Source organism: Coptis chinensis, unplaced genomic scaffold (genome assembly GCF_015680905.1).
Source record: "Coptis chinensis isolate HL-2020 unplaced genomic scaffold, ASM1568090v1 utg2180_pilon_pilon, whole genome shotgun sequence".
In the NCBI taxonomy this organism is placed as follows: Eukaryota; Viridiplantae; Streptophyta; class Magnoliopsida; order Ranunculales; family Ranunculaceae; genus Coptis; species Coptis chinensis.
In genome coordinates this window covers 11,029-83,117 of record NW_028238123.1, presented here as the reverse complement: position 1 = coordinate 83,117, position 72,089 = coordinate 11,029, and the positions used below count along the sequence as shown (strand labels likewise).

Here is a 72,089-nt window from a genome sequence, read left to right as displayed (position 1 = left end):
CTCGTTGATTCCGTTTCAAAGAGCGTTGAAGAACAACGTGATTTTTATTTCCGACTTCACCATGAGATCACGGTGGCCCGTAGTAATTTTTAACAGAATTAAATGGGGACTCTGAAAGATCTAACCCCGTTCATTCATTGGAATTTGAAGTATGTCGGAGATAATTTCCTTAGTCAATTCAAATCGCCGTCCATTGGCATGGAAACGAGAATTTTCCATTTTCGGTTAAGCTAACTTGGTAGAACATCAAGACTAAACCTCCGAATAGGTCATTCGCATGATATAGGGCGGCATCCATCCTCGACGTACAATTTACGTGTCATAAAAGGAGAAAATCGCCATCATCAAAAAAATTCGGTAGTTTTTCTCGGGCACTATCTTTCTTGGTTGATCCATTTGGAAGGATAATTGATGGAAGGATAGTGTAGAAACCGCGAAAATGAGAATAGCTGAAAGGATGAGATTTATAGCAAATATAGGATCTAGTATGCATCGGGGATGCCAAGTGCATCTAGATCTAGACTTAATAGGTGAAAACACAAGTTAAACATGTGATGTTGGTATCCCTCATTATGTACAGCAACTATGGGTATCCATAGTATGTCTTTTCATGTCAGGTGTCCAAAAACAATTAATGAGGTCTTAAATTGATAGAAAATACGGAGGAAAGTTTCACATGGCAGTTAGACCTACACGTAATTTCAAAATTTATGATCATACCTCAATAATAGAAGATGGATAAAATAATCGAGCTGCGTGCGTGACAAGTGTTAGGCATACCGTGTATCGTGTGCGATCTTCTCTGAAAATAATAAGTTGAGTTTGATTTATTTTATTGCGTTATTAATTTTTCTTTGTTATGGTTTTGATAGTTGTTGATTATTTTTTTTATTTTATTTTTTATTTTTATTTTTAGAGAGGTAAAAAAACAACTACTACACACAAATATTTAATAGGGAACTTCTCCATTTAATACGTAAACTGTACAAATGTGTGAGAATTATTTAACACACCATACTAATATACAAAATGACAGACGGAAAGAGAGATGTCGGTTACATAGATCTAGATGTTCTGGATCATGTTATGCATGAGTGACAGCAGAACAATGATAAACATTGTTATCACGAATACTGTGATAGCCCATTCGCGTTGCTCCTTTTCCCATCGCTCGAGTTGATTCATTTGAAGAAAATGAGAATTTGTGAAGAGTGAGAGAAGTGGATGAGTGAAAGTGGAAAAGGAGAGTTAGATTTATAATGGAAAATCATTTGTTGGGTATATGACCATTGGGATCGGGCCGTTAGGTTCGGACCGTTGGGTTTTAAGTTTTGGCCCAACCCAAATGATTTCGAAGTTCTCCTTATGTCTGAATTGTCCCGAAATTTCAAACGTGAAATTTCGCTTTGTTTTAACTCCAACTTGAACGAACTAGATGTGAAAATGATCGGTATTAAAAATGTCATCCACTAGAATATGACAAAATCACATTCAAACCCTTTTTTTTTTTTTTTGGGGGTTGAATCTTGTAAAAAGCAAACCCCCCCTTTTTTTTAATTTTTATTAATTTACAAATGTACAAGTCGAGAGGAACGATGTCAACAACAACAATTGTCGGTCCCAAAAAACAAAATACCACAAACCTTAACTTTCGAGGCAACTTTCATGTCTTTGGGCCTAACCCAATCCAAAACGGTCGGTGGCTTAACCTTTATGTTTTGAGGGCCTAGGGTTCGGGATCGGTACCATCCCTGACCAATGTGCAATGGTCTAATAATAACATTACCCTTAGTACATATGGTATAGCCTCAAACCGCCCCGAAACACTCACATAGAAAACGATCGGGGTTGGCCTGGGTGGAATCCATTGCCCGCACGAACTAGGAAATGTCCGATGTTGCATATCACGACTCTCTTTGGGCACCATGGTGAGTGCTAAAAAAATTAAAAAAAATAAATAAAAAATGAGTATATACATGTTGAGTCTTTTTACGTCAGATCCAGAAGACGAATGTGAGTCTTTTAACGTCAGATCCAGAAGACGATTGTGAGTCTTTTAACGTCAGATCCTCAAGACGAATCCCAACCTGTGGGAACAACGGGGCGACGACGAAGTTTATCCTGCTGCTGCGGTGTCAGACAATAATATACCTTATACCGGCTCATCTCGGATAATAGATCAAGACCTGGACAGAAAGGTGTTTGACAATTCATACACCACCCCATCCTTCACGCGTTAAAACTTTTCGAAAAAGTACTACGACCATTACCTATTCGAGATGGGTGAGATTTACACCAAATGATGAGTTGGAGTTCGCTAGGAAGAGAATAGAAAAGGGAGGAGAAGGAAAGAGTTGAAATTTTTGGTACCCATTGTTTTCCAGAAGGCACGTTTGCTTGATTATCATAAGACATTTATACTCAGTTCTAAAATAGAGTTTTTGTGGACTAAGGTTCCGGCGCTTGCAACCACACACTCTAGGGATTTTTAGAAAAGAAAATAGAAGAGGGCCCGGCTACCCTAATGGCGTGCTTTCCCTGTTTAAATCACATGGAAAGAAGTACAATAGTGAATCTATTAGTATGTGTAGACTGGATCTTTGAGAAGAGTCTCTTCGACATCTGGAGAGCGCAACTCATGATAATGTTTAACTCGCTGGCCATTTACTTGAAATTCGGTATCATCGTTTAAATTTTTCAAAGATATAGCCCCATAAGGGGTGACAGCACTGACAATGAAAGGACCAGACCATCGAGTTTTTAATTTTCCTGGAAAAATGTGTAATCGTGAATTGTACAACAAAACTTTTTGACCAACTTTGAAATCTTTTCTCAATATGTGCTTGTCATGCACTCTTTTCATGTTAGTTTTATAAGACTTCAAGAGATCATAGGCATCACTCCGAATTTCCTCAAGCTCATTTAACTGCAATTTTCTCTTTGCGCCTGCCACATTTGTATTATAATTTAGGCTTTTGATGGCCCATAGAGCACGGTGCTCAAGTTCAACCGACAGATGACAAGGTTTTCCAAAAACGAGGCGATAAGGAGACATCCCTATAGGTGTCTTAAAAGTCGCTTACGATGCCCACAAGGCATCGGATAATCGTAGAACCGATCTTTTCTAGATGGATTGACAGTTTTTCCAAAATGGATTTGATCTCTCTATTAGAGACTTCTACTTGACCAATTGGTTTGAGGATGATACGGAGTTGCCACTTTGTGCGTGACTCCATATTTCTTTACTAATGATTCAAAAATTTTATTACAGAAATGTTTTCCCCCATCACTAATTATAGCTTTTGGAACACCAAATCAAGAGAAAATATTTTCTTTTACAAACAAAACGACCGTTTTATGATCATTAGCACGACATGCCAATGCCTCAATCTATTTTGACACGTAGTCAACTGCTACTAGTATGTATAGAAAGCCATGAGAATTTGGAAATGGACCCATGAAGTCGATGCCCCATACATCAAAGATTTCCATAATTAAAATGGGATTTAAGGGCATCATATTACGTTGAGTAATGCGTCCTAGCTGCTGGCATCGGTTGCATGCTTTGCAATGCTCATGTGCATCTCTAAATAGTGTTGGCCAATAAAATCCACATTGTAGAACCTTGGCTACAGTTTTCTTACCACTAAAATGACCACCAAAAGATTGTTCGTGGCAGAAAGATAACACGTCATTGTGTTCCCAATCGGGAATGCAACGGCGGATTAGTTGATCGGAACAATACTTGAAGAGGTAGGGATCATCCCAGAAATAAAATTTCACAGTGGATAAGAACTTTTTTCGGTCATTACGAGACCAAGATGAAGGGACTTCCTCGGTAACTAAGTAATTTACTATGTCAGCGTACCAAGGGGACGAAAAAATGGAGTATAAGTGTTCATCTGGAAAGGAATCACAGATAGGTTACGTATCGGTATCAACATCATCGACAAGTCTTGATAAATGGTCGGCAACCACATTTTAGCAACCTTTTTTATCTCTAATTTCTAGAGTAAACTCTTGCAAAAGGAGAATCCATCGGATCAACCTTTGTTTTGCATCTTTTTTCGAACTACTACAGAAAAGCTTATATACCACTGTTATTTATAGTGGTAAAAAGCCTTTAGCCACTGTTTTCATACCGTGGTAACAACCACCGTGACAAATACTTCTAGCAAAACCGTGGGAAATAGTACCTCTTATATACCACGGTTTTGACTAAACCCGTGGTATTAGTATTTCCAAACCGTGGTTAATAGTCTAAACAATATGCTCTATTTGATTTGAACCGTGGGGAATAGTGATGCTAAATACGACGGTTGGATAAACACCGTGGGGTATATAAACTACTTATACCTTGGTTTTTACCAAACCGTGGTTTATAGTCATTTAAAAAAAAAATTAAAAGCCCCTAATTATTTGATTCTAATCATATTCATTCAACCTGCAACCTGCCCTTTTCACCATATATATCCACACTAAATTTAAAAACACATTGCTCAAATAATCAATTCATAGTGCAACACGAACAAAAGAAATAAATTTAGACATCCAACACGAAGACATTGAATTGCTAAAAGAGTTTTGAACTTTTTCGAGTCATCAATAATGAAATAAACATCCAAATTTAGTTGTTCTATCAAAATAATAATGACCTAACTTGTTCCATCAATCAAAAGAGCAATCTATTTGTTCCATCTAAAATATCAAAAAAATGGTGAGACCAAACACCAAACCTTAACTGGAATGGGTCAAAACCTAGCAAAGACACAACGCTTGGCTCGAACGCTCCATTATACTGGATGAATCTAAAAATTTCAAGTCGAATAACATCAAGTTCCTCTTGTGTGTATGTATCTTTGAGGGATAGATTTGTTATCTGCACGATCAAAGATCATAGAGTAATATAATAACTAAATAATGAAGATTACCACAAAATAGAGAATGCTAGTGTATGACGACTTATACCTTATTTTCAAAAGAATTATCTGAACAAGCTTCTATTATTTCTCTCATAAACTTCATTACGTAATACCTACACTCTTTACTATTGGCATGTGATTGCTTGGGGGTTTGGTGCCAGATAGTGTATCTTTAGGAACCGGCCATGCCATTTTCGGTTTACTATAAACAGAAGTTTAACTTATCATGAAAAAGGTACCTCAGAAGTAAATCTGTAAGCACCATGCCTGGAGATGCTGTATGTACTCCTACCTTCGACCACTTGCAGTCTGTCAAAAGTGATGCCTGAAGCTGCCTTATACCGCACTTGGTCGAACCATATCTACAAGTCAAAGTAGTCACAACTGAGTGAAAAGCATTAACAAATAATAAACAATCTTAGATCTTATAGGTACCTCATAGCTTCTTGAGTAATTCTTCAGCAATTTGATAAGAGTTTCTGCTCCCAGACAGTCACTAGTTTGCAAGAGATTGTTTGGTTTTGCAAACTTTGAAGCAGATTTCCACCCATAGTTTGATCTCTGTTGCTGGGTGCTGCACTTGAAAGCAACTGCAGGCAATTCCTCCCTAAGATACTTCAGCCATTTTTCGACAGCCTCTCGAGGAACAAGATCTGAGACACATGTTCCAGTTGGAATCAGAAAGGGATACAAATATAATTTTTTTAAAAAGAACTGAATAATATGCAATTTTATGCACCGAGAGATGAAGTCAGATGTCCACAGACAATACTCTGTTTTGACTACAATTAACTTGTTCATATTTTATTAAGATTCTGGTGGCTGCAAATAATTATTTCATTTATAGCATAACAAAATTAGATCTATAAAATCGTCAATAAATAAGTAAAGATGTGACCTTAATACTAATAACTGAAATGCTAAGAATACCAAAATTAGTTCATAGTAAAATCATGTTGAGTTGCTAAACAACATTCTTAGTGTTCCTTACTTTATTTGATCTTCGTTTTAGGAAATTGTTGATCATTACCTATTTTATTAAGAAGCAGTACAATATGTTTCTCCGGGCCCAACTTCAATACCATCTTTTCCATGTCAGCACAACGGGTACCGAGTGGATCCCGCGCATCGAGAACTTCCACAATGACATCTGATGCTTCTATGACTTTCACTAGTTCCTTGTAGAAAGCCCGGTCTGAGTTCTCTGCAAGAAATGAAGAGTATTTGTCAAAAGTTAAATAAAAAAGAAAACGCATGATCCAAAAATAACGATACCCCTAGTTCTGGTTGGACTACATTAATATTCGTATAATACAGTGGCTTACCTCGAGATATCCCAACTTCCTTGGTTCGTTCTTTGCCTGAAGCAACATCAGCTACCTTAGGCATATCCTCCTCCAACAACCCCAACTTTCTTTTCTGGGCCTAAAATACAGAAAAACATTTCATTATCACCATGCGAGTAAACAGCTCATTTTCAAGAAGTACTGATCATGTTAATTACACAAGAAGTTCGGGTCAAAGAGACCAGACCAGCACTATAACCTCACATGGTCTGCGAGGGTCAATTTCACATTACCATGCAATTCATGACAGCAAAAACTAACAGCAGTCTAAACATAATTTACCCCAAATGACGTACACACCGTTGCTTCTGACTGATCTCAGTCCACTGTTGATATTATTACAGTCATTTAACAAGATCTGAACAGACAAGCAAGAAAGGTTTCGGTTGTGTACTCAGTTGTTAAGATTAAGATTTTCTTAAAGTATCAAGTTTACTCGGCATATAGTTACAAAGATTAAACTAAAGAACTAAAGAATATTGCTACTGCTCCATTTTACAGGAATATAGTACTAAAATACAGCAGAAATGCCGCTATAAAACCCAATATCCCCTTTGCTTGGAAAGTTTTCACAATGACATCTACACTTCCTTTGTAAATTTGAGTTGCCCCTTTGGTTTGTAACTTTGTTTTAATAGTGTCTAAAGGTAAAAGACAGACATAAGTAAAAGCACCAGCCATACCTCCAGTTGATGAACCAATGAGTGCTTTCTCAAAAGTTGTCAAGTTTTTCATCAAAGTTTGAATCTTTGGACTCCCTTTAGCAGTGGGGTTAATCCAATTTTTTGATTTGGGGGTAGAAATTTTTTGTTCCATTGAAATGGAAATTGAAGAGAATGTGATATTGTTGTTTGGAGGAGATAAGAGAGTGTCGTTGAAATGAGTGAAAAGGTTGTCGAAATTAGTGAGACTTTAAAGGTAGGCGCGCAGTCGGGTTTGGAGGTGGAAGACCAAGTGATGCAGAGAGCTTGTTCTTCATTTTTGAAGGTAGGGTGTGGGGTTTTGGTAGGCTGCCTTTGTCCACGGTATCCAGGCTATTTTGCAAAACATTCGCCACCTTTTTCGTTGAAACTGTGGGATATATGAATACCAAAGCACAAATTAGCTGATTTTGAGTCGTTCCGTGGTATATGGCACTTTATATGCCACTGCTTTATGAGACTAGTGGTATTTGCTTGTGCCGAAATTAGAAAAGCTATTCTTACCGTGACAAATGCCTATTAGCCAATTGTTATTAGTGAAACCGTGGGATATACTCTTTGACCTACCGTGGGGAATGAGCCTTTATGTAGTAGTAATTATTTAATAAAAATCTAAGCGCGCGGTGTCAGACAATTGTTGTTGGAGAACCCACTAGGTAAGGACGAAACTTATCCAAAGCATATACAACTGCGAGAAACTCTTTCTCGGTGGTGGTATAGTTACGTTGAGCTTCATTAAAGGGTTTTACTTTCGCGATAGTAAATGACAATTGGCTTATCTTCTACGGCGTTGCCTCTAGTACAACTCCAATAGCATAGTAAACGCCGTGTCACACATTAATTCAAAAGGTTTAGACCAATCAAGTGGTTAAATTATGGGAGCGGTAGTTAATGCGGATTTTAAAGTCTCAAAAGCTTGTTTGCAATTGAAAGCGAAGTCAAAAGCGGCATCTTTAAGCAGGAGATTGGTTAAAGGTCGAGCAACCTTTGAGAAATCTTGAATAAATCTCCTATAGAAACCTGCGTGTCCTAAAAATGCGCGAATGTCGCGAACTATTTTTGGTATAGGAAGTGAAGCAATTTTTTCTATGTTAGCTTTGTCGACTTCGATTCCGTCTTTTGAAACGATATGTCCTAAAACTATTCCTTTTGTAACCATGAAGTGGCATTTTTCCCAATTAAGAACAAGGTTTTTCTCTTCACAACGTGTAAAGACCTTTTCAAGATTTGATAGACAACTATCGAAAGAATCTCCATATATTGAGAAATCATCCATGAATACTTCCATAAAACGTTCAACCATATCACTAAAAATGTGAAGCATGCATCGTTGGAAAGTACCAGGTGCATTGCAAAGGCTGAAAGGCATTCGTTTATATGCAAATGTACCAAATGGACAGGTGAACGTGGTCTTTTCTTGATCAGCAGGGTCTATGACTATCTGAAAATACCCTGAATAACTATCAAGAAAACAGTAATATGCATGACCGGCTAAACGTTCAAGCATCTGATCGATGAATGGGTGTGGAAAGTGATCCTTCACGGTGGCGGCATTAAGTTTGCGATAGTCGATGCATATTAAGCCATTTCACTAGAATCTGGCGGAAATGCATTCATCTTTATCATTTCGCACAACCGTAATGCCGATTTTTTTAGGAACAACGTGTACGGGACTCACCCAAACACTATCGAGAGATAGGGTAAATAATACCCGCATCGAGTAATTTTAAAACTTTCTCTCGTACCACATCTTTCATAGTAGGGTTTAGTCGACGTTGCGGTTCCGCGACGTCTTAGCATTTTCTTCAAGGTGTATCACGATAGGTGCACCGCGATGGGTTCAATGCCTTTAATGTCATCGAGGGACCATCCAATAGCGAGCGATGTTGTTGAATGACATTAATTAAACGAGCTTCCTGATCATCAGTCAATTATGAAGAAATGATAACTGGGTGACGACCATTTGGATCAAGTTGTACGTATTTTAATTCTGAAGGAAGAGGTTTTAAGTCAGGGGTGGGCGGAGTGGGTATTAAAGATTCTTGAGGAAAATCATCGTCCATGGAGTAAACAGATTGATGATCATCTAAGTTAGTGGACATCACAGTCGTAGGGTCAAATAATGGTATTGACTCTAATAACTCATTTACTTCTTGTGTATAATCATCGTCCTCAAACTCAGATTCGCTAAAGAAAAGAAATTGGTACAGTTCATCTTCTGGAAAAGAGTTTGTTAAATACTCTTGTGTAATGCTGTCATCCCTGTTCACCTCACCATCAATGTCAGGCTCTAGAATTTGTTTCATCAACTTGAACACATTCACCTCGACCGATAGATTTCCGAAGGACATGGTCATGGAACCATCCCTACATTTAATAAGAGCATTAGCAGTTGCTAGGAACGGACGTCCTAAGATGATAGGAATGGAATCACATGCAACTTCTGCATCCAAAATAACAAAGTCCACAGGATAGTAAAAGTCTTGGACTTTTACAAGGACATTCTCCACAATTCCTTTTGGATACTTAATGGAACGATCGGCTAACTGTAGAGTCATGGTGGTAGGTTTAAGCTCATGAAGACCTAGTTGTTTAAATAAGTAATATGGAAGTAAGTTCACACTAGCTCCTAGGTCTAGTAGTGCAGTAGCCGTATATTTGTCACCTAAGGTGCATGGAACCGTTGGTCTACCAGGGTCCTTGTATTTGACTATACCATTATATTCGGTGATGGATGGAAACCGTTCGTGAGGAGCGCTTGTTGAGAACATTAGTTCTCCTTTTGTGGTGCACATATCTTTCGAAATTTTGCATGTTTTGGTAATAGCTTTAAGGCATCGAGAAAAGGTAAGTTGATTGTCAAATTCACGAAAAGTTTCTCGAATTTCAGCAAAATTCTCATCAGGTTTATTCTTTGCCAAGCGTGCAAGAAACGGTGCCTTAGGGCGGAATTTGGCAAAGGGGTCCACTTGCTTGTTTCCTAATTGCTGAGATGCTGACTTTATTGGATCTGGTGAATCCTCCGTAAGTTCATTATTGGAAATAGATTCATTGGAACCTTCGGAGTCCTATGGTTGATCATCGGCATCACGGTTTGATTGTCTCTGATTTTTCGGATCGTAGAGTAGTGATTGCATGCACCTCACCTTAGTTGGGGGTGCTTGTACCAGGTGCATTGGTGAGTTCAAAGGCTATGTTTGATGGTTTAGGGTTTGGAACTGCTTGTCCAGGAAACACGCCTTTCGGACTCTTTTCTTGCGCCAATTGTTGAAGTGATAGTTGGATAGACGTTAAAATTTGAGGTTGTTGGTTCATGTAAGCTAAGAAAGTCTCGTTTGTCCTATCCGTAACGGGTGGCGCAGGTTGTGTAACAGGTAGTAGTTCTTGATTATTGCTGAGAAGTTGTTGATTATAGTTGGGATCTGGATTAGCTGGAACAAGGCTGCGGTTGGTTTGATAGTTAGCATTGGAATTATTTTGAAATTGACCTTGTTGGTATTGCTGATTTTTTCCTTGGTGGTATGGAATAAAGTTGTTGGTTGGTCGAACAGGTGGATTAGCGAAACCTGGAGGAGCCCCCATCGTTTGGTTATTTTGGCACCAAGCGAAATTCGGATGCTGTCGCCAAGGTGCATTAGGAATGTTGAATGCACATGCCTCCTCCGATTGTTGAGAAGGGGAGGCATATAACAAGGGACAATAAGCATCAGGATGATCAAGACTAAGACAAAGATAGATGTAGCTTTTGAACGGCAAGGGCATCTACTTTTTTAGTTAGGGATTCTATCAAATTTTTTAATTCGGGATCTGGTTTTACCTCAAAAATAGATGTAGCTTTTGTAACAGTATCTTTTGATGACCTAGAGGACTCAGTGTTACCCCAGTGTGTACCTTTTTTCGCTTGTTTTTCAAGAAAAGTATAAGCTTCAGTAGCTCCTTTGTCCATGAAGCAACCTCCGTTCATTATATCAAGAGTTTCTTTTTGATGATCAGAAAGACCATTAAAGAATGAACGAACAAGGACAGCTTTGTCTAGTTGGTGGTGAGGACATTCTAACAGAAGATCAGTGAAACGACTCCATGCTTCCGTAAAGGATCCATGAGGATTTTGATGAAAGAATTGAATTTTTGAAGCATTTCGGTTGTTTTCTTCGAGTGTAAAATTGAAGCATGAAAGCTTGAACAAGTTTATTCCATGTCTCTATGGATTGTGGCTATTGTCCTGCTAGCCAAATTGAAGCTTTCTCTGCTAAAGTGAATGGAAACAACCCGAAGCAAGAGTTGTTCCTTAGAGGCGGGCCGGATGGTGAAATGTTGTGGCCACTTGTTGAAAAACTCACGAAGATGATTGTAAGGTTTTTCATGATCCAAACCATGATATATAGGTAACAAACTAAAAACGTTTGGCGGGATCACGAAAATCACCGACAATGTCCTCAAGTTTGATGCGTGGAAGAAGGTCCTTCCTCAGAATGCGATATAGAAGTCCGACAAGGGCTTCTCAGCTGGTGGAGGATCGTCGGCCATAACGATAGAAGTTAATGGTGACGAAGGATCTTGATGAAGGTAATTAACAGAAGAAGAATTTTGATTTTTAGGTGAGAACTTACGCAATTGTTTATCGTATTTTTTTCGATGATAGGTATGTTCAAATTCTTTAGTGGCACCAGACCGTAATCTCATGCAAGCATAAAATTAGATCTAACTGTCAGAAGGGGCTGATTATTACTTGAATTTTATTATTATCTTTAAACATCAGAGTTGAACAACGTAGGCTTAAGGCTTTGCTAACGCTAGCGTAGCGAAAGCTAAGAATACGTGTGCATAAACCAACAGCCAGGTCACAAGAGAGATATGAGGGAGGCTTTCCGTGCAAGCACGGTTCTAATTAAGTAACCTCAATCTTTCAAGTTTCCTAGACACCGTTGGAATATGATTAAAATTTATGGAGTTAAAATTTATGCAAGGGCTTAATTTTAATTATTTTTTTTTAATTAAAATTTATGCAAGGGAGAAAGTACAAGTATGCAAATACGACCTACTCATACAATACTAGATGTAGTAGCATGTGAAGATACTCTACTCATACGTATAGCAATACAAATAGGCAAGGATGTATCATCGATAAATACTTCTATACGTACAGGTAGGAGTGTAAAAAAAAACCGTTGAGCCATCATTCAGTAGGGTATCCGGTCTTCACCCGCCACCCAAATCCGCACTGACCCGAAAACAGACCCGCTCCGCCCCGCCACCGTTTTTACGCGGTCGGGCTATGGGTGTAGGTTCTATGCTCAAATCCGACCCGTCAAACCGCCCAACCCGCGCCGTGTCAAAAGCCGTTGACCCAATCCGTTGACCCGCACAATTTCAAGACTCTAATTCTAATATTTTTGTATTTTGTTTTAACTTTTGTAAGAATTTAGGAGATATGAACACAAACTTATGAGTTCAACATCAATTTCAAATATTTAAGTTTGAACATTTGGCAAATATCAAAAGTTCAAATTCAACTTTCGAATTTCGGAGAAGATAAATCATCCATCCTTGTATTAATTTCGAATTCTTTTAGTTTATATTTTATTGTTTTGTACTATAAATCCTCGCTCCCATCTTTATTTTATCATGCTATGGAAAATAATCAATTTACAAATGGTAAATCACGAGAAAGAAGTTTCAAATTTACAGATATGGTTTTGGGTTCAAGTTCAAGTTTTTTTATATTTGTTTATTTTTTATTGATTGATTCCATTTTTTTCTCTATGTTGTGAATTGAAAATATATTACTTGCAGAATTAGAAAGTTTTTTTTGGGTGAAATTGGGTTCAAATGATAATTTCCACCCGCCCGGATGACCCGCCTAAAACCCGCCCCGTAAGCTGACCCAACAGGCCGGGTGATGGTACTAAGACATGACACTTCAACCCGCCCCGCCCTGCCCCGTCGGAGACCACTGAATTTGTATCCCCTAGACCCACCCCGCCCCGCCCCATCACTATTTGACCCACGGTTGACCCGGCCCACCCCGTATTGCACCCCTACGTACAGGCAAATATACATCAGTAATACGTATATGTACGCTAATTTATAGATATATATTACGTAGATGGATATCTACAATTACTGGCAAATTTGAATCACTCATACGTATCTAGATACATTAGCATGCAAAGATATTATACATACGCGAATATATACGACGAGGCAAAGACGTAAACTAAACATGCAACGTATTATACATAAACTAAAATACGACCCTTGTATTGCCTAATAATTCGATTTCGTCAATACTCATTGAGATTGCAGGTGTCATATAGATAGCAGCTTCAACCCGTAGGGTTTAGAAACAACTTACCCAACTCAGATTTTAACCCTCATTGGAATGTTCTCCTCTTTCATGACAAAATCGACTTATTAAACAAGACAATTTTCTAAAATGATGATTTTGGAGGGGAAAACAGTTGATTTTGACCTCGAAAATGACCTTCACCAAGCATAGTTGATGGTAACAGCGTGTGCGCCGTCGAGATCTTTCCGAATTGAGCTCACGCGCTTGATTCAGAGAACCATAGCCAAAGTTATGGCCGAAATACCAAAACACATCCTAATTACTATGTATAACTTAAAAGTTAAATATGCCAACATGCAATTATATTCCATCCATATTTATATATATATGCTAAACATGCAACTTATATATATATGTATAGATAACCATGCAAAACAATACCCAGTACCATGTACATGTACATATACATTTAGATGCAATTCATAGTCACTTAATCGTATATAGATATTTACAAGCGTATTAACATGATTCATGCATATTACTAGCGTAATACGTAAATAATAATCCATAAACTAATACATAATAACTACATACATGACATTAATGCAAAAACAATATAAAATTTGGAACCTGTAGTGTCCCGCAATTTCTCCAAAGACAAGAAACGTACACTACAGGCCAAATTTTTCACAGTAAGTTTAGTTTCCAGGTCCTAGCATTTGGAACTTGTAAGTGTAAATAACAACAGTATACGGATCAGTAACAAAACGTGGGAAATTTCAAAATAAAAATGAAGAAAATATAAGAAAATGAAATCAATGAAAAGATGAGAGTGGGGGAAAGTCCAATCTGTAGCACAAGTCCTATGCCTTTAGAACAGCAGCGGTGCCATTTTGATATTGCCTTTTATTGTACGTTAGAGATTTGAATCTCTAATTGAACAAAATGCAAATTCAAAGATTTTACCTTACTCACGATCTTCGTGTTCGTATAGTTGGAGTAAGAATTCAAACTAACCTAAAGTCTAGGACAAACTACAACTTGGTTTTTACTCTTAGGAAACTAGTGAGTAAGTTTAGCTAAGAGATTTCATTAATACTAAATACATACTTGGTTTTTTTAAATGCACAAAATAAACAAACTTAAATTACGTAACATGCAACTAAGACAAAATACAATTGACTAAAAGAAAAGGTGGAGAGTTAATCCTCCTCATGTGAAGATAACTTTTGTTATTGATTTTAATAAGTTCATTTTATTCTTCCTAGAACTCATAGACAAGTCTAATAGAAGAAAACTTGATCCCTGACATGTATGCCTCATCTCTAAGCTCATACATGCTAGCAAGTGGAGCCAAAGCAATGACTTATCTCTAAGCTCATCACTTTGATCCCTAACTAAACACTACACTAACTATCATTTTGGGATAGGATGTAGGTCTAGTTGTTCTTCCTAAACAACTTACCAAACCAACAGCAAAGATTTTCCCTCACATGAGTTTTATTAACTCCCCAAAAGGGAAGTTAGCTCATGATCCTTGGGAGAAAACTAAAATAAGTGGGGAATGTAGAAAGAGAGAGAGAGAACAAAGAGAAGAAAAACTATCTATAAAACTCACTTGCATTTAGATTTTTTTTCCAAGAGGAACACAAAGTTTCCTCCATTAAAACTATTACAATCTTTTGTTTCAAAACTAAAAAAGAAATAATATCCAAGCCTAAGGAACTAAAATAATACATGGCAAAGGAAATAAGTCAAGGGAGTAAATGGAGTGTCCCCTTTGTTTTGTTTTTTCTCCATTTTAGAAATCTCATTTCCTCCCACGTGAAACATCAAACCACATTTACTTTCTTTTTATCCACCACATTAAAACAAAGTGACACTTTGCATTTTTTTCACTATTAACACCTAATCTAATTAATTATATGCAAGGTGTCAACTTTGCACCAATAATTTGGCATTTTTGTCTTGACATGCTCCATGATTGATGACTCATCCAATCTTACGGGCCCGCATAGTGGGTCCATGTGCAGTCCAGTGGCGGTCCGGTCTTTTGGCAATTTTACAACTTCCCGCCTATGCGTAGAGTTCATCGCCCTGATTGTCTGAGCAGCTCACTTGTCGCATTCGGAGTCCTGGTTCAAGATGTAGGAGCTTCGGAAGTTTGATGCTTCTGTGCGGATTTGGAACATTTCATATACACGTCGTTCCCGTGCTTTATTGCGCGAGGTTTAACCAATATTTCCATGTTTCTGCTGCGAATACGCAAAAAGTATGAAAACATATTTATTTCATCATTATTAAACACATAATTAACCAAATTTATATGTCTCAATGCGGTTTCATAATACACTTTTGGGTGCTTATCAGTACTCCATTAGCTCATACCAATCACTACACCAAAAAAGGCAGTTACCAACATTTATATCCGTTACTTATATTTTTACTAACACTTATATCCGTTACTGCTGGGGTGTTACAGTCACTTAGGCAAAATTTAGTAACAGATATATCCGTTACTAATAGTGCTACACTTCTTCATAATGGCCTAGAGCAAATAAGGAAAGTCAGCTCAAACATCTATAAGTAGAGAGAGATGAACTATGCAAGGCTTGATTCAAGTTTACCGAAGAAACTTGATACGTTGGTAACTCTTATCCCAAAAAGAGTGCAGCCATTCCCAATCAAACAGATCATCAAGTCGTTGTCCCCTAAACACCAAACCTCTACAATTTCCAATTCCTCATGGCATGCTGCCTTGCCACGCCATATCACTCACGACCCTTATATATCTTTCTCTACTTAGTTTTTTCCATCTACTATTTTGCATATGGAGCTTAGTCAGCACTTATATAATATTTCTTAGATCTAGTTTTACATTAATGGTTGGATTCTTATCTAATCCGAAGTTGGCATCCAATTTTACTCGCTCAAGTCTTCCCGCCGAATCAATTCATATTTAACTTCCATTTCTTCCTATTATTACTATACTACCCCTACATTTAATTTTAACTGTCTAATCTTAATATAAATTTTCCACTAGCATGAGTAGTCAAAATTAATTTTATTATTATTACGTAATTATTTCGGTACAGTTTTTGCCATCAATTTCTTTTGAAATTTTTCCTCTGCCACCCATTTCAATTCTCACTTCAGCTATCTTTCATTTAATTACATTGCATACCATATAAGTTAGTTTAACATTATTTAATTCACAATAATTCACGAATTTTTTTTCACACGACACTTTGTTATACATTCCGCTCACTCTTTTCTTATTTTATTTTTTTTCTTGATTTCTTCTCTTCTTTGCCATATATGAACTTTGTTCAGCATGCCAAAGAGGGGGCGGTGTTTCGACCCCCACCTACGTGACAAACGTCCATTAGTAGAGGTCTCCATTTTTATTTGTTTAATCGACAGGGCTAAAGCCCAGTTTGCAAACTATGGATCAATGTACATGCCCATTAACTCATGTGTGTAAGGCTGAACCCTAGCCACATGGCCTGCCATTTACATACATTAATTTATGTCTAGATTCGTTCCTTAATTATCAAAGAGATAATTATCAATTGAGAGTTATATTCAATTATAATTACTTAAGCTCCAAGAATACTTGAGTTACAAAGAGTCTCTACTCTACTTATATAAATACCAAACTATTTTTCATAAAGAAGTACGTTCTTGAGACTTAATCCCATCGATAATTTGGATACGTAGGCAACCGATAGGTACAGTCTCATCATTCACTCAATCACCATCACTTTTCTCAATACTCTTCTACGTTATTCACCTCTTTCGTCATCACTTAGTGTTTTGATCATATTTGGTCGAAACAACTAGCTTTTGCTACGCTTTGAAACGTTACTAAAAGTCCAATCTCATGTACTGTAGTAAGTCGTCATTCCCGTTTTTCCCATCGTGTCGTCCACACTCTCATCCACAATCTATTTCTTTTGTCCCAAGAAAAAAGATACAGGTAAATATGCTACGAATGACAGTTAATAATTCGTTGGGGGACGCCACATTTGTTGATTTTGATAAAAACGCTGAACAATTGATTTAGAAACCAGATAAAGAATTGGCCGGTCCATATTTCCAAGGCATACTATTATTGAATTGCGCATCATTTTTTTTAAGGGTTTATTCGTGATAACCCCCCATTTTATAACATGCTTTTGTGTTTACTCCCCAAATTTTGAATCATCACAAAAGTCCCCCCACTCCGTCTTGGCCCCGTTCAGAAATCATCCATATTTTCTCTATTGCCTAAAGTACCCTCGGGGGTAAACACAAACTAAAAAAAATCCGCCCAAGCCCAACTAACTAAACTAAACAACGACCGGGTGTATAGGATCACTCTCGCCCTCATCTTCTTCCTCAACCACCAAACCAGCAAACCCTAACCACAACAAATCCAACTGTTATAAACTAAACAATTATACATTTTTTTCTTTCTTTTCTTTGAGTCGACTCATCATCTTCCCCAATATGGCCAATCTACTTACTGTTGTTTATTCATTATTATAAACCGTGCGAAATCCTTGCCGGGTAAGTTTCTCGATGGTTCTTGCGAATTTTAATGTTATTAGTCAATGGAGGTTACTTTCATCGTCGCATCTGAAACAATTCGATAATTCATTATCGAGTCTTGTATATAGTAAAGACTACAATGCACCAACGGGCTATGATAACCGAAACTTTAAAACAGGTTCCATACCATGTTCTTCATTTTCAATTGTTAATATATTTAAGCCTGCATTGTTAGTCCATGCGTTAACGAGACCATCAATCTGTATGCTAGGTGATGACACGGGTTATCAATTTTGAGTATCCTAGGTGATGTAAATGGAAATTAATGGTATCAAATTAGCACTAGCTTAGGCATTGAACATATTTATCCCCTTTACTATAACTAGTTTCTTATATATTAGACTTGAAGTGTATGGCAACATTAAGCGTGCAAGGCGTGTAGGATGTTAGACGACTCTTTTCTTGTTCTCATGTGTTAAACTACGAAGATCGCTTGAGGGAGCCGACCTCTAACTGCTCCATGTGCTTGAAGTAGTCATCGATACCGCTCTTGCCGGCTTCATAGATGGAACCTTCAACTTGAATCGGCAAACCTGGATGACAGGGTGGTTGCTACAAGTCTTCTAGTACATATGAAAAGGTCGAAAATAAAGCCGGGGATAAAAGGTATAATTCTTTGGCTGCCTAAAAGTTGTGGTAAGTAAACATGGTGTATGAGGCGGTAAGTGGTAACTAAGCTGACGAAACTTTTTTTTTGAAGTACCAAGTTACTAATTGAGTCGTCGCGTGCGATTCGACATAAGATTTTGCTAAGGTACTAAGTTTATAACCTGATGTGGACTTTCTCGAGATTGTTTGGGTGACATGCTTTCTGCAATAGAGGAAATTACTTTCAAAAACCCAATGATGATTTGATTGAGGTTACTATTGCCATGCAATCTACTCATTTATATCAAATTTAGTCTATGTCCTAACTCCGGTTTGCAAATCTTGGTGTTACGGTTTTTATAAACTTATGGTGTTACAGTTGGATTTGTTGTGGTTAGGGTTTCTTTGGTTCGGTGGTTGAGGAAGAAGATGAGGGCGAGGGTGATCCTATACACCCAGTCGTTGTTTAGTTTAGTTAGTTGGGCTTGGGCCGATTTTTTTTAGTTTGTGTTTACCCCTGAGGGTACTTTAGGCAATAGAGTAAATATGGATGATTTCTGAACGGGCCAGGACGGAGTGGGGGGACTTTTGTGATGATTCAAAATTTGGAGGGTAAACACAAAAGCACGTCATAAAATGGGGGGTTTTCACGAAATTTCCCTTTTTTTAAAACAAAGTTTTTGTTGGATTATGGCTTATGTATTTCACCTTAATGTCTAGGAGGAAAATGGGCGGCCTTCACGGAAGAACTGCAGCGACTTGAAGAAAGAAAGCACTAAGATGGCCATATATAGTCTTTGTCAAATGGGCGGGCGGGCCAGCCCGCCCTCAAAACTTACAACCCTCACAAATTGAGGGCCGGGCTGGCCCGCCCCTCATTAGTGGTGAGGGCCGGGCCAAAACGGGCTAATAGAAAATATATGAAGCCCTTGCCCGCCCTTCAGCCCATTATAGAGTGTAGGGCGGGTTAGAGAGTCGGTGAGGGCGGGGTTAGGAGTTTTTTTACTCACTAATACCTCTTACGGTCGGACTGGGAAATTATTTAATTCTTTGAACTCTTGAAATTAGTTTCTTCTTATGATCACCTTAGTGATCAAACGGACATTCATAGATGAATTGTTAACCGATCTTCTTGTGGGATTCATTGGTAGACATTAATTTTCTAAGCTTTCGGTTTTTGGGTGCACCAATATTTTTCACAAAAATGGCACTTTGTACTATGGTTTATTATCTATACCTTCCTGTGAATGGGTTACCTCTATGAACATCGATAAGAGTTAAGTAGGCTCAATGGTGGAGTTATTGGAAGGGAGGACATTAGTATAAAACTATATACCTATATCTTTGGAAATTAGAGGTTGGTGGGATTCAAATGGCCCAACTTTCGAGACAGTGTCACTATCGCCTAACCCCTATTTGTCATTCATCATACGTGTATATTTTCTGTCACAAAAGTTATATAATAAGAATTTTAGCACTGTGCAGTATATTCCAACGAATGACACAAAATAAAATTCTCTTTGTTCTCTTTCCATGTTTTTATCCACTTTAGTTTCGATGGTTGGGAGTGAGTTCGAACTTCGAGGAACTACCATGCACCACAAGAAAATACCGGCATGGTTCTCTAAATCTTTGGGTGTGGTCAGCAAAAACACAGGCGAAGACTTGAGACTCAAAGAAATTCAGGAAATAAAAGACGATGTACAAGTGTACAACACATTTGAAAAGAACACTAGTGCCTATATACTCAAACTTAGCCACCACCCACCACATCCTAAACTTTCTTTATTTGTGGACTACAAAGTTCTGAAAGACTGTATGTCACATTACCTGAGAACAATACTCTACTTCTGCTTCAACGAACGTCTGTCATGATTCAAGAATCGGTCATGACTTCAAGGCATACGAACATGTAGCACAACGAGTCAACGACAATATACATGCCTTTTAAGAAAAATGTGGTGCATGGCGGAGGACCAAAGCCTAATAAGCCGATTAGTGCATACCAAACCCTAAATACCAATTATTTAAGAGAACCAAAACCTAAAAACCCAAAAAAAAATTATTCTTCATTCTCAACCTTCATCGCCCTCCTCTTCACCTCAAACCTGGTGTGCACATTTAATTATGAAAAAGACCCGTTGCTTGCGATTTGATATGAGTAAGAATTGGGCTCATGTTGTAGCATGTTTCAAATTAACGACAAACGAACCACCACATGCTAATTCTCGATATAGAAGGTCAGTAGTCCAAGATTTCTTGCGTTCTCTTGACCAATTTGGCGCGGGATCAAGTCGCGATACCTTATGTCCTTATCAAAGGAGCAAGAAGGCAACAAAAGTGCACTCGAGAACCAAAAATCTCGTAACAATATTTCCTTAGTAATCGGTAAGTTCGGGACTTGGTGATAAGATCTTAATGACTTGATGGGGTTTTCATCATCTAACCTGTGATGACTTTGAAAAATAACATATTACATACGTGAGAATAGGAGTAAATCTGACTCTGTACCATATTTGGGAAAATTTAAGAGTGTGATATTGTTTTAAGGCCAAACACAAGCAAAGCTCCAACATCAACAAGTAGTCCAAAAATTACACCAATTGGAGGCAACCAATCACCATTCCAGTGTTCACATCGTACCCTCGCAAATTGCTTCTTTGGTGCATTACATTGCGGGCATATGTATGTATCCGGCTGCAGGTAAGGAAATAACAAAGATTAGAGCAGCGATACCAACTAAGTGCATGCAAAATGCAAAATTGGGTAGTCGACAAAGGGAAATGAACTCTCGACAAAGGGGAAAAAATACTCTATGAGATAAGGCTTGCACGTTCTTCAAATTTAAGATGCATGCAACTATACAAGCTAGCTTTATTTCTTCTTATTATTAAGTTACTCGTGAGTGTGCTTCCAAACACCTTTTCACAGCACACACCATACAAAAAGATAAGGATATCCAATCTTATAGTCAATTGCCAATGACCTAGCCAAATAGAGTGAACTCAAAAATAAAGCTATTATTCTCATACCTCAAAAATAGCGAAGTGCAGTTCTGGGCCTAAGCATATCTAAATTATAGTTGCAGAGTGTTCTATTCTCAAGAATCGGGGACCCGACAAAAATGGTCTATTCTCGGTTTATATCTCAAGAACTTACAAAAATTGCGAGTGTTGAAACCGAAAGGGGCCTTCAATTAGGAAGCAAGAGGCTTGTACAAGGAGCAATTCACTCGAATCCAAAAATATAGTGTGATGTCCAATTTGTTTTGTATTAGTCGCAGAGAACCAATTGTAGAAGTATGCCGCTACTTTGAAGTCGGTTTTCTATCACAATCCCATGGCATGAGCCGACTGAAGTGGGGGGCATTTGAGCACCCTCCACTCTCGTGTGGTTAAATCCTATTGTATTATTCTTTTTAAAGCAAATAATTTAGTGGAGTTTTAGCACCGATCACGTACCCTATTGAGTTTAGACTTTTATAAGCCGCAAAAGGAGCAATTGATTTTGAGCGGCAGATTTCATGTAACACAAGTACACAATTCTCCAAATCCCAAGCGGCTTTATGCAAGCAAACTCTTTTTATCTTATTAGGCAAATTTCACTCTGGGCAGGGTTTGGCATTGCTTTCGAGTTGATATTGCAGATATTAAAGGACTTCCTCGGGTAGAGTACAACAGCCGAGATCGATCAAATTAGACTCATCTAACATAGCGGTGTGTCTTCACAGCAAAATCCTTCTCTATACTAAGCTCTAAACAATATTGAATCAGTTAAACAACTACAATTTGTAAGGGGAAAAACAAATTCTGATAATTACATTGTAATAATTTGAATGCAAAATAAATGTACAACATTTGACCCATCTACGCCATCCTTGTCGGTGAGTAAGTCTCCAAAAACGTTCACTAAGATGATAGTCATGGGCTGTAACCAACTTAATTATTACAATAAACTTCATACACATTAACAAATAAGAGAACTTGGCACCTTTCTCGAAGTTCAGGTGTTCTTCAAGTGACCATTACTCTTTGGAAATGAAAGATAATTGCATAAGAAGAAAACTAATATATAGTTAGACAAGCTTGTAGACTGAAAAACTAATTGATCCATGAAATTAAGTCAAAAGCCACAATGCACTCAAAGAATCTTGCGTGTAAAATACACTGATTTGAGCACCAACTCGGATGGCATAAACCAATTGTATCACTACCAAATATGCAAAATTTACATTGCAAGTCTAAAAAATGTGAAGGCAATCTCAAGTATCGGGACAAGGAAATTAAGCTACATAAGTACATAACTAAGCAAAATAACATAGAAATCACACTGTACACCATCAACTATTCTTGAAAGGTAACACCGAGTCACCGACCCACCATAGCACTACACAAATATATGACTGAATATGCAATGTGATACCTATACCACCACAATCAAAGAAACATAAAATTAAACTTAGTAAGACATAGTAATACTTAAAGAATAATAATTATTATAAAAAAGATATTGAAAAAACTAATCGTACCCTTCCAATAAATGGCCTAGTCACTAGTCAGACCATTCATCTCCCCACCAAAAATTTATCCAAAATTACCAACAAGTCTGAATTAGGAAAATGAAGCATGTACTTAATACTTGTTCGATAATGGAACGCAAAATGTAACCAAAATTTTATCCCCTTGTCCAAAACTCCAAAATAGACATCGAGTTACAACTCGAGATCTTGCATCAGCTCTTCCATCACCTTCACACCATGATCTTGGAGCCCTTCTTCAGCTTGAAACCAATCCTTCAAGCACATCAAAGCCTCAATAGTCTCCGCAACAAAGAGTCAGCGGTACTTGCGACCACCACCCTTGCACCGGGCTAAAAAGTCGATTCGATGGAACTGTGTAGAAACAGTGAAGTTAGTAAATCTCGAGCCATTGCCGACAGTAATTGGATAAGTACCTTCCCGAGTTTTCCACCAATCCAAAACGTTAAATGGTGGCTCTTTTTGTCGACTTTAATGACCGGGTTGCTCCAAATAATGTTGCAAATCGGACTTGTTAGTATTACTAGAAGATGCTCTCCATTGTAACAACAAGTCAAATACAATGTCATCATCATCACCCGAGAATTAGGTACCGGTGATTCAAACCAAATTCAAGTATTACCCATTTTCTTTTCATATTCTTCAAAGAGCTCACCAATTTGGTTTTATAAGTCTTCATTTTCAACCGATTAAATGTAAGTTCTGAGTTTGGTACAACTTGAGGCTCGATTCATAATTCAGTCCACACACAACTCAAGAATTGTAAACTTGTATCGGGATCCATGCATGAAACCCGGCCAAGAACCAAAGGAACATCTTTCCAATATCTATCATATTTTTTTTTCTCATGCTTAGTATACATAGGTTTGAAAGCGGGTTCACTATCACATTTTTTCAAGACCAACAAGATTTTACTCAACCGATAACAAAAGGCACTAGATGTAACATACCGACTCAAAAACAACTTAGTCGCATCCCGGTAAACCTTGAAAAGATCTCTAATAGCAACAAAGATTTTCCAATCGGCAAAGAGTAGGAGTATTTGCATACTCCTCACCATAAAAGAAGAGATCAATAACTTTTTGGTGCGGTATTGCATCTCTCTCAACATTATAAAGGTGGAATTCCACCGAAGTCGAATGTCAACGGGCAATCTTTTTTGTCTTCATGTTCAAAGATTTACAGTTCTCAAAAACTTTTCGGTTTTTACCTTGAGAAGACTTGAGATGTTTCACACTCTCTCTAATGTTATTAAGGGACACCTCAACATGCTTTAATCCCGCTTTTACTATCGATTCATGACATGTACTGCATAAACGAAGATGACACAACTCTCTACTTAATGTAGCATCACCAAAAATTTATCTTTCAACCGAGACCGCAGACTATCATTGTTAGGCGCGTTATCCAAAGTTATAGTTCCTATCCTATCACATATCCCCAACTCAACAAGTTGGCATACATTGCATCACTAATCGCTCTTCCGGTGTGAGGTGCGAGGAAGCACGGGGAAGCTAAGGACTTCGTTTATGAAGTTTCCGGTCTTTAGTTATAAAGTGGGCAGTTTATACACATATATCCTAGCCGATTTGGCGTCCACAAATCGATGTTAAACAAACTTTACCGGAACACTTCTCAAGATATCTTTCAAAGCGGACCGTTCTTCTTGAAAACTCAACATCACATCACTTCTCATTGTTGAGCGACAAGGAGGTTTAAACTGCGGACCAAATGCCATCTTAATCCATCTATGAAAGGTTGGTTTCTCAACTTTCACAAATGGTAATTCCTCAACGACAAAATACCTAACAGTTTCTCGACGGGCAATTATCTTATTAAACTTAAAGGAATAAACCACACCATTCTCAGTTCTACCAATTATTGTTTGACCCTTCTCAGTTGAAGTTCTAATAACACAAGATTCTGCATGCCTACTGAAGGTGACTAGTCCCTCCCCTACCCCCATGAAAGAGGAGTTTCACAAATTTTACAAACAGCACTATATTTAACAGACCCATCAGGTTTTTTTACTTCACTACCATCGTCATTCTTATCAGCCTTAACATTAAAATGGTCCCAAACAGAAGACCTTGGGCGTTTTTTACCAATGGATATTGAAGTAATCAGACTAGTAGGGGCTGAGAACCAACCGACTTCTACGGAATCGAAGGTTCAACCGGAGATTCTACCTCCGAAATCACAATCCAATATGTTATCCATCTAGTAAAGAAAATATAACAAGCTGAAGGAAGCAAACCTAAGGAAATAATAATTTGTAACGCAGCGTCGCAGTGTCAACTCTGCATTTAAAAACAAATGAGTATATAATAGAATATTAGTATTTATTTTGATCGATGAGAGAAGTAACTAATTTGAGGACAGTATTGAAAATCATTTTACCTCGACAAAGACACTTTGATGTGATTCAAGGATTTCTTATAGCTTGGTTCTCCACCACTACCAAAACAACAACCTGGACCATAAACAAAAAAAAACAAAAAAAGGTAAGGAAAAAGCATATGAAGCTTAAACTTAACTTGATTGACTTGATTGGTCAGAAAAATCTCTCGCCCACAACTTCAATTGTTCTGAGATCCAAATCCAAAACCACCATTTAAGGTTACATTAGGTGGATTTACAACGATATCGAGTTGGTTTAGGACCTCCTAAACCAAGAGATAGGCAAAGAAGAGAGCGAAATGACGAAGATGAAAGACAATGGTACGAGAAAGAAAAAGAAGAAGAGCTCATGACGGACAAATGAGAGAGAGAATGACCGATGAACAAAAGAGTTGAACAAAGAGGGCATGTAAGAGGGAAGGGAAACGAAAAGAGAATTGGTGAACTTGAGAAGGTAGTGCTTAAAAGAACGAAGGCGAGCTAAAAGATAGACAAAGGAGACAGAGTATGACCGATGAAGAAAGAGCTCGACGAGAGAGAACTTACTCATATGTCTCAATACGAAAAAAGAATAAATTTGAGCAAAGAGCAACTTCGAGAAACAAAAGGAACAAAGGGCTATTGCTATGCGTGGCGGAGAATCAATGCCGATGAACTTTAAAATGAGTTAGCTTCTCTGTTTTGTTGGGCTTAGACGTTGGCCGAACACGTCTTGTTTTCCGTCGATAGCGAGGATGAGACACTGGGAAATGAAGATGGAGAAAATTGTGAAGGAAAAAGCTGATTTCAAAAGAGTTTTGGCCATGGAGAATCAGTTGCATAACTTCCTATAAAGATGGAATTTTGTTTAGAAAGATTTAGTGAAAGATCACGGAAATCTAAAAGTACAAACTAAAGATATAATTGTATTTATTGCTCCCCCAAACTAAAGGAACGTGAGAGATGAATAATTGAGTCGCCAAGAAATACAAAAGTGGAAGATCTAACACAAAACAACAGGTGACAGAGAGACCCTTTCCCGATCTCCCACTAGATATTAAAATAATTGAAGTATAAAAAGAATGAAAACTAATCTTGAGAGATTCAACTCACGCTTCAAGAACCATGGTGTCGGCAACCATGGTGAAAATGAGGGGCTGGGAAAATGAGGGGTTGGGAAAATAGGGTTTGTTGTTTAGTACTTTTTATATTAAGTACAATGACAACTTTACCCAATTTCTAAAGGGTAGATATTATAACCCTAAGGGTATTTTTTAGTAAAACAAAATTTTAATATGGTAATAAGATAAATAGGTAATTATAGATGAGGGGCTTCTAGGGGGCCCGAATGAGGGCCTAATAGGGTCGGGTTGTGGGCGAACTTAAGATTTGAAGTCTAGGCCTTACCCTCCCCCCCTCATATGTTTGAGGGGTTTAAGTGGCCCTACCCTCAAATCAATGTGGGCTTTGTTTTGAGGGCTTTTTCAGCCCATGGGCCGGGTCGGGCGGGTCGGGCGGAGGGCTTGAGGGCTGTTTTGACAGCACTAGCCATATATCTAATTAGTTAAAACAAAATGGAATTTTACCATTTTTATTTTTTATTTTTTGAAATGATGCTCTGGGATTTTGCATAATGGAATGGAATGGAATTTTACCATAGATGGTATGAATTGTTAGATTTTGTATCACACGATGGTACCGACAGATGCCCATTTTGGGAATGTGATTGTAACACGTGGGAGTGAATAGTACTAGCAGTTCTTAACTCTTGGGTTACGTGGAGCAAGGTGATTTGACCATACGCGTGTAACAAGGGGCCGCCATATCGTATCTCTCAATTTATATCTCTAACCCTATTCATATATCACGTTCTATCGAAAAAAAAAAAACCCTATACATATATGACTCTCTCTCTCTGTGCTTCTCTTCTCTCTGTGTGCCACCATGGATGGAAGTTGTGTTTTCTTCAACCAGTCGATCCGATTACACAAAGAATCTGTCGGTTTATGTTTTCTTTGTATTGTCGGATCGATCGCTTGAAGCAAAAAAAGATGGAAGACGAAGAAGAAAAGATTCAGCTAAAGCAGATCGGTTACAGTTCTAGCTCATGCAAAGTAAATAGATCGGTTACAGGTCTAGCTCATGCAATTAGTTTTTTAGAACAGTACGATTTGCTTCCGAAAAGTTCTTATAATTAATTAAGCGCTGAGAGAGCATTGGAAGAGAGCTGAAATAGCGATTACAGAGATCGAATCGAAACAGTTATTAGATGGAGCTCTTATTTTCCATTTGATCTTAGATCACTGAATTCATTCTCTTCATGCACTACTACGGAATGTGTATAATGGTATGTGGGTACGAGAGGAGGGGTATGGGCCGGATCTGGATTCTGGGTCTTGTTCTCGTCTATTTTTTTTTTTTTTTTTTTTTTTCAAAATCATCAAAATCATCTGTCTGTGCCCCCCCTCTCTCTCTCTCAAAAACAATTTCTCGCCCGGTTCATTTTCCAACCCCACGACTCCCCCCTCTCTCTCTCTCGCACAATTTCTCTCCTACTCTCCCCGTCCAACCCCACGATGCTGTTGAGGGTTTAGTTTTACATTTGCTGGTGAGGGTTTATTGATTATGCCAAATTATGCAATTACTTAAATGCTTAGTTGCGCTGTGACATGTTTTAATTTGAAACTTGTCTAATGTTCCTAGTCTAAGGACATTTTTTCGGGTAATCATCTTATTTTGCTCTACTTAATTCGTTCATTTTTTTTTCCTGACTTATCCAATTCTATTAAATAAAATGGTTGTTCGGTGGATATATATCTTGTGCTGTTGTGCAAGTGTGGTTCTTAGACCAAGTAGATTCTTTAGCATTGTAGTACATTGACTGAATGTATGCCTTCGAGGTTTGAACACTCGGTTAAGTGCCATGTCTCAGTACTTGTTGTGGTCTATGTTGTCAAGGGCAAGGCGAGGGGCAGGGCTAATTAGCACCTTGGGGAACCTTGGCTACGTTTTTGACAACCAGCCACAAAAATTGCCACTAAAGGTTGATGCCTTGGAGTGGGCGTGCTGACACCTTTGACAAAATAGGTCGCGATTTTCTTTTAATAGTTACCAAGTATCGTCGCTTTGTTGATTCCTTACAGTATTTGCTATCTGCAGATGATAATACATTGGTTTTCTTGTCCATCATGCTCAGACCTATCTACATGACTCCTGGGTTTAATCTTTTGATTTCCTTCTCCTGCTGCGTTCTGAATTGGTCTCCTTGTGACAACCATCGTTTTTTTGTTTCTACTTTCTAGCGCTAAAGGTAATCAGTTACTTTTCAATTGTTTTTTACAGTAACAAAAGCAAGTCTCATAGAGCTTAGGAAATGAACACTACATTGGTCAGCTGTTTATGCCCACTTCCAAAGTCCCCCCTTCATTCTAAAAAGTCTTATTGCATTTTATGATTAAGATTTATCTATCGTCCAAAGTCCCCCCTTCATTCTAAAAAGTCTTATTTCATTTTATGATTAAGATTTATCTATCGAGTGTGCCCACAGTTTTCCCCGGATTACTTGAGTCATGTTTGTATCAAATAACTCTCATCATTATGCAAAAGTATTATAACTTTAACTGCTTCAATTTTGCTACTGTTCTAGAATTTGATAAAAATAACGGAACTCCTAACAAGCACTTCAACTGGCAACTCATAGGAATATCCTCTGTCATTGTGACTTATGACGTGGTCAAAGGTTGGTTTGGAGGTCGTTAGCACCATCTCAAACCAACTCTTAGTCGTGCATGTCGCAGTCCACATATTATCGTCATGGTGACCTTGCCCTGGCGCTAAAAGAGCCGAGTCAGGGCATATTCAAGTTGAGAGTCTTAAGTGTAGGCCCCTATCTTGACTTTCGCTTGATGTCATTTTAAGAGAGTGAGGACATATTCAAGTTGAGAGACTTAAGTGGAGCTGTGTAGGCCCCTTTTTTGTGTTATTCATATTGTCCACCGTCAATTAGATATGTTGTTTTAGAGCATGCTCATTGTGTACTATCAATAATTTACGACCGTCTTGCTCTATTTCTATTTGTTGTATTTAACATTTATGCTGTGTATATGTATTGCTACCGAGATACTGTTTATTTTCTTTACACACTTTTATCATGAATTTCATTATTTATCATTCATCCCTATTCACCATATCATACCCCAAGAACCCAATAGGAGGGATTTGTTATGTTAATGTCTGCAATGAACTTGTTAGTGAGCAAGGCAAGTTTGCTCAATAGAATATAGGATTGAGCTAGTGAGGTGATTTACTTGCCTATTTATCTATGTTTTTGTAGCATCCTCGTCTTTATGTTGCTAGGGGCCGAGAAAATGTATCTGATCTTAAATTCTTAATGTTGGGTCTTATTTGAACTTGACGTGGTTCAGTCTTCAGTTATTTGAATGGCAATCATCAATCCTTTCAAGCAAATAAATAATATACTACGCTCACGCCCCCACTGCAATGCAGGATACTTGTTAGAATGGGATTCATTTCTACTTTTAAGTTGTTCAAAGGAGGGTTGGTTATAAGGTGCCCAAATCGCAGGCTAGTAAGTTATTTTTTTATTTTGTAATTATAATATTCTATAATTTATAATTTTACAATATGCTGCCCAATTTGTTTTTTTTTTTTTATATAAATTTTATATTGTTTTTGTTTTTATGACATTTGTATTTATGTATCCCTCTTTTATTTTCCAGAATTCCAATAATGACAGAAATATGTACTGGCTCGCGGCCTCTCTTTTTTATGTATGATAAAGTAAGGACGGACAGAATGGCATCCAGAGTTGATTGGATGAGTCATATTCCAACAATACATGACCAAGGACAAGAATGTATGCCAGCTGCGCTTCCTTGTTTTATGTATTTCTCACCCCTGTTTTTATTTTCCTATTCATTATGCTTTATATAAAAAAAAGTAATAATAATAATTTGAAAAAAAAGAATAAAGAAAGAGAAAACGGTGACTGGACCTCTGTTTGTTTTTGGGCTTCAAAATAAAAAAAAAGGAATAAAAGACACGGAAAAGAAAAGAGAGAGGGAGTGAATAGTGTGTGAAATCTATAACAAAAAAAACAAAAAAAGGAAGAAGAAAAAGAATGAGTATCGGCGCGACTTCGTTTCCCGGTTTTCTTTGGTAGTAGACATTGTAGATTGTCATATTACTTGGTTTTACGTTAAATCTTTTCATTATGGTTTTACATTTGCATTTATGTAAGCCCCTAGTCCATCGCTCAATACGTAGCAAAAGAATGATATTTTCCTTCACTAGTTTTTATCCATTGAGTTGCTTGTACGTAGGGTCATGGAGCTGAGTAGCTCGCGAGTAACTCGCACTCGGCTCGATTCGTGCTTACTCATTCAGTACTATGAGTCGAGTTCGAGCACATTTTAAAACTCGAACTCGAACCCGAAACGCGAAGCTACTTGCGTTAAGCATTTACATATACCGCTAATACTTGTTAGCGTGTTGGATTATAATTACTCAACACAGATTAGATTGATTGTATTCATAATGTGATTAGATTGATTGTATTCATAATGTGTACACCTTGAAATAGTTGTTTGATAGTGGTTATTGTGATATTAGTGGATTGTAGTTGTATTTTAGAATTTTTTTAGATGGGTTTAGCAAGTTATTTTGGTCTTGAGGTAAAATTCCGAGTCTATTTGTGCTCAATTATCTCTAGCTTGTGGTCGGAGTCAAGCCTATACACAATACAACTATACAACTATACAAGTCGAATCAAACTCTGTAGTCTATGATCGAATTCGAATTTGTAGTCCAAAAGAAGAAGAATCTAGACTCGTTGAGCTACTAGCTACTCAAATACTAGATGAGTTGAGCTTGAGCACGAAATAAAGCTCGAACAAAAAAATTTGGGCTCAACTCGAGAAACACGAGCCGAGCTTGAGCACCCTAGTACTCGACATGAGTAGCTCAATGACGAGCCCTAGTGGTACGGTAGAGTAGCTCAATTAGATTGTAGACTTACCTACCTACATTATGAAATTGGATAACCAATCTTTGGTTGATTCCTCCATAGACTATTAGAAACATTTTATCACCCTAGATCAAATGTGTTCACTGCCACTTTTTTTTTTATCAGAACCTAAGGTGGTCACTTAATTATGTTTTGGGGGTCACTTCTAAAATGTATAGTTTTGATTTGAGACAAATGTAGAGTTGGTTAGTTATTTTCTAATTGAATAATAAGATGGACATATTGTCTGCACTAATCCCTGTGTTGCATGTGTTATAACAGCTATGTCGGTTTTTATTTCAGGTAGCTGTTATGCCCACGGTACTGCGGTAGCTGTGGAGAGCTTGGCCGGGATTCAAAACAAAATTACGGATCCGTCATCATCATTATCAGTATTGGAACTCACAAGCTACAACATTAAAATCAGAAAATCCGAAGCCAGTAAAGGTGGTTTTGTCGACTCCTCAATGTATTACATTGCGAAGTACGGCATCGGATTTGACACCGACCATCATTCCTCATGTGAAAGAGGTGAAAAGGTAATTTACTTATATAAATGAATTCCAAAAATAATTAAATTGAGATGAGAAACATAAAATAAAAGAATTAGTGAATAAAATAAAATATCTAAGTAGAAAAGAGGAGATGAAGAAAAGTATACAAACATTTGTTAATGGTGATGGTTTGGTGGTGGCATGGTAAAGTACTGGTGGTGGAATGAGAAATGGGGTGGCGGCTATGCCCTAATTACTAGGAAGTCAAAACTCAAAAAGTGAGATAAGGATTGTTGCTGATCCTTATCTGATCTATTTTCTCTTCCGTCCAAACGTCTATTGGTCACTCCGCTAATCAGAGAGGTCGTAGGGGTAAAAGTAGAACCGAGGCGGTAAGGGGTAATCACTCCTTCTGGTGAGCAGGTTGGAAAGAGAATGTCAAAGGAGCTGTTTAGGCTTACTTCCTCTATTAATTATGGAGAGGAAGTTAAAGAGGGCAGTTGTAGAAAGGGGAGAAGAGATGTGTCTTTATGAATCATAAAATCCTAAATTGGAATGTGAGGGGTTTGGGCAATGATAAGAAATGCCCGAGTATAAAGGAGGTTATTAGGAAAGAGAAACGTGTGTGGTTCTTTTAGAGGAGACTAAACTTCCCCGCTCTCCTTTGCTTGTTAGAGAGATTTGGGGTATCGGAAACATCGATTGGATCGAGCTTCCCGCGTGGATACCACAGTGGCGCGTGCATTCTCCTCGGGATAAAGATAAGGTCGAAGTGTTTGAGAATATTATCGGTTCGTATTTGGTTTCTATTGTTTGTAAATTTGGTAGGGTTTACTAAACTGGTGACGGCTGTGTATGGGCCCTCAAAAAATGAGTGTGCCTCGTCTTTTTGGGGAGAATTGGATGATGTCTACGCCTTTAGCAGAGGTGGTTCTTGGTGTGGCGGTGATTTTGATGTGATTAGATTTTTGCATGAGAAGAAAGGCGGATCTTTGAAGTTTTGACAAGTGAGGAGATGCGAGCTTTTTGATCTTCCACTCACCAGAGGTAGGTTTACTTGGTCTAACAAGCAAGAAAACCCTATTTTGTCGACTTTGGACAGGTTTTTGGTTACTAGCGAATGGGAGGAGATTTGGCCTTTTATGATCCAATCAGTGGTTCCTAGTACTGCTTCGGATCATCATCCCATTAGTTTAGTGAAAGAGATGGGCAAGGGTAGGCCCACTCCTTTTCGTTTTGAGATGATGTGGTTCTCGGATCCTAATTTCATGGACAGTTTTAGAGTGGTGGGCGGTAAATCAGGATGGTGATAGAGCTAGCATTAGGTTTGCCAAGAAATTATAGTTTGTGAAGTCTAAAATAAAGGAATAGAATAAAACTGTGTTTGGTAGGGTGGACAGGAAGAAGGGGCAATTATTGAGGGATATAAGGATTTTGGATTTGAAAGAGGAAGAAGGCCATCTCACTAGGGAAGAGTGGAGTCATCGCTTTGACTTGAAAGCTGATTTGGAGAAGATGGTTAACTTTGAGGAATCTTCTTGGAGGCATAAATCGGGAGAGTGGGGGCTTAAGGAAGGGCAATCTAATACTAAATATTTCCACCAATGTGCTAAAGCTAGGTATAAGGAGAATTATCTTGATAGATTATTGATAGAGGGCGAGGAAGTGAAGGGGGAGGATAATATTAGAGATAAGGTGGTTAACTACTACTCGGAGATGTATACGGAACCTAATCACATTCGACCTCGGGTTGATAATTTTGTTTTGGATAGCATTTCGGAGGAGGAAAGACGAGCTAGAGAAGGTTATGGAGGAGGAGGAGGTGTGGGAAGCTATGAAGAGTTTGAAAAATGATAGATCTCCGGGCCTAGATGGTTTTCCCATTGAGTTTTTTAGGAAAGTGTGGGGGGTGTTGAGAGATGACTTTATGGATATGGTTCAGGATTTCCATGATTCGAGTTTCTTGGCTCATAGCCTTAATAGTACATTCATCAAGTTTATTCCTAAAAAGCAAGGTGTGGGGGATATTAGCAATTTGTGTCCCATTAGCCTAATCGGCAGTGCGTATAAAATCATTTCAAAGATCTTGTCCATGGGATTAAAAAAGGTGTTATTAAGAGTAATTGCTCAAGAGCAAGGAGCTTTTGTGTATGGACGTCAAATTTTAGATGGGGTGTTGATTGCGAACAAGGCCATTGATGATAGAAAAAGAAGTAGTAACCCAGGTGTCATGTGTAAGATTGATTTGGCGAAAGCTTATGATCATGTGCATTGGGATTTCGTAGATTATGTTATGATGCGTATGGGCTTTGGTATTAAGTGGAGAGGGTGGGTTAGGAGATGTGTGTCGTCGGCCTTTTTTTCCATTCTCATTAATGGTTCACCAGCTGGCTTTTTTAAGAGTTCTAGAAGGATTAGGCAGGGCGATCTTTTATCCCCTCTCCTTTTCCTCATGGTTGTATAGGTTTTTGGTAAGATGATTGAGAGAACTAATCGGTTTGGGGCATTACATGGTTTCAAAGTAGGTCAAAACCAGGTTTTGATATCCCACCTTCAATTTGTTGATGATGATACAGTGGTTTTTGTGGGGTATGATGTTGAGCAATTAAGATATCTTAGAGGTATTATTTGTTGTTTCAAGGCGGTGTCGGGTCTTAAAGGTAATATGGGTAAGAGCACCATCTTCGAGGTGAGTGCTGAGGAGGATCTTGATAGTTTGGCCTCCTCAGTTGGGTGCGCTTCTGGCAATCTCCCGTCGAGATACCTTGGTCTCCCTTTGGGGCGTCTCATAGATCGATATCCATTTGGGATCCCGTTGTTGAGCGTTTTAGCCGTAGATTGGTTTGGGTGGAAGGGTCGGTTCTTCTCCACGGGTGATAGAGTTATTCTTATTAAATCCATTTTTTCTAGCCTTCCTGTATACTACATGTCCCCTTTTCTATATGCCCATTAGCTAGGAAGCACGGATACGGATACGCGACACGGATACGCGGACACGGTATTTTTCAAAAATATAGGATACGGATACGTCATGGATACGTTTGAATAATATATATATAAATATTATATAATTGAGCATTTTTCACCAAATTCAAGTTAAAATATCAATTCTACTTCATAAAATGACCAATTCAAACACATTAAGCAGCAACTTTGTATAAGTGTATAACACTGCAAACAAATGCCAACAAAAAAGTTCAAAACAATACAATGGATTTGTAAATCAAGTTGTCCAACTTCAACTATGTCATCTTCTACATCTTAATTCACTTTATTCTCTTGCATCTCTTCTTATCTTGAATTTTATTTCACTTGTTTTTTTTTTGTTGAAGTTCCAAAAATTTTTGTGAGATTACTATTCCCGCGTATCGGAAATTAAAAAATTAATTAAAAAATCAGATACTCCAAATTGCGTATCCGACACATATCCGAGGCGTATCGGGGCGTATCCGTGTCGGATACGTATCGGACACGGATACTTCACCCATACAGACGTATCCGTGCTTCATAGCCCATTAGTGTTGCTGATAGATTGGAATCGATTAATAAGGTTTCTAATAGATTGGAATCGATTATTAAGGATTTTCTTTGGGACGATAGGGAAGATAGACATTGGTTTCATCTAGTTAGTTGGGAGAGGGTGTATGTCGAGGTGTGAGGGTGTTTTGGGTATTAGGACCTTGCACGAGTTTAATCTTGGCGCTGCTTTGGTAAATAGCTTTGGAGGTTTGGGGAGAAAAATGATGGCCTTTTGGAGGAAGGTTATAGTGTCTAGGTTTGGCGAGCGGGGTTTGGGTTGGGAGAGCGGTCCGTTACCATTCCTTATGGGTGTGGTGTTTGGAAAGGCATTCAAAAAGCAGAGGAGTTGTTTCACAAGAATATTGGATATGCTTTAGGCAATGGCGATAGTATTCGTTTTTGGGAGGATGTTTGGTTGGATGAGAGGCCCTTGTTACAGCCGTTCCCTAGATTATTTGCCTTATCTGACTTAAAATAAGCCTGTTTGTTGGTTCATGAGGGAAGATAATGGTTCTATTGCTTGGGACTTGGGGATTTATAATCCTCTCTCTGACAGGGATATAGTGACTCACAATGAAGCTAGATTCTATTCCTTCTGTGAGGCCGGACAAAGATAAGAGATTTTGGTTAATTGACAAAAAAAGGATGTTTTCTACTAGGTCTTTTTACTTTAAGCTCCACTCTCTTATTCCGAGTTAGACTATTTGGTGTTCTAGAGTTCCTTTGAAAGTTGCTTTCTTTGTTTGGTGTGCCTCTTTAGGCAGAATCTTGACAATAGATAATCTTAGAAAAAGATGTATCAAAGAGATGATCGTCAACTTCTGTCTTTTGTGCTTAAGGGATGGGGAATCGGTGAATCGTCTTTTGTTGTTGTGCCCTTTTTCTTGGAGAATTTGGTGTTTCTTTTTTCTAGAATCCAGGGTTTCTTGGGTTTGTCCTAGGCCAGTGAAGAAACTTTTAGCCTTATGGAACTTGAATATCCATTCTCCGAAGGGACATTGTCTCTGGAGTATGCTCTCTTTTGCGATTTTGTGGGGTATATGGTTGGAGAGGAATAACAGACATTTTGAAGACACGTATTTCTCTATAGAGAAAGTGATTTTGACCATCAAAGTGCTTATGTTTTTTTGGTCAAAAGTACATGATCAGTTTCGTCACATTCATTTCACATTCATTTCGAGACTTTCGTTTAAAGATGGGAGACTATAATGAGCTGATGGGAGATATGTTGTTTTGTCTTATGTCTTGTGTTTTTTATTTCCTTTGTAACTTGTACTAAGGATATCTCATCCTATTTCTTTATGCTTAGATATGTTGTTTTGTCTTGTGTCTTGTGTTTTTTATTTCCTTTGTAACTTGTACTATAGGATATCTCATCCTATTTCTTTATGTTTTCTTTATGTTTTGGATATATATATAAAACATACTTCACCGAGAAAAAAAAAAAAAAAAAAAATGAGAAAAGGACGTTAGGGTTGGACTTTAGCTTCTCTTATTTATTATTAGTTTCCTATATCAAGAGTGGGGTTACACGTGGGGCTTTGTAGATCTATTTGAAGTTATAAACCCACTGAAATTACGTACATGTGTATACTATTTATTCTATAATACAGTACATAGTGGGTCAGGTCGGACTCCGATTGGGATTGTAAATGGATAACCAACCCATATGAAATGCGATTCGGTTAGGTGTCATTCATCTAGAAATACATAAATGTTCATCTAAGTTCTGTTTTGTATGTAGGTGTATTTAAGTACGTACGAGAAGGTGAACGATTTCCACTCGTTTAAAAAAGTTTTGACATACCAACCGGTAGTGCTTATATGGGTATAACTAATGGATTTTATAGATATTTAAAGGTAAGTGACTAATTCAACATCTTTCAGTTTCATTATATATTGTAACCATGAGGAGAGTACTGATTTTTTTTTTTCATTGTAGGGTAAAAAAATTGAAGAGCCATATAAATCAGAACACTTGTTTAGAGGTTCTAAGGAGTACGAACTAGATCATGTTATAAATCTAGTTGGCTTTGGGAGAACTTCTGAAAATATTGAATATTGGAAATGTTTAAACAGTTGGGGTTCTGAGTGGGGTGCCAATGGCACATTCATTGTCCCCATAGGGGACAATGTCAATGGGATTGAGATGAATATTGTTTATCCTGTAATTGAATTGGGAATCCTAGATCTGAATGACCTACAAGACCCTCAAGCGTTGAGGGCCTTGTATGGTTTTAATTTGGAAGGTGTACAAAACTTTGTTGATAAGGATGGTTATCCATGTTCTGAAAGATTCCTTGATTCTTGTTATGCTTTAACGGTTTCTGTGGAGCGAGAAGGATGCTCTATTGAAGAGTTGGTGAGAGGGGTAAGATTTTTGCTCTGCATGCTTGCGAGTTATGATTTTAGTTTTGTTTATTACCATTTGTTTTGTGAAGTTATGATTTTTTATTAAATTTTGAGGTATCCTGATTTGTTTCCTTCTTGGTTTTGATGCTTGATACAATTTCTACATTAACTTTTTGCTCTTCTATGTGTTTGCTAATTGCATTTTTATTTAGACATTTTTCATTATTTCACAAATTTCAATTGCACGTGAAAAGAATTGTAGTACTCCTAGTCTGGATCAAGTTGCAAATTTTATGTGAGCAGTAGTAGTGAACACTTCGCTTGTGTTTTTCCAAAATCCATTTTTAACCTCAGAAACCCATATTTTACTTCAAGTTGTATTGCTTTGTTCCTGTTCCAGTATTTCTTGACATTAAATTCTTCGAATTCCTTATTTTCTCATGTTGGACGAGGATGAGCTACAACCACTTCATCTCTCTTACGTTTCCAAATTCTTCTCCCCCCTCTCTATGTTAGTCTTTATTAATTCTAACGAGGTTTCTATGCGCAAGTGTAAATCTTCAAATTATAAGAGCATGTCGTGTCCATATTTATTATTATTATTATTTTATTGTTTACTCAACTATATTTACTTTCCATTAGTGTTTGCCAGACTTGATTTCTAATGTTTAAAAGAACCCTAAACCATATGATGTGAGGACACATGATGATTAGCATGTGCCACGCACATGCTTATATATTTCTATTATTTAGACTAGTTTTTTTTTAGCTTGGTTTCTATTTCGATTATTAGTAGCCTCTAATTAGGATTTAGGAATAGAGTTTGGTTTCTATTTAGGTTTCATTGATTGTTTATAAATACCATTGTAAACAAGAGATGATTAGACTTGATTTTATTATTAGATTGAATTTATGAAATTCGTTTTTATTCATTAAACCCTAGTTTTGGGTATTTTTATACATTGTGTATCTATTGTTCTTGCTTTTGCGACAAAGATACATCACCATAAGTTATTGTGTTTTACTGATATATGTATTGATGATATATGTATTGATGTTTATTCTTTGTCCTCTTTAGTATTATTTCATTCTGGTAGTTGCCATTTGAATAGACAATTTTTGTAGTTGGTGGTGCCCTTCTTCCGTATGACACAAAATTCTAGCCTCTTCATTTTGTATGATATAAGGTCGTGTTCTATTTTGATGTTAATTTTAGCCTCTTCATTTGTATGATGTAAGGACGTGTTCTATTTTGATGTTATGTCTACCGCTCAAACTATACATTTCGTTAATCCCCATGCCATCTGACTTAATCATAATCAAAACTGCCATTTGCTGTTATGATGTGTTTTCTTATTGTACTCTTTTTTAGTTGTAGCTTTTTCTATTGTTTATGAACTTATCTCATTTGTTATTCATTATCCGTATTAAATTTTTTCTTAGCGAGTTAATATTTGCTTGTATAGGCTATGGTTGACAAATGTTATAATGTTGAATTCTGCATCACGTCTCTTCCCATATGCTTGCTTGTTCACCTTGTGCGCTATTCTAATCATCCACGACAGATAGATGAGAAGATTTTTATGGTAATATTTCAACTTAAGTCCTGTATCTCTTGACATATTTTGATTGCTATCTCTTAACATATTTTGTTTGTTTACTTCCAGAACGTTGATGTTTCTGAAAAATTGGATCTCTCTGAATTCTGCTCAGAAGACCTAAAACTATCAACGGAAATGGTATTACTTTGTACCTTTTGGATTATTATTTTGTGTTGAGAATTTGGGGTGCCAACTGTTTTTGGCAGTTGCGGTTTCATTTTTGTTTCTTTTTTTTTATATGCTAATGTGCTTGTAAAAACCATTAGGTTTCAGTTGCAATACACGTTCGCAGTTTCAGTACATGTGTGCATTATAACATTTTCCCATGTGCAGTATAATTAACTTAGCCTTACATTAACACCTAAATGCAAACACTATGTAGCAAAATGTTTGTTGGTAAGGAAAATAAAATGCAGAGTATATGAATTTGTTTTTGTTTAAGCTACAAAAGATATCAAGTTTTATGGAATTTGTTAGATTTTATAACAAGTATGGACATCTAAAAAAATCGATGAAAGATATTGGAAATGTGTGAGAACGTAGAATGAAGTGTGGCACTTGGTAGAAATGGAGTGTTGATTTCGTGGATCTTGTTTGAAAACATTCTTTGTTGATCTTCTATATGTGTTGTGGTTAAGAAACCAGAACTCTGTAGGTGATATACACCAGATGATTGGATTTCTCTAGCGACTCCGACTCTTTTCCATAAGCGCTAAGGAGGTCAAACTCCTACCTTGTATTAATTGGTTATGGTCTTTCTCCTTTGGCTTATTTCCAGAGCTAGCATGATACTTCTTCATCCCTGCAACAGTTCTTGAATACCTATAATTTGTGGCAATCCTTACTCCATGACATACCTAACTTGCTCATTTGCGGTTAAAATATATATCATTGGGAATTCAGTTATCTGTATTAACTTTTTACTATATGATCCATCTTTCTTGTGGTTTTCTGGTGAATCGATGTGCACGTTACTGTGCAGTGTTGCTAAAGGTTGAGTTCCTGAAGCTTAACAAGTTTGTAGTGTTAAGTTGTAGGAGGCTAGGAGCGTTTTTGATATCGTGACCTATATATGACAGTGGGAGCCGGCCCCCTCTCTTTAAAACTTCAAGGATTCGGTCTTATTTTCCCAATTTGTTTGAAACCTTTGAAATCATTATCGGTCTAATAGACCCGATTTGTTTACATTTTCTGAAACTTATCGCAATTTCAGTTTCAAGCCGGGTTTTTGGTTTTTGATATCCATTGATAGAGGATTAGTGGGATACTAGTATGTAGGCTTTAGTGGTATTTATTTCTTGATCATTTTTTTTTTCTTTTTTGAAGGTACACGAATTGGTTGGTGTCTTGACTCACGAGGGTCCAGTGGATGCTACTACTTATTTTATGTATTTGAAACTGTGGTCTGGTAGGTCCTACACTCTTTGATAAAAGGTTTTGGCATATAGATTAACGCACTGAAATTCATAATCACTTACAAATCAGATATAATGGTATTTTAGTTGTTGGTATACATACCCACTTTTATAAATAGATTTGTTTTTTGTCGATCTTAATGTCGGTAAGTTGTAAGTTTCTAAGTAGGAGTTTTGGATTGGGTTATTTTTCATTTGTAACAAACATTTTTTCATAGGGAAATGCGTGAAAGTGGATGTGTTCAGCGAGCAAGCAGTAAGTGAAGACATTGGAATGTTCACCCAACTTTGTCAAAATAGTGCCTTTGGGATGGCCTTAATGCTATTATATGCTCCCATGATTAGGAATTAATCTATTTGTATAGCTTGGAAGATTGTGCAGCAAGTTTTAGATGTTTACTTGGTACTCTAAGATTCAAAGTTTCAAGTGCTGAAATAGCAGAATTCATTTACTACTATCAGACTGGATCAGTTTACCTATTTTTGATTATGTTAATAGTTTTATTTCTAGTTTGAACTCTTTTGAATGTAATTGGTTGTATAGGAATTCTAATGGGAGGCCCATAGTTTAGCCAAGTGGGCACTCACGAAAGATTGTAACAGGCTTCCTCCACCTTTTGAGAACAACGCTGTAATCAGATTTTGAAGTAATGGAAATATAGATTTATCGAAAAAAAAAAAAACTTGGTAAAGATCTGTGTTCTATTTTGGCCGGTCTAGCAGTTACTTGTTTACATGAAACATTTGGTTCATTTTCGATTACCATGTTCATTTTCTAGTACAATCTTTATATGTGTTGGCAGGTTATACGGAGTTGTGCACCTGCAGATAAACTCGTATTTTGTGAAGACTAGGTATATATATTTTCTTTTTCCTCGTATATGGATGGAGTAACGTATTTTTCTTACTCGTGAATGTGACATAATTCTTTGCTCATTACTTTTGAACTCAATTCAAAATGGATAATCAGGTTTACTGAACTCAATTAATTATGGATGTTTCCTTCAGTTTCTTAGTTGTCTTTTCTTTCCTGCCGATAAATGATGGTTTTATCAAGATAAAGTTCACGAGTTACCCCAAAAAACATAAAAAGGACTATAGTTACTCTGTTACTGAGTTCTATCTTGTTTCTGTGTATAAAATAACATGAATAATATATGAGAACTCCGTCTTTGGAGCGTAACAAGTTCTCCGCACTTCCACCTAGTTCGTAGACAAAGACATGCACCTGTTGTCTGAAGTTTTATTGAAAAAACACAGATCCTTAAATTCTACTTTTTATGAAAATAAATGAAGAAACATTGGAAGTGTAGTATTTTCTGCAAGAGAACTCCTCGAGACATAAAACTTTGAACTCATGAATACACGAGACATAAAACTTTGAACTCATGAATACATGGAAGAAACATTCCCAATGAATTTGGTCCGTGTCTGAATGAGCTGGGGAAAGGGTTTAATAAAGACCATTGAACGAATGGACCCTTTCCTCTCTTCTACTCTATTAATTATCGGCTCTAAGAGAGTTTAGCTATATATACGAGACATAATTGGACATGCCAAAGTAGAAATATAGAACAGAGTCCAACCTGCCATCAATCAACACATCGAGATCTTTTTCTAAAAACTTCCTTCCATTAAAATGATTCTTTGGTAGAATTCAAGTCAGGTCGTCCTCAATAGTCCATACATAATACAGCTTGTAAATTTCCCAACAGAATCATCTACAGTTTATTTTTGGGGAATTTTGACTTAACCCCCCAAAGTTTGGTAGCATTTTGACTAAACCCCCCATTTTAAAAATCATTTGAGTTTGCACCCCACTCCGTCAATTTTGTATGTAACAGACGTTGATATTTTATCTATTGACCATTTTACCCTTTCTGACAAATTAAGGGTTTTTTTTTTTTTTTTTTTTTAAGTTAAGTTAAAACAAATTAAGAGGTTTACTATTAGTTAGTGTAAACCCCCCAAACGTCAATATGCTATTTGCATAAACCCCCCAATTTTTTAGTTAACAGTAAACAAGAAGAAGAAATCTCACGATCGGGACATAGTTGTTCGGTTTCCAAAGTTCTCACAATTGGAAGTGTACTGAGCTCTCATGAACATGATGAAGAAATATTTTCATGGCTTCATACGTGGACCAGCATGCAAATGCTCGGCACCACTTCCACCGCCTCATCATCTGCCCACCGCCACAATACCAGTAAAGCTTTTACCTCAATTATGCGAAAAGGTCCATTAGGCTTTTACTGTGGCATAGGTGCTATTGGTCTAGGTGTCGGTCTAGCTCACGCTGTTTTATTTCACGGTTTACGAAGTATCTAAGGAAAAACTAGGCAGATATAAGCCAGGACACCACCCGTTAGCCCACACGGCATCAGGCGTGCTCGCGACGACTGCGAGTGATGTAGTGTTGACTCCATTGGATGTGGTGAAACAGAGGTTGCAATTAAAGAAGAGTCCTTATAGTGGAGTTAAGGATTGTGTGACAAGGATGTTGAAGGAATAGGGGTTTAGAGCTTTTTATGCTTCGTATAGAACTACGGTTGTGATGAATGCGCCTTTTACAGCTGTGCACTTTGCTACTTATGAAGCGATGAAGAAGGTTTTGAGTGAGATATCGTCGGAGAATGCGAGTGAAGAACAAATCTTGGTTCATCTAACTGCTGGTGGAGCAGCTGGTGCTTTAGCTAGTGCAGGGATTGGGTCAAGCAAAGCAGATACTTAGGATGCGGATCACTTTCGTGACGAAAGAGTGGGAAGTTGTGGCTTTCTCAAGAAAGCTACATTGAGAAGGTGTTGAAGAGATTCAACATGGATCAAGCGAAGCCAGTTAGTTGTCCGCTTGGTGGCCAGTTCCGCATGACCAAAGATATGTGTCCAAAGGGTGAGCATGAGCAGAGTCAGATGGAAAGGATTCCTTATGCATCTGCAGTGGGCAGCTTAATGTATGCCATGGTGTGTACTAGACCGGATATTGCTTTCGCCGTTGGTGTTGTAAGCAGATTTCTGTCAAATTCGGGTAAAGAACATTGGGAAGGTGTTAAGTGGATATTGAGATATCTCAGGGCACTTCCAAATCGTGGTTTTGCGCTTTGGTGGAAGTAAGCCCTTACTTGAAGGCTACAATCGATGTAGACATGGCGGTGATGTTGACTTCGATGAAGTCCACCTCCGGTTATCCGGTTACTTTTGGGGGGAGCGGTTTCTTGGCAATCTAAGTTGCAAAAGCGTGTTGCCCTCCACTACGTTCTGGCCGGTATATTGCGCCCACCGAAAGTGTTGCAAAGAGATGCTATGGATGAAGAGGTTCTTCGACGAACTAGGGCTAAAGCGTAAAACAGTTTGTAGTTCTATGTGACGATCGAGCGCTATCCACTTGAGCAAGAATCCGAAGTTTTCATTCTAGATCCAAGCACATACATATGCGTTATCATTGATTAGAGAAGTACTTTCGAAGACAAGCATTTGTGTATCGAGAAGATCCATACCGACAAGAACGGGTCGGATATGATAACCAAAGTCTTACCGAAAGGTAAGTTTGATATTTGTTGTTATTACCGCCGAATGGTAGCGACTCCTCCCGCTGATTTGGAAATTGCATGGAGGTATCCTCCCTCACCGTTCGGGGGGAGATTGTTGGTGTTATCCCTCACATGAGAAGAGAAGGAAAACGGAGCTGATTCTGCGTGAATATGTCGAGTCGCATTGCGCTTTCGAGTAGCGCGCTGCTTCCATGCCGTAAAGCCTCCAAGAGAGTGAGCGACCGCTTCGAGAGAGAGCGCACCGCACCCCAAGAGCACGAGTCGAGCCGACCAGCGCTTCGAGAGAGAGCGCCTGCAACAGGAGTCGAGTCGAGCGACCACCCGCCGAGAGAGCGCACTGCGCCCCAAAGAGCTCGAGTCGAGCGACTTCGCCGAGAGAGAGCGCACCTGCGCCAAGGTCTAATTTCGTGGGCTTCGCTACAGTAACCGCGAAATTTGTTTTTTGGTATAAAAACAAAATCAAGGTTTTAGAAAACCTAAGACTAAGAACCAGACAAAAACAAAAGAGAGAAACCCAATCTTGAAAGCTATCAAGATTGAGAGATAACCTTTACAGAGATACAACCCTGTAAAGAGATAAGAGTGATCTAGTAAGGTGAGAGACTATAAGAAGAGATTGTAATCTTCCTTCCCACTTTATAAAGAACTGGCTCTTGTGGAAGTAGGCATCATTGGCCGAACCACGGTAAATCTTTGTTTTGTGGTTTGCTTTTACTGCTTTACATTATTATCTGTTGTTAATAGTTGTTTAGCGAGTTGGGCATGTTAGTATAGGTTGTAGTTGATATTTAGAATTTGTTTGGAGTTGAATTGTGTTCAAATACAAGTTATCTGTGTAGTGGGGGAATCGATTGGTATTGGTATAATCCCCAACAATTTCTTCATCATGTTCATGAGAGCTCAGTACCCTTCCAATTGTGAGAACTTTGGAAACCGAACAACTATGTCCCAATCATGAGATTTCTTCTTCTTGTTTAATGTTAACTACACTCCATTGGATGTTGTCAAAACCAGATTGCAATGTCAGGGTGTGTGTGGTGCTGACAAATTTAGCAATACTTCAATCCGAATGGCGCTCAAATAGATAGTTACAAAAGAAGGGCCCCAAGCTCTGTTGCGAGGATTGAAGCCAAGAGTGTTATTTCATGCTCCTGCAGCTGCCATATGCTGGTCCACGTATGAAGCCATGAAAATATTTCTTCATCATGTTCATGAGAGCTCAATACCCTTCCAATTGTGAGAACTTTGGAAACCGAACAACTATGTCCCAATCATGAGATTTCTTCTTCTTGTTTAATGTTAACTAAAAAATTGAGGGGTTTATACAAATAACATATTGACGTTTGGGGGGTTTACACTAACTAATAGTAAACCTCTTAATTTGTTTTAACTTAACGAAAAAAAGAAAAGAAAAAAGACAAACTTAATTTGTCAGAAAGGGCAAAATGGTTAATAGATAAAATATCAACGTCTGTTACACACAAAATTGACGAAGTGGGGGTGCAAACTCAAATGATTTTTAAAATGGGGGGTTTAATCAAAACGCTACCAAACGTTTGGGGGTTAAGTCAAAATTCCCCTTTATTTTTTCGATAATGAAATCATCTATAGTATACCTTACTAAAAGACAAGATTATCCCTGTTTTCATTGTAGATACTGTTACATAATAGGTTTCTTTTACATTTTTGCCAAGGAGATTGTTCTTCTGTACCCCCAACCGAGAAGTCGCAACAAGCATGTAAACTAGATCAAGAAAACTAGTACAAACAAATCATATACCCCCAAGATAATCCTGGGACTCCCTCCCATGATTTGGGGACAAATTCACTTAAATGCGCTTAGAAGACAGATGTGGAAGCAGTAATTGAACGAAACCTTCTTTTATTAGCTCACATAGATTAAGTATACAATATACCTTTCATATGTTACATTGGAATGTTCCGTAGAAATACATAGATATGCTCAATGGATTAGCGAGTAATTCTACGCTGACACAGGATTTAGACACAGTCAACCAACACACTGAGGTGGCTGGTGACGTGTCATGTCCACTTATGTATAAGTCAAACAGACCAATTGTTTTTCTTTTTTATTTTATTTTATTTTTTTTGAATTATTAAACCCTCGTAATCTCAGATCTCTCATCTTTTTCTTTCTTAAACTCAAAAAACAGGCACCAAACTTCTCAAACCCCCACGCTCTCTCTCTAACTCAATCTGAATAAGATTTGTATCTCTCTCTCTCTCAAGACTCAAGAGTCCCTTATTCTTTCTCTTTGCAAATACTAGCTAAACTCATCCTAAACACCCGCTATTGCTATTTCGTACTAATTAATTTTCTGATTATGGGCATGTTGTGTTTCTGTCTTGCTCAAGGTATATGAACGACCACTTTCTTTGTTAATTTGAATGTTTAATATGATATAATTTTTTGATTTTATTGAAACTTGATGTTAGTGGTATGTCGTGTTAGTAAGTTTCCCCAAACATAGTGTTGATGATGTGTTTTTTTTTCATGGATTGGTAAATAGTTGAAAAGAGGGAGATAAATGGCCAGACATAAAGGCACATAAACTGTTTGACAAATTAATTGTCTGAAAAAATTTGGACAGTTGAAACTATTATCAAATTCCGAGATTCATAATTTGGTTCATTGGAAAACTATTTCTAGTTTGTCTATTGAATCAAGACTATGACATATTTATGGGGTTTTTTTTATCCTTCACTGAAGGCCGTGGCATATCTATGCATTTTTTTTGGTAAATGATCCTTGGGTTTGTGTAGATGTTCTTTTTGTATACTGGAGTGGATTTTTAGCTTAAATGGTAAAGCGCTTGAGAGTTTGAGTGCATCTCCATGATATCTCAAGAGATGGTGGTTCGAATCCACCAAAATCCAAATGATATTCTTATAAATTCAACTTTTGATTCGAACAATGAGAAACGTATATGAGGTACATTGAAAATCTAGTTATGTTCTGTTGCCTATAAATGTTATGGTGAGAAGGCAACACTCACTCCTATTTCAGCTCACCTTTTTGCCTCCCGATTCAAACTTGTACCAAGCTATAATGGATGGGCACGGAGTGTGTAGAGATACTTTTTAAGTCTACAACTGGAGTGTAATTAAGTGGATGTTACTAAAGTTTCAATAGCCAAATTTATTACGTTTACTCGACTTTGTACCCGTGCGCTACTTCGAGTTATTAGTGTTTCATTTTTAAGGTTAACTAGTCTCTTCAAGGTTCATCGGTGATATGACTTGAATAAAAGGTTCAGGTGAACAAAAGGTTCACAACACTTCTTGATGTTATATGAATAACATGCACTCCCTCATTTATTGTATTGTCGTCCTCTGTTGTGTTTCCTTCAAATAAACTTGTATCATGGAACCCACTAGTACGAACCACCTAACTATGCGGACATAATCTCGTGATTTTATCTTTTACTGGCCGCTTAATTCTTCACAATGTTTATAAGTCTTTGGTAATTGCTCTTCACAAGTTTAAGGTACCTAATGAACTGAGATAGTACTCCATCAAGAACGTAGAACCCCTTGTTGCATTTGCTCTTAGTTGTGGAATGCACTCTTCACCTGCAGTAAGAATCCGCCGGCTTCTTCATTCTTCATGATAAATGTCGAGTCTACACTGAACTTGATTCACACCATGGGGGCTCTTGTTCTTATTGTTCTACGCAAGTGAGAATTTTCAGGCCTGAAAATGTAGTGGAGGATTTGCAAAACTCATTGAAAGATTATATACAATCTTCAGTTGGAATTAGTAGCAAGGGGAAACTACTAGTGCCAAAACTGTTGCATTCTTACACTAAAGGCTTAGTAAATTAAAAGACTCGATGCTACTAGATACAAACTTATTAGATGATAACGAAATATTCATTTAATGTATGAGAATCCTCTAACAGAGTACTTGTTACATAATATTCTCTGACATGCTGAAATTACGAAAAAAGAATGTGATCAAAACACACACGACTTTGTGATTTACTACCCCGTTAAAAGACCTATCATGCATAACCCAACAACAGCACCATGCCATACATCGATCTTCAACCTGCAAAATTGCTCCCAAACATATGAATCAAATGATCACCCAAGAACGCAAAATGTCAATCAAAACCTGTAAGAGGAAGAAACCATAAGTAGGAACATAGAAATATGGCCTTTTTTATGCTACCATTTAGTAGTATACAAGCAACTAAGAGTAAAAGAAACAGTTTGCTCGACTAACCTTCATTCTTCATTCACGCCTACTAAATGCTTCTACCAAACTCCATAAGTTTTGCTCCACCAATTGTATCCTACGTACCATTAATATAAATCCAATCACATTGAAAAAAAAATAGCAATAAACTATGATAAATAGAAACCTTCAATTGGATTTTAGTGGATTCGAACCACCGTCTCTTGAGATGTCGTTGAGATGCACTCAACCTCTCAAGCGCTTTACCGTTTAAGCTAAAAATCACTACATTATACCAAAAAAATCTACACACCCAAGGATCATTTACCAAAAATGTAAATATGACATAGTCTTTAGTGTAGGACATAAGTTTTGCTCCACCAATTGTATCCTATGTACCATTAATATAAATCCAATTACATCGAAACAACTTCGCAAAAATAAAATAGCAATAAACTATGATAAATAGAAACCTTCAACTGGATTTTAGTAGATTTGAACCACTGTCTCTTGAGATGTACTCAAACTCTCAAGCGTTTTACCGTTTAAGCTAAAAGTCCACTACATTATACCCAAAAAAATCTACACAAACCCAAGGATAATTTACCAAAAAAAAAAAAAAAAAAATGTAAATATGACGTCTTTAGCCCCCTAATAAATATGCCAGTCTTGATTCAGTAGGCAAACTAGAAATAATTTTCCAATGACCAAAATTACAGTAAGAATCTCAGAATTTCGACAAAAAGTAGTGGTCCGATCAAGTTTCACATTTATCTGATAGTAGTGAGAGTTAGAAATTGAGTAATTAATAAGAATCCCTCTATATTTGAATGGCACAATGAAAATTTATAATGCATCCCTACACTTAATCAAATAACACATGCACAGTACAAATACAAAATGCTTAGTTTCAGCAGATTCGTTTACTATCAAAAACCATCTAAAAAAAAGTTTAAATGGCTATAGAAACAAGCTCTACGCCTCTACAATCTTAACTCTTAACCCATATACAGAACTGAGAACTAGTTAATATAAAAACCCTAATTTAATTGAACAAATAAAAAACAGATTTAGCACAACACAACTCATAATTGGAAAATATACCTTATAACAAACAATATAAAATAAAGAAAACAAATCGAAGTTACAAAAAAGCGTGACCGAAAACAGTGTTGAATTGACTGGGTTCATATCAACTTGATTATTAGCAGCATCACCAATCAAACGTTCAGAATCAGTATTAGCAACATAAGAAGGAGATACAAATCTTGTAAAGATTGAGTTAGAGAGAGAGGGTGTGGGGTTTGAAAAGTTAGCCCTGTAGTTTTTTGAGTTTGAAAAGGAAAGAGATGAGAGATACGTGAGTTTATTTAATTAAAAAAAAAAAAAAAAAAAAAACTGAAAAATGGTCTGACTTTTGATTATGTGGACATGACAGTCACCAGCCACCTTAGTGTGTTGGTTGATTGTGTCGAAATCTTGTGTCAGCATAGAATTACTCATGGATTAGCTGACATGACTTTTTTAGAAAGGGTGAGAGCACTTCTAACCAAGGCTCAAAATATCGATATCGATCAATATATCGGTGTACCCAAAAACCGATATATATCGGATATATCGGATATATCCATTATTTTGGTGACTATTTCAAACTATTTAAAATATCGGAAATATCGGAAATATCAGACATATAATATCGGAAATATATTGAAAATATCGGATTTATATTAAAAAATAATCAAAAAGTCAACCGATATATATCGTAAATATCGGATATATCGATTATATCGGCGATATAAAGTTTTATATCGGAAATTCTGATATATATCGAAAAAAAGAGTTCTATATTCGGTGGATATATGTCGGAAATATCGATGTCGGTGTACCAATATACCGATATATATCGGCGATATATCGGATATATCGGCGATATTTTGGTCCATGCTTCTAACTTAATAAATTAGATTCAAGAAGCTCCTACATCCCGGACCGGGGGAGCGGCTCACACTTGCTTCAATTGTTCCATGTGGTTCGCCTATTGGTACGAAAACATCATCCTCAAACTGCATATTCTCAACAAGGAAAGTAAAGAAAGGTTATCAGGTTTAATTTTTCTTTTGTATAGACCAGAAATTAATGTAGTTTATGGAAAAAAGCATAGAAGTACAGTACAGCAAAAAAATGAAATGTTCCAAATACGGTATGACCAAACAGGTGGACTCAAACAATGCCCCAAATTCATTACTATGAGCATACATAAAAAGCTATACGTTTAAGCACTTATACTTCTGCAGGCACCGACACAATGTTCCTCGAGGATTTGAGGATATTCCATAGTAACAGAATCTGTGGACATACACCTTTTGGACATAACACGAGACAGCACAAGCTGATTGGTCCACCAAAGATGCATATCCATCTTAGCTTTTTGGTCCACAGTCCACACTATCTTGCCGAACAAATCAGCTTTGCGTTGTCCTGTACGTGTATGTCCATAAGGTATACTGTACACAAATTCATTCTCTTTGCCATATTACCTACCCAGAGACTCTGGTTTGGTATGATGAACAAGATAATCAGCTGCAAATGTAAATGTTACAGCATGACACAGACAAAATTTTATCTTTTTCACCGACATACAAAGTTGGAAAATTTTGTCAAGTTAGGCATGTCTATGTAGCAACATCTAAACAAACAATAGTTAGCCGTTCATTTCAACAAAGAACTTCAAAATCACTTATGGGAATTAGTGAAAAACCTAATACCTATTAGAGAAATAGTTCAACCAACACTTTTATAAATGCCAGTTGAGTATTTTAAGCAATTTATCTTTATAAACAACAGCGAACTGAAGCAGCATGAGGCACTGGTTGTACATTTAAAATGTCTGCAATTTCTTTTTTGTATCATTAACATATTAAACCATTAAGTTATGGACATTTAAGCAAAATACATGCAACATATTACTCATCAAAAGGATGAACACCTCATTCCAAAAAGGAAAATCATATGAACACAGGACTCCAAGGTATAAAACGGAAGTTGAAAGGACAGTCCTAGGAATATGGACAAAGACTAAAAGTTTATGAAAACACAATCGATAACTCTTTAAATATCCGAAAGTAAAATTGATGTATACTCTATTTTTGCTATTTACCTCAAAAAAATGACCCCTCAAGACCCTAATAATTGGTTAAGCACATATAACTAATGAGTTTGTACCCGGCGGCGCTACAAGAAAATGGACTTTTGCCCACGGTTACCCAGTATTTTTTGCCACGGTAATGAACCATTGGTTATTCTTCCATGCATATTGACCGTAGCTAATAGTCGTAATCATGTACCGTAGCTTAAAAACTTTAGCCACGGCTTACATGTTACTTGAGCCGTGGGTGGCAGCCACGAGAGAAACCGTCAGGGTAAGTTTGTTTTGGTTGTAGATTCACATCCACGCGTTTTGACCATGGGCTTAAGGCCTGAAAAATTGGACGGTTTGAGTGTTAGACCACTGTTGCGTTGCTTCCCCTCTTAGTTCTTCCACTTTCTCCCTCCCCACCACCACTTAGCTTCACTCCCCACCAACACTTACATTTTTTTCATTTTTTTTTCTCTCTTTCTCCTTCTCTCATCTCAACAAGGTAAGCAAAGCATAAAAAATTGGGAGAACTAATTTTTGAATTTTAATTTTCATAGGATTTACTGAACTGGAAATGGATTAAAAGCTTGAGATTTCGCTATTGAAGCAAAAAATCCATTCCAATATGTTTCTCTTTCCCGAATTGAGATTCTTCTGTGTAAAAGTGTACTAGCTAGTTGGGGATATCTTGCATTCATTTCCAATGTATGCAACAAAAGAAGGAAACATCTAACTCCACTGAATAGAACTATTGTTAGGCGAATGAAGGCAACAGGTATAGCATACTCTCTCTCTCTCTCTCTTTTTTAAAAAAAAATCAAACAAATTTATTAATAGTAATGAAAAGTACAAAGTGAAAACCAAAAGTTCAATCTTGATTCAACCCATTCAATTTACAGTTCATTTCAACACAAATTAAATAACTTTGGTTTAATTTTTGAAATTTGTTGATGGGAAATTTTATTTTACCAAATTCGAATTTACGAAGCATTTCAAAAAACAAATATCATGCATCAGATAGGTGTCAGAACGTTTTTATTTCTAAAAACCGATGGTTTTTCTTTTTAGCTATCCAGTGAAAACCATTGCCACCCCAAACTGATGACAACCATCAGTTTCTAATAAACCGTTGGTTGTTTAGACACATAAATTCACCAAACTTGAGAAGAAAACTATCGCCTTTCTTAAAAATCCTAATACAAGTAAAGTAAAAAATTAAATTTTCGTACCTGAAAACCTAGAGGTGTTGTTGAACTGATGTGGAGATGAAATGGATAATGGAGATTGTTTCTGAGTTTGGTGCGAGGTGAATATATGGCTATATAGATGAAGGGAGAGTGGAGAGGTGAGACAGTTGGGTGAGTTCGTGAGAGAGTACTGTGCAGAGAGCGAGATTTCGTGATCGTGTCCCTCTTTTTTTTTTTTCCGATTTATGTTTTCTTTGCCCATATCTATTCCGACTTTCCGAGATATTTTGTATAATAGATTAATAGCAATTACATCAGTTGAGTGCCGCCATATTTGGTATAATTTCAATTATATCAGTTCAATGCGAGATAAATGAAATTTCATATTATTTCAATTCCACATCGGCGAGAGATTTATAGAGAAGTCATTACAGGTTAACCTACTTGGTATTTCTACTCATTCCAGAAATGTCAATAGAGAGTGGTCCTCTATTCTCAGGCTTTGTAAAGGAAAAAGTATCATCAAAGACATTTATAAAGTGTACTTCTGTGCCCTTGTTTATGAGATTTGGAGGAAGAGAAATGGGATAAGATTTCAAAACAGATCCAGGCCTGCATTTATTGTGATCAACAAGATTATAAGGGATATCAAAGCTTATTTGCAGGTTAAAATCCCAAAACTGCCAGATACATTAGAAGCAAGAAATCTTTGTGAGAGGATTGGCATTGAAGCTGAATTCAAGATGGAAGTAATCAAATTGTGTCCTTAGATCCCCCCATCATTGGAAGGTTTAAACTGAACACGGATGGAGCATTAAATGACGTTGGAAATGGTCATGGTGGATTAATTAGGGATTGCCATGGTGAGTTTGTTGTTGCATTTTCTGGTACTGGAGGCACGAAGGCAGTCATCTTTCAGGAGCTTAAAGCTATTGAGCAAGGTCTCATCATCTACCTATCTATGAATTTGAAATGCATTGAAGTGTCCTCTGATTCTCTTAGAGTGGTTCAGTCCGTCAATAAGATTGAGAAACCTCCAAGGTTCTGTGAAGACTTGGTTGCAGCTATATCCAAGTTGTATGGCCAATTCACTTATATCTCCATAGCCCACGAGTTTAGAGAAACAAACAAAGCTGCAGACTATTTGGCTTCTCTTAGTTGTAATGTAGAATCTCCGTCTCTAGTTGTTTTTATCCCTCCTTTAGATAGAGTTCTTCAAGATCATGTAGAGAAGGATGCTTCTGGAGTACAATATGTAAGACATGTTTCTTGATATATAATACAGATGGGGGTATGCCTAACCCTAGCTTATTTAAAAAAAAAAAAAAAAACATTGGCAAGATAAATGAAATTTTCTATTATATCGGTTCCACACTACAGTGGTAAAATCCATATATTTTATCTCGGTTAAGTAAGAGGCGAGATAACAAATTTATACTCAGAGTTAGTAACTAAGTTATGGGAGATATTATCTTGCCTATCAACAGAATCGAACCGAGATAATTTAGAACCGAGATAAAAAACCATTTTTTTAGTAGTGAAACTTAAGCTCCTTTGTATTCAAGTTATCAGTATAAATGATTTATCATAAAGACCACTCTTGCGAAACCTTTTCCTTGACTTTGGGTGTAACAAAATCTTAAATCATTTGGTCCACAACAAAAATGAGTAATGTATGGAGGTACTACTTTCGGAAATACTAGATATCTTCATGCTTCTTCGCTTTAAATCCTTGTTACCTATTTTTGCTTGTGTGTATTTCTCTCGTTTCGAAATTTGTTTTCATGATTCTTCTACTACTAAATCCTCATCCTATAGTTCACCTTTGTACATGTGACCCCGAAAACTCCAGCAGATGTTAAAGGATGGCACCCTTATTTCATATGAAGGAAAAGTTAAGGTATTTGGTCAGTCAATTATTTAGGTTGTTATGACTTGTTGGTTCATTCTCATCTTGTCACTACTTGTTTAATGATAGAGTTATAGAGTACTAATAACACGTTCTCGTAATTATGAATGTGTCACTGCTTGTTTGTTTGAGTGGCGCTGTATGTGAGCAAGGCCCAAAATATCGATATCGATCAATATATCGGTGTACCCAAAAACCGATATATATCGGATATATCGGATATTTCGGATATATCCATTTTTGGTAACCGGTCAAACTATTTAAAATATCGAAATATCGGATATATCGGAAATATAATATCGAAATATCGGATATATATCGGAAATATATTGGAAATATCGGTTTATATTTTAAAATAGTCAAAAAGTCAACCGATATATATCGATTATATCGGAAATATCGATTATATCGGCGATATAAAGTTTCATATCGGAAATTCCGATATATATCGGAAAAAAAAGGGTTCTATATTCGGTGGATATATGTCGGAAATATCGATATCGGTGTACCAAAATACCGATATATATCGGCGATATATCGGATATATCGGCGATATTTTGGTCCATGTATGTGAGGATATAAACTTACATGTATACTTTTTTTTACTATACTTCATCCAATTCTCTTATTATGTCAAGATAAGTTTTAGCCCGAATGACATTTGCCCTTGATGTTATGATTCACAGCTCCTGGAAATTGCTCAGGTCCCCGATGAACATGTAAGTGTGATTACGTGAATTTATACCTATCTCTTTCTACATATAAATTAAGTATTACTGTTCTAAAATTTTTATTATAACATAATATCTTTCTTTTTTCTATTTTTTTGATCATGTGTATTTGTGTTTCATCTAGGTGAACGAGTTCAAGTCGATTGAAAAGTTCAAGATCTTCAAGACAAGCAACTTGTATGTGATCTATACTTGTTTGATATTTTTGAAAAGTTACAGGTGTGTGTATAGGTTGTAATCTAAACCCTTGTTTCCCAGGTGGGTGAATTTGAAGGCTATTAAGAGACTTGTGGAAGCTGATGCACTAAACATGGAAATCATTCCAAATCCGAAAGTGAGGACCATTTTTTTTTTCTGATATTAATTATATTACTCCATCTTGCCAAGTCAGATCAACATGTTGCTGATAAAGTTAATATTTGTGCACAGGAAGTGGATGGGGGTGAAGGTCCATCAGCTGGAAACTGCTGCTGGAGCTGCAATTCGGGTATTCTACGGACATATGTTGGCAATTAACTATAAGCTTTCAACTTTTTAGTGGCATTTTCACACTTTTTTTTAAACAGTTCTTTGGAAAAGGCTATTGTATTGACTTGTCATTAGGAGTGTAATCTCATAGTTTTTGGGCTTTTAGACAACTTTTAGTATGTATCGTTCTAACTTGCCTGCCATTTTCTGGTTACACAAACCCTAGTTATGTTCTTAATCTCTTATGGTCCTCATGGTTTCCCCTGAATCAAAAGTAGAAATCTTTTGGGAACTGAAAAGTAAAAAGAATTGGGTGAAAACTAGTTCAATGTTCTTGGTTTTGATATACAAAATTTAGTCAGGTGATCGTTATCTTCTGAATAAAATATTATTTGGCAAATGGAAAGGAGAGAAAGGTTATACCTAATTAAAAGGATGTTTATAGTTAAATTTTTGTGTGTTTTTATCGCCTTATCATTGTTCAAGATTTTTTAGGTGCTGTAGTTAATTACCGTTTAGCTTCTTTATATTATGTAATATCTATTGTACTTACCTCCTTGTACTTATGGTTTTCTCTTCCAAGAATTATGGGCACTCCAAATGAAGAGATATGGGCTGGAGTTTCATCATTACCCGATTACAAAATATGCTTTTCCCAAATAGCTTTCCAAGGTAAACTATTTTAATTCAGTGTCCTCTCAGAAGTTCGTAGTGAAAACTATATGGTCTGGAGTTTCAAATTTATTTAAGCATGTCTGAGGCTTTCTTTTCAATATTACTTTCAAAGACTATTCAACTTCAAGAAAGATAGAGAATACTGGAAATGGATTGCTGGTAACGTGGCATCAGGAGGTGCAGCTGGTGCTTCATCTCTTCTAATTGTCTATCCATTGGATTATGCTCGAACACGTCCAGCCACTACAACAGATACGATTTTTAGCGACGAAAAAAGTGTCGGAAAAAGTTAGAAAAACGTCGGTATTGGTCAATGACGACCTTTTTTTTTATCGTCACTGAATCGTCGCTAGTTGTATAGTCGCAAAAGCTCTGAAGCCACGAAACAAAAACGTCGGAAGAAGTATTGCATTAGCGACATTTTATAATGTTGGTAAAGCCCAAAAAAGCGTCGATATATATATTTTCGTCTGATTATTCAAAACGTGGAAAAAAGTATTGTTTGGGGACGATATAGGAAAACGTCAGTAATTGTTTACACTACCGACGTTTTGTTACGTGGCAACAACCCCAAATATAAGATACTAAAATAAGGATCTAAAGTAAGGTGCATCAATGAAAAACCCATATAAATTAATCAAGCCCGCCAAATGATAAATGTTAAACCTCGTCATATAGTACGTAATTACTTAGAGTGGCACTGAACTAACACGTAAAATGACCAGTTTACCCGTAGGTAAAATTCCGGGTCATTACATGTACAATCTACTGACGCATGGCAGAACCAACCAACCTTAACAATTGAAGGCATGAAAGAAAATTCAATAAAGCTGGCTCTCCATCTGCTGCCCTCCTCCTCAGCTGATCCACCTCTGCATTCACATATCCAAAATAAAACCACAATGTTAAATATCCAAAATGAGTAGGCTTTGTTTCATGCTGAAGTGGCTTGCAGAACCTACTTGTCCTAGGGGGAATGTCAGACGTGTTCCATTTGATATTTATCTGAGATTTAGCCAAAGTTAAGAATTCATTATATAATATATTACGGGTTTGAAACTAAATTTAAGTAGGCAAAATCACTTTGTGCCTGCCTACAGTTGGCAAAGACACGTGTCGATACATTTGTGTTAATATATCAAATTTAAGGATCTAAAATAAGGTGCATCACAACTGTGAAGAACTAAACAAATCCTAAAAATTGAATAATAGCCATTTGATTTCTTATGGTTCCTAAGATACACATAAACCTTGCAGTGAATTCAAATTAATACAATCAGGACAAGTTCCATAGGACATGCTACAAACAAAATAATCAAATTGTCATATCTAAACTACACAACACTATTTACACTAATAACTAACTTATGCTTATATCTTTTGCATCTACTAAATTCATTTGCAAATCATGAACAAACTAATAACACCCAAGTTAATTTCCAAATCAACGAAATTAATTTGCAGATCGTAATAGTTAACCAACACGCCTCGTACAGAAGTCATAAATGCAGATAAAAAATAAATCTACGAAACTGAAAATTCCACCGGCCAGTAACCAATATCACCTAAGGCTAACTCCAATGGCTTGGTGCGCCAAAACACCAAACCACAATAACACAGTAGATACAGTTAGTGAGATAGCGAAATCAAATCCAATGGTTTATTTTTCCAAATTTGCCGGTGACAATGGCGTCCAACACAAAATATTAAATATCGGTTAAAAAAAAAACCAAGCTTTTTTGTACGCCATCACCAGTGGCGGGCAAGAAATAAAAAAAAAAAACCAAACTTTTTTATGCGCCATCACAAGTGGCGTGTAGTTATTATCTTCCTATATTGCCCTTTAAAAAAACCCATAACACAAAAAAAAAAAAAAAAAAAAACCAAAAACACCAAGTTTTTATGCGCCATCACCGATGGCGTGTAAAAAAAAAAAAACCAAAACCTTTGTGCGCCATCACCCGGTGGCGTAAAAAAAAAAAAAAACCTTGTGCGCCATCACCGGTTCCTGTGTACACAACCGCATTTTGTCGTCTCTTTTTTTTTCTCTGTAGTTCAAATTGTTTAGTGTCTGTTGAGGAAGATTTAGGCACAATGAGTATGGTATTTATAGGACATGAGAGTCATAGATAGGCACATTTGGGTGGCCATTTTATTTTTAGGCATAAGGAGTTAGGTGTTTAGTTATAGCCTTATGGGACATACGATCATAGACACAATCAGTTGGGTATTTTAATATTTATAGGCGTAAGTTGGGTATTTAGTTTCTCTTGATGAAGATTGAGGTGATTAGCTGTTTTATTCTCCCTTGTTTCTTCTTTTTATTTCCTTGTTAAGTCAATTGATAAACTTAAATCCACATCCTACATTCTAAATTAAACCGCTGGTGTATAATGTTTTTTGCCCCGGCCCTTTGATGCTTGGTTATTATCTACATGAAACAAGTTTATTGGTAATGTAAATGCAAGTATTTCTTTTGATTAATTTGATTAAGAATTTTAAATGTTTTGTATGTATTTGATGTATTTTTAAATTTTAATGTATTTCTTTTTAATTTGTTCTTTTTTTTATTTTCAATAAATGTTTTATTTAAATAATTAATTAAGTTGTTGGAATAAATTTAATTTTAAAATTGAAATTATAACAAAGAGATACAAATAAATCAAAAAAATTTAAAAGGGTAGGATAGAATGGTAATTGCACAAATTAAGTTATTAAAAAAAAAAAAAAAAAGAATCAATTCTAACCGCCATTGTGAGTGGCGGGTGGAAAATCATAAATGAATTCTGTACGCCATTGTGAGTGGCGTGTAACTTATTATTTGAATTAATTCGCATTCCTACCATGCCATCTCTGGCGTGCAACACTAATAATGATTTTTTTTGATGCCCGCCATTGGCAATGGCGGCCAGAGCATACGCTATAACGTTAAAATTGACGGCAAAAATAGAGAAATTTATGAAGATAGCGTTGGCGGTATAACGTTTTAACGTACCATTGGAAGCCATTTTACGTTAAATTTGATGATTTGCAGCACCATTGGACTTAGCCTAAGTAATGGAAAAATCAATAACACTATATAACTTTACACAACTAAATAGTCAGTAAAGCAAAATTTTAACCTGATAAACCAGTATATATCCAAAGTCCAAACTAGCAAAAAAAAAAATTACCTGAACTGATAGCTACCGCTTGCAGAGTCCTTTCACTAAGTTATTAACAATAAAAAATTAGTGTTTTTGTTCCAAACACAAGAAAAAGTTGCTTCTTTTATTTCTACAAACAAGTTTGAATGATAATTATATTCTTGAAGAAACGAAAAAGAAAAATCACAACTTTACTCTTTTTTTTTAAGGTAAACAAGTTCAAAGAAAGATTTTTGCTTCAAAACTTACAAGAGATTTTCTTTCCCTCAATGAAGGAATGATGAAGGAGGTAGACAAATTGAACCCGAAATAATTTAAAGCACCTACGTACAAAAAAAACTATAGTTTTAACAATTACAGAAGATTAGAAAAGGGGGATAAGAATAAAAAAAAAAAAAAAAAAGGTGAGTGAAAGTGAGAGAAAGAAGTACCTGGAGATCGAAGTTGAGAGGATGAAGAAGGAGAGTGAGGAGTCATTCTATTTCCTTTTAGTTTATGGTGTTTTTCTTTTGTTACTAATTTCCCCAAAAAGTGTTTCTTCCCTCTTTTTTTTTCGTGAAAAATCAAACATTTGGCGGTGGATCGAAATCACGCCGAAATCGAAAACATCTATTCCGACGATATAAACGTCGGCATAAATTTCTAGTTCCCACGATAAAAAAAAGCGTCCCTAGATTAAGACAAGTAGCAACGCAACATATCGTCGCCTTAAGTACAAACGTATTTCCGGCATTTTTATCGTTGGTACTGCCCCTATTTAAACTATAAAAAGAATAATCTGTATTTAGACCACTATTTCCGACGAAAAAAACGTCGCAAATAATAATTTTAACATTTGAAACGAACAGATTAGTAGCGACGATTTAAACGTGCCAAAAGGTTAGTTTTAGGAACGAAACAAAAATGTCGGTAAAAAAAACGTCGGTAAAAAACCTATTAGTTGTAGTGAGCCAATGACACTAAGGCTGTTAAAAAGGGTGGTAAAAGGCAGTTCAACGGTAGTGATCTCAAGTGATTAAGAGGTGATTCTACCAGCCTGTTGTTACATATGTTTTACTGGATTCTTTTATTTGTTTTCTAATCATAAGAAAAATATAAAGTAGATCTCTACTTTAAAAGTGAAGTGGATTTGTAAATTAGAAGATTCCAGTAATACTTAAAGTGATAGAAATATTTGCTTAAAATGATTCTGTTCTGGATTTGATTCACAAAAGATAGAGATATTGGCTCATGCATTTTGAGACTTAGGTGTCTACCCCGTGGAACTGTGATATATGACTTGGCTAATTTAATTTCGTCTAATTTACAGGCATGGTCTCAATGTAACCGACCCATAACTTGCATCACATTCAATAACGATGGTTCAATATTTGCATAAGCGGTATGTCTACCTTTAAGTATAACTTCTGCGAATTTGGAAGCCATTCTTTCGTTAAATTTTAATCTTTTTGAGACTAAGGCACTAAGCCTATGCCGACCGAGCGCTTTCTGACGGTCGTGCGATAGTTTTTGGCTGTCGGGTAATACCTTTGGCAACAGTTATTATTTGTCGGGTAAAGTTGTTCTTTTTGTAGTGATTTAATAGGATGCTTCTTCACGAGTATGCAACAATGGTGATCTCGGCAGATTATACGTCGCAACTAACTAACTATACTTCAAGAATCTTAAAGAACCAATTATTTAACAAGGCCAGTATCATAAGTGTTTAGTTATACGATTTCTAACCTGTACCTATTGTACTTTTACTTTTTCTTTATTTTTTAATCACAATTATTTCTTTCATAAGGCGATCAAACTTTGATTATTTATGCCTGAATGTTCTTAGGACTAGAATGCCAACACGGAGGAGAATGTTCTTGGCCGGTGAAGTTATAGAGATTTTCATTTTTTTTTTCTTTTGTATTTTTTCATTGCAATATATTACAATGTAGAATACAGAACAAGATGGAATAAGTTGGTTTGGAGGTTTTTTTTTTTTTTTTTTTTTAATATATTGGTATTGATTATAATTTGGATTTTCGATTGCTAAAGTAGAATACTATAAGGACATGCGCTGAAGGTAAGGGTATAGTCAATTGGACTGACCTAAGATGTGTGTGATACTGTGATCTGACATGTCCTTATTGTTACAAGTGAATTGGCTTCCGCATCCATAAAGATCCTCTCGAATTGTATTTTGAACTGAGAAATAATATTGTTCATACTTGTTATTTTATTAAGTTCTTATACAGTTATTCCTAATTTTTGGAAGCTCTGCTAGATGATTGGTTCTGTTGATGGCAGGAGAAACGACCAAAGAATTAAAATATCAAGTTTTTTTTCAAAAAAAAAAAAAACATTGCCACGGTCTATAGCCGTAGCAAAAACATCAAATCCCACATATTACAACCGTCACAAAAATTGACATTTTCCCATGGACTAAACCCGTAGGAAAAACGACTTTTTCCCATGGATTATCTGCTGTGGCCATACTGACGGTAATAACTGACGCAAAGGCCGTCGCTATTAATTGGCTTTACCGATGGTCATGATTGTGGGCATACCATTTCGGGTATACAAAAAGCCCACGGTCCTACGACGGTCCAAAACCGTGGTGGGAAAATCATTTTTCCCACGGTTTTGGGCCGAGGATTAAAACCTGTTTTCTTGTAGATACACGAATTGTAGGGAAACAAAATAAAGGTATGGCAATCATTTGTCTTGTGAGCGCTGCCTAATGCAAAAGTAAACATGATTTTTTAGAGTTTAAACTGCAAATTATGTATAGGGCACCACCTTGACAATTGTTGGACTATCCTTGCTTGGTAGGTTAGCTGGTAAGAAATAAAGATTAGACATTATGAGCTGGGTCGATGCTACATCTGGGAACCAGAAAAGACGAGGAAAACAATTTCAGATTGCCATATATCAGTAGACCAGAATTTCAAAATGTAAAATTCTGTGTAGGCATCCACATGAATCTTGACAGAATTTCATATTGCAAGTTGTGCAGTACAATGCTTAAACACACACACACAGGGAAAGATAGCGAGAGAACCTGTTGAGGACAGCCCTGGCCATGTGATAAAGAGTGCTTAGAACAGACGAGCTGTAAACTCCCTCGTTCGGAGGACCAAAAAAGGTGTCCACCAGATGCTTTTTAACTTCTAGGAATCGCTTGCTAAAGTAAAGAAGCTTTAGAGGAACATTAGAAAGAGATTCAAAAGAGTACCTGAAAGTATTCTTTCTCATGAGTTGTAATGGAAAATTGATGTCACATTGAGAGAGATATGTGAGCATTATATAATACTTCCCACTAGTATGTTAGGACCTGGGCACACCCACCAGGCCTGGGCCTCCGCGCCCATAGGATAACTAGTACCGATATTGTCCCCCACTTAACCACCCATTGGGCTTGGGCCACATCTTGGCCATGGGTGTGGGGTTTTATCTTAAAAGGCCTCGGTACTAGTTAGTGAACTTCCCACTTCATAAACCCATGATGAACTCCTTATGAACTCCTTTCTTGTTCAATGTGGGACTATTTCTCTTTTTCGGTCCACACACTCTCACAATCTCCACCTTGGACCAAACTCCAAGGGACTCCATTCGTTCATCGTCGGCACGATCCAATGCTAGAGCTCTGGTATGTCTGGGCCTCTGAGGGAGGTGACTTTTTTTCTCAACCCCAGAGCCTACTCCACCTCAAACATCATTCCATGTTGTTAGATCCAACTCGAGTTACACCCTCTCGAATCTCTACAACATCCAAGGGGCACCAATCTTTGGTGTAATGGGCACACTTCGTTAAGCAACTCCACCTGAGTTGCGGCCTTCCCTGGTGCTCCAGCTTGAATGATTTCGTCTCTTGATTCTGCATGATCAGTGTCTTTGTCCCTGCTGAACCATCGGCTCTGATACCAGTTGTTAGGACCTGGGCACACCCACCAGGCCTGGGCCTCCGCGCCTATGGGATAACTAGTACCGATATTGTCCCCCACTTAATCACCCATTGGGCTTGGGCCACATCTTAGCCATGGGTGTGGGGTTTTATCTTAAAAGGCCTCGGTACTAGTTAGTGAACTTCCCACTTTATCAACCCATGATGAACTCCTTATGAACTCCTTTCTTGTTCAATGTGGGACTATTTCTCTTTTTCGGTCCACACACTCTAACATAGTATTGATTTAATTTTATTCAGGCAAAATGTGAATAGCACTTTCTAACAAAATTGTAACCAAGTATCCAGGGCTTCTTAGATCCTGGAAATTTTACGCTTACTTTAGTATATCTACTTTCATCTTTCATACATTCTTTTACTTCTTGAACAATTTTACCTACCTCCATGAAGAATTGATTTCTGTTGCTAAAATCCTCTCCCTTGTTTCTGGAAGGACAGTGTACCTGTCCCAAATATATCCTTCGAAACCGGACTATTTATAAAGGAGCTAGTGAGAAATAAGTAACAAATAAGGTGGCACATTGTCTCATATATTTCGAAAAACTAGTATAATACTTCTCAAAACAAGCACAAAAATCCCACCTTCATTGTTTTCAATAGAGCCAACCCTTATATTCCATAAGTCACACGTAAAGCACCAGATTTCTTGACTACTGCTTCAGTTGTGTGTTTCTTAGATCCAAGTTTGAAGCCTAAAAGCAATAACATATTTAAAAAGCATAACAAAATTTCCAGCATGGAAAGTTATGAAAACAATACATAAAATTTGATCACTATTATATTGCTGAAGCCATGTCAAACCATATGACCTTTATACACAATGTACTTATTATAGCATTTGAAATGTATTTCACGCTTCATTTTCTATTACAGCGTCTGACATGTAGTTACGCTCACCTAATCTCAATGTGATACCATTTTCTACCTTCTTTGGCATACAACTATTGAGCAAGAAACATTTGCATGAGCTTAAAGGTTTTAAATGAGGAAATACACAGTAAAAACCTACTTTTAATTCTTTAGATGGGATAATAATTGCACCCCTAGAATGATACATAACTATAGGTAAATTTTGGTCACAAATCATTGTTACATGTTATTGTAGAAAACAACAACCAATCAAAGAGACAAAACACAAGATTTATAGTGGTTCGGTGCCATTGCGGCAACCTACGTCCACTGGAGAAGAAAGAGATTGCTTGATTGATTTTTAGGGTTCTTTTACAGAGATATATATAGGAACAACACAAGTGCACAATCATCTGTGTTGTTTCTAAAAGAGTGGAGTCTTCCCTTTATAGAAACACACAAATCTATTAAACTGTCACAAACCGACTAGAGGTGCGCACGTGCCTGTCTCTTTCTTCTCCCACACTTCCCCTCAAGTTGGGGCGAAGATATCCAGTGAGCCCAACTTGGAGAGTATATTATGGAACTTGGAAGCTGGAAGTCCCTTGGTAAAAATGTCTGCAAGCTGTTGGTCACTGCGAACAAAGGAGGTAGCAACAATGTTGGACTGCACTTTTTTCACGCACAAAATGACAGTCAACTTCAATATGCTTAGTTTTCTCATGGAACACCGGATTTGTTCCAATGTACATTGCAGCTTGATTATCACAGTAAAGTGTAATTGGCAGATGCAAACCAAAGCATAAATCCTTCAGAAGGGCTCGCAGCCATATAATTTCACTGGTAGTGGAAGCCATAGCCCTATACTCAGTTTCAGCATTAGAATGAGCCACTACATTCTGTTTCTTGCTCTTCCAAGTGACCAAATTACCTCCCACAAAGGTACAATAACCAGAAGTAGATCGCCGATCAACTAGACATCCTGCCTGTTGGGGACAACGATACCAATCAATCCCCTCTAAGATAACTTGTATTTGGACAAACTACTACTCCAGACAAAAATCTAAACTTTCACTACAACAAACAACAAGCCCAACCTTCCAAGCAATCAACAACTATCACAAACAAGTAATAATAATGCAAAGAAAAATAAAGCATACCACAACACAAAGGTGTACCGTGGTTCGGCCAATGATGCCTACTTCCACAAAAGCTAATCATTTTATAAGTATGGGAAGGAAGATTACAATCACTCCTCTCAAGTTTCTCCACCTTACTAGATCACTCCTCTCTCCTTACAAGCTTTTCTCTTTGCAAAAGTTATCTCTCAATCTTGATTTCTCTCAAAATTGGGTTTCTCTCTAAGACTTGGTTTGCCAAAACCTAACTTCTGTTTTTATACTAAACTTGCAAATCTCGTGGTTACTGTAGAAATAGAAATCTACAACTTTAGGCATGAGTGCGTCTTGGCGCTTCATGATAAAAAAAATCGAAAAGACGCACGCTCTCTTCAATTTTCCTCAGAAAAGTCCAGTAGACATGTTTCGGAAAAGAGGCTGAAAAAAAACTATCTTCTTTTTCTCTCCAAGGGAGCCTTAGGCAAGACCATTTCTGAGCATGTGCTCGCTCAAACCTCTTCATGCAAACAATACCGAATTCTCTCCTTCTTCCTCATGTGAGGGATAACTCCAACAATCTCCCCCTCCCGAATAGTGAGGGGGATACCTCCCTGCATTTCCAAATTAAATCAACAGGAGGAGTATGCTACCATTCCGGCGAAAGCACAACAAACATCAAACTTACCTTTTTGTAAAACTTTGGTCATCATATCCAACTTGTTCTTGTCGGTATGGATCTTCTTAATGCACAAATGCTTATCTTCGAGAACTTCTCTAATCCAATGATAAGGCACATGTATGTGCTTGGATCTAGAATGAAAACTTTGATTCTTACTCAAATAGATGGCGCTCTGACTGTCACATAGAACTACAAACTGTTTCGGCTTTAGCCCTAGTTCATCGAATAACCTCTTCATCCATAACATCTCTTTGCAACACTCAGTGGCTGCAATATACTCGACTTCTGAAGTGGAGTGGGCAACACACTTTTGCAACTTAGATTGCCAAGAAACTGCTCCCCTTGCAAAAGTAAATAGATAATCGGAGGTAGACTTTATAGAGTCAACATCACCTGCCATGTCTGCATCAGTGTAGCTTTCAAGCAAGGTCTTACTTCCACCAAAACACAAACACGCCTTGGAAGTTCCCTTGAGATATCTTAATATCCACTTAACACCTTCCCAATGCTCCTTACCTGGATTTGACAGAAAACGGCTTACAACACCAACGACGAAAGCAATATCCAGTCTTGAACACACCATTGTATACATCAAGCTGCCTTTTGTGGACGCATAAGGAATCTTTTATATTTGAGTCTGCTCATGCTCACCCTTTGGACACATATCTTTGGTCATGCGGAACTGGCCACCAAGCGGACAACTGACTAGCTTCGCTTGATCCATGTTGAATCTCTTCAACACCTTCTCAATGTAGCTTTCTTGAGAAAGCCACAACTTCAATTCCTACTCTTTCTGTCACGAGTGATCGACATTCCAAGTATCTACTTTGCTTGACCCAAATCCTTCATCTCAAACAACTTACTCAAGTCTTTCTTCAGCTTAGATATCTTGTTGATGTTCTGGCTAACTATCAATATATCATCCACATACAACAAAAGCACTATGAAATCCCCATCTAGAAATTTATGAACAAACACATAATGATCGAAAGCGGACTTCTTGTAGCCATGCTTCACCATAAAGGAATCAAACTTTATGTACCACTATCTCGATGCCTGCTTTAATCCATACAAACTCTTTATTAGCTTGCATACTAGGTGCTCCTTGCCTTTGACCTAAAACCCCTCTGGCTAGTCCATGTAGACATCTTCTTAAAGGTCTCCATGAAAAAAGGCTATCTTGACATCTAGTTGCTCAACCTCTAGGTTCATACTTGCGGTCAAACCCAATACCACCTTGATAGAAGTCATCTTAACTACAGGAGAGAAAATTTCATCAAAGTCAATACATTTCCTTTTTCCAAATCCCTTCACAGCAAGGCGAGCTTTGTGCCTTGGGTGTGGATTATTCTCCTCATGCTTGACTTTGTAGATCCACTTATTCTTGAGAACTTTTCTTCCTTTCGATTTCTCAACTACCTCATAAGTGTGATTCTTACGCAAAGAATCTATCTCATCATGCATGGCCTTCAACCAATTCTTTTTGTCTGTACCTTCAAGAGCCTCTTGATAGTACATAGGTTCTCCACCATCAGATATTAAAATATACGTATGTGGTGGATGCCTGGTTGAAGCTTGTCTATCTCTCTCAGACCTCCTTGCCCCATTTTCTTGTGCCTCAGGAGGATGTACTTCTACTTGCTCAGGTGGTGGTTCATACACTTTAACTGCATCTTCTATATTAATAGGTTCTATCCCATCATGAGCAATAGGATAATCATCATGAGCTTCAAACCCATGGTTCTCTACATTCTCAATGCCTTCTGCACGTTCCACAGTAGGAACTTCTAGTTTTGAGCTTCTAGCTTCTCACCATTCTCAAAGTTTGCTATGGTTTGGTGTTCCAAGAACACAACATCTCGACTTTGGATTACCTTCTTATTGATCGGATCATAAAGTTTGTAGCCGAACTTCTCATCTCCATAATCCAAAAAAATGCACTGCTTAGCTTTGTCATCAAGCTTGGATCTCTCATCCTTGGGAATATGAAGAAATGCCCTACACCCAAATACCCTCAAGTATCAATAATCGACATCTCCACCTGACCATACTCTCTCTAGATAATCACTATTCAGAGGCTTCGTAGGCGATCGGTTGATCACATGTATGGCTGTGCGCATTGCTTCTACCCAGTAACTTCTAGGTAACTGATAAGAGCCCAAAACTGTAGTTTTAGCCCCTTAATAATCATACTGTTAGACAAATTATGTGAATAATAAGTAAGAGTTAATACTGATTACGTGTTTTTATGCATTTCAGATTTCAAAGTCCATTATGTGCAGAAATGTGCCACCTTAGCGAGATAAAGAAGCAAAAGTCAGCAGAACTTCCGAATGCCATATCTTTGGACTCAGACCTCGGAATTGGGCCTACCTTATGTCAAAACGACCGTCTCGGAAAGAGCTTTCCAATTGTCCAAGCCTTGGCCCAATCAGAGGAGCAGAAATGGACGAAAAGTCTATTGAAGCCGGATCCAGCTGAAGAGGCCTTTTTGGACTGAAAGAATTGGGTTTTGGGCCTAATTCTCTGGCCCAAAACATGGCTCCAAGCCCATGCACGATTTTTGGATCAGAAAGTATAAAAACAAAAGCTTAACTCTTTGTTTAGGGTAGATAGTTAGACCTAGATTAGTTTAGCCTCCATTAATGAGTTTAGATCTAGTTTTTGAATTATACTAGTTTAATTTAATTAGTTTAAATCCTTGTTTTAGATTAAGTTCTTGAATCATTGTTCTTGATTGATTAGATAAATAAAGTAGTAATTTTTATCAATTTCATTTTGTCATTTACATTTTAGATCTAATTTCAATTCTAGTTCATTTACATTTATATTATTAGTCTAAATTAATTCTTGCATAATTAGATTTCCTTATTGTTTAATTAAGTAAATTTCGAATGCTTTATATTATGTTTAGGTTTAATTTAAATGGAAATGATTGCGGAATGATTCAAGGCTAAACCTCCATTAGAGGGGGTTGTGAAGCCTTGATGAAAGCTTGATTCCGATTATCGTAGAGTCGTCGTAATTTCTATTTCACTCTAGAAATGATTAGTTCACCATGAGAATGGATTTAATTGTTCACATGCTAGTTATGAATTGATAGAAATGCCATGTGTAATTAGGGATTAGGAATAACCAATTGTCTGCTTGAAGCGATTCAATTCGGATTACTGACGATTAAATGGATTAGTGGATTAAGTTGAGTTAAGGTGGAATCAATCCCCCTCTAACTCCTTATCATAGAATCAACGTAGCATTCCCATAGTTATTTAAATAATCGACTAGTTGCATCTTGTGGGTAGTTGCATCGTAGTATAATTCCCCTCGTAAAACTCTCATTAGACTTTAAGAAGAGTAATTAAACTTAGAAAACACAACATGCGGAAGGACTAGAAGTGGAACGAACTTTCTACTTCACTCTATTCGACAGAATTGAGAGTAGAATCTTTGATAATATAGGCACGTAGAAAAGTTTTAGTGTTACTTACGTTTTGAGTTTCATCGTTCATTTCGTAGGTAAACTCATCTTTTCACGTTTATCAAATGGCGCCGCTGCCATCTTAGTTGCACTTTCGCATTGTTTTCATAGAATAAGTACCTTTCTTAAAGTCCCATTTCACCCACCCACCCTTGTTTGATTCATACTGTGGTTGTCCGTTTGATCGTCGAAACGTTCCGCGAGAAAATACACGGAGCGTGCTCGCTCCCAAGGAGAGCGCGACCCGCGCCCAAACACTGGAACTTCATCTACCACTGAGCGCGCTCGCGCCAATACCAAGCGCGACCCGCGCTCAAACACTATAAAGTGAATTTACACTGAGCGCGACCCGCGCCCAGAGAGAGCGCGCCCGCGCCCTAAGCTGAAATTTCCGGATTTCCACAGGTTTGATTCGAACTTCGATTTGTCAAGTTTTTCAGTGTTCTAACTTCTTATATACACTGAACACGCGTAAACAAGACGCTATTCGTAAGCGAAGCAAGGACGTAATCAGGTATTCCTTTCTTCCTCACCTCGCATCTCCAGTTAGAGGTTTATACTAGTATATCAGATTTGTTTGGAGTGTTGATGTGTTTAGCTAAGTTTGGTCTTAGCCTTGTATGAGATTAAGGTCTGGTCGAACAAAAACACCGCACGTAATTACACAACAATGTCAACAAACACGTCTATCTAGTATACCACCCACTACACCTCTAGCCACTATTCCACACACCACACCTGATATAATGGCTGCAGAAAGAGAGACTCCTCTCTCTGACTTCTACAAAGCCTTGAGCGATAGCCCCAAATCTTGCATCGTTCTAGCGGACCGATTGGGGATTTCCGAATCCCCAAATATTTTAATTTGTTACCCGCTTTTCATGGTTTAGACCATGAAAAACCTTATCGGCTATATCGTGGGATTGAACAAGTCCTAACAACATTCCACCATCCTACGGTTGGTGGGAACAAATTAAACGAGGGTATTCCCTTTCACCTTAGCCGATAAAGGCGTCTTGGTTAACTGCGGCGCTAATTCGTGGACTCGTGGGCTAAACTTGTTCAAATTGTTTATGGAACATTTTACCCACCCCTAAAGATGGATGAGATGCTTTCCAAGATTCATTTCTTTTCGACAAAATCCTCATGAATCATTTTCGAGGCTTGGAATCGTTTCACCGATCTCCTTATAGAGTGTCCATATCATAACTTAGCGAAAAGACACGTTAGTTCGTGCCTTTTTCAAAGGACTTTTACACCACCATAAAGAAGTCCTTGACATAATGAATGGGGTAGTTTCTTAAGCAAAGGAGCCTCGGAGGCTTATAAATTTTTAGAGGATCAAACTAAACGAAAATAACAACCGGGGGTAGTGACGATATCCACCGCTCGCTAGTTCTTCTAATACGATTAAGGCCGCCGGTATGTTTGAGATGAAACACGATCCCGAGCTTAAAACTCTAATCGAATCACTCACTAAAAGGTAGACGCCATTTCATACAACAAAAGCCGTCCCCGTCATGAATGTAAATTCAAATCCATGTAGTTTCTGGTTGGAGTCCCCGAGCATCCCGACTCCCATCGTCCTATAGCCTATGAATAGGCTTGTTCCATTAATAGTGAACCTAACGCCTTGGAGACAAAATCCCAACTTCGGTTGGAGAAATAACCAACACGTCACACCTCAAGGGTACAATAATCAATATGTTAGGCCAACGCACAACTTTAACCAAGCTCCACTACGACAAGGACAGCATCAGGGTAATTTTAATAACTATAACAACCAAGTGCAACCTCGATAAGGACAAGCACAAGGTCAAGGTAGTTATAATAATTATAATGCTAATAGAGCTATCGTTCCGGTAAATAATAACTATCAAAATCCACCCATAAATAATTCACGTGAAATAGTTCCAGTCACACCATCCCGACTACTACACCCACACAACCGGATCGACTTGACACCTTCATACAAGTGAGCCAAAAAACTTTTCCAAACCATGGCTCAATCTAACCAACGGCTTTCTACAATCCGTTAATAATTTAACCCAACGGTTGGCTCAAGATAAAGCCCAAACCAAAGGTGTGTTGCTAGGTCACGCAATACCTAATCCTAAAACAACAAACACAGCCTTTGAGGTAACCGATAATACTAGTAATGAATATGAAAATATAGGTGAGCTAAATGCCATCACCACTCTCCATTTTGGCAGTGGTTGATAACAAGGTAACTATGCCTATAGTTACCCCACCAATAGTCCCC

At 37.3% G+C, this 72,089-nt stretch overlaps 2 protein-coding genes, 1 long non-coding RNA gene and 2 pseudogenes across 6 annotated transcripts; 3 read left to right on the top strand and 2 right to left on the bottom strand.

The window, feature by feature from the left end:
* Nucleotides 1-4,543: 4,543 nt before the first annotated feature.
* On the bottom strand, nucleotides 4,544-7,323 carry LOC147473602 (guanine nucleotide-binding protein-like NSN1). Of its 2 annotated transcripts, none has more exons than XM_086587223.1 (6): nucleotides 6,952-7,323; nucleotides 6,248-6,347; nucleotides 5,953-6,126; nucleotides 5,358-5,575; nucleotides 5,162-5,284; nucleotides 4,544-4,879 (listed from the first exon to the last, which is right to left on the bottom strand). In XM_086587223.1, the coding sequence occupies exons 2-6, from the start codon at nucleotides 6,309-6,311 to the stop codon at nucleotides 4,673-4,675; spliced, it is 786 nt and encodes a 261-aa protein (XP_086443349.1). In that variant the 5' UTR covers nucleotides 6,312-6,347; nucleotides 6,952-7,323; the 3' UTR covers nucleotides 4,544-4,672. The 2 variants fall into 2 exon arrangements, with proteins under 2 accessions (XP_086443349.1, XP_086443350.1); XM_086587224.1 differs by having other exon boundaries at nucleotides 4,591-4,879; nucleotides 5,215-5,284; nucleotides 6,952-7,090.
* A 20,601-nt stretch (nucleotides 7,324-27,924) lies between these two features.
* LOC147473601 (uncharacterized) lies at nucleotides 27,925-41,217 on the top strand. Of its 3 annotated transcripts, none has more exons than XM_086587225.1 (10): nucleotides 27,925-28,665; nucleotides 29,862-29,943; nucleotides 30,095-30,231; nucleotides 31,684-31,919; nucleotides 37,138-37,253; nucleotides 37,336-37,764; nucleotides 39,212-39,331; nucleotides 39,413-39,484; nucleotides 40,673-40,754; nucleotides 40,980-41,217. In XM_086587225.1, exons 5-10 carry the CDS (start codon nucleotides 37,218-37,220, stop codon nucleotides 41,111-41,113), a joined length of 873 nt encoding a protein of 290 aa, XP_086443351.1. In that variant the 5' UTR covers nucleotides 27,925-28,665; nucleotides 29,862-29,943; nucleotides 30,095-30,231; nucleotides 31,684-31,919; nucleotides 37,138-37,217; the 3' UTR covers nucleotides 41,114-41,217. The 3 variants fall into 3 exon arrangements, with proteins under 3 accessions (XP_086443351.1, XP_086443352.1, XP_086443353.1); XM_086587226.1 differs by having other exon boundaries at nucleotides 30,095-30,259; XM_086587227.1 differs by lacking the exon at nucleotides 27,925-28,665 and having other exon boundaries at nucleotides 29,483-29,943.
* A 1,692-nt stretch (nucleotides 41,218-42,909) lies between these two features.
* LOC147473600 (uncharacterized) lies at nucleotides 42,910-45,549 on the top strand (annotated as a pseudogene).
* Nucleotides 45,550-49,579: 4,030 nt separating this feature from the next.
* On the bottom strand, nucleotides 49,580-65,537 carry LOC147473598 (uricase-2-like; annotated as a pseudogene).
* Nucleotides 55,338-56,016, top strand: LOC147473599 (uncharacterized). Its single transcript, XR_015210376.1, has 4 exons — nucleotides 55,338-55,461; nucleotides 55,598-55,650; nucleotides 55,732-55,807; nucleotides 55,903-56,016. It is a non-coding gene; the product is annotated as an uncharacterized LOC147473599 (long non-coding RNA).
* Nucleotides 65,538-72,089: the final 6,552 nt, after the last annotated feature.

Bases quoted from the DNA above. Each gene is read 5' to 3' on its own strand.
- LOC147473602 (XM_086587223.1), bottom strand. From the start codon at position 6,311: ATGCCTAAGGTAGCTGATGTTGCTTCAGGCAAAGAACGAACCAAGGAA. The intron at 6,127-6,247 runs GTAAGCCACTGT...CATTTCTTGCAG, and splicing joins GGAAGTTGGGATATCTCGAG to AGAACTCAGACCGGGCTTTC. The intron at 5,576-5,952 runs GTAATGATCAAC...CATGTGTCTCAG, and splicing joins ACTGCTTCTTAATAAAATAG to ATCTTGTTCCTCGAGAGGCT.
- LOC147473601 (XM_086587225.1), top strand. From the start codon at position 37,218: ATGGGTATAACTAATGGATTTTATAGATATTTAAAG. The intron at 39,332-39,412 runs GTAATATTTCAA...GTTTACTTCCAG, and splicing joins TAGATGAGAAGATTTTTATG to AACGTTGATGTTTCTGAAAA. The intron at 39,485-40,672 runs GTATTACTTTGT...TCTTTTTTGAAG, and splicing joins TAAAACTATCAACGGAAATG to GTACACGAATTGGTTGGTGT.